The sequence below is a fragment of the Eptesicus fuscus genome, chromosome 21 (assembly GCF_027574615.1).
Source record: "Eptesicus fuscus isolate TK198812 chromosome 21, DD_ASM_mEF_20220401, whole genome shotgun sequence".
Taxonomy (NCBI): Eukaryota; Metazoa; Chordata; class Mammalia; order Chiroptera; family Vespertilionidae; genus Eptesicus; species Eptesicus fuscus.
In genome coordinates this window covers 1,611,511-1,680,000 of record NC_072493.1, presented here as the reverse complement: position 1 = coordinate 1,680,000, position 68,490 = coordinate 1,611,511, and the positions used below count along the sequence as shown (strand labels likewise).

General features: G+C 51.7%; 1 protein-coding gene across 1 annotated transcript; it reads left to right on the top strand.

Moving 5' to 3' along the window:
• The first annotated feature begins 23,156 nt into the window (after positions 1 to 23,156).
• Positions 23,157 to 27,449, top strand: IRX6 (iroquois homeobox 6). Its single transcript, XM_028126893.2, has 6 exons — positions 23,157 to 23,201; positions 24,125 to 24,382; positions 25,080 to 25,189; positions 25,434 to 25,741; positions 26,404 to 27,018; positions 27,355 to 27,449. Exons 1-6 carry the CDS (start codon positions 23,157 to 23,159, stop codon positions 27,447 to 27,449), a joined length of 1,431 nt encoding a protein of 476 aa, XP_027982694.2.
• Positions 27,450 to 68,490: the final 41,041 nt, after the last annotated feature.

The window sequence follows — 68,490 nt, the reverse complement described above, 5'->3', positions numbered from 1 at the left end:
AAGTGGGGAGGGCGGACAATGCATGCTGGGGAAGTGGGGAGGGCGGGACAATGCATGCTGGGGAAGTGGGGAGGGCGGACAATGCATGCTGGGGAAGTGGGGAGGGCGGACAATGCATGCTGGGGAAGTGGGGAGGGCGGACAATGCATGCTGGGGAAGTGGGGAGGGCGGACAGTGCATGCTGCAGACGCAACCACAGCAGCCCTCGCGCAAACCCAAAAGCCACGTGACACCAGACAGTGAGGCTTCAACTGTGTCTAACTGGTGTTCATAAAAACGGCGACGGGAGAAAGGACTGAGTCGAGATTCCTACCCACACACACCGGACTGTGAGCTCCGGTGCCCTCCCCGGGCCTGGCACTGTGCCCCCGGGGTCATGGAGGCATGGGCACTGGGAGGAGTCCGAATCCCGCCACACTGCTCACACGGGTCGACTCTTATGTGAAATGGGAATAATTCAGGCTCTATCCCAGCGTTCTCAACCTGTGGGTCAAGACCCCTTTGGGGGTCGAACGACCCTTTCACAGGGGTCGCCTAAGACATCCTGCATATCAGATATTTACATTACGATTCATAACAGTAGCAAACTTACAGTTATGAAGTAGCCACGACAATAATTTTATGGTTGGGGTCACCACAGCATGAGGAACTGTATTGAAGGGTCGCGGCATTAGGAAGGTTGAGAACCACTGCTCTATCCAGAGAGTGTTGGGAGCATCCAGCGTGGGGGGTTGGGGGGATGGCTGTGAAGTACACAAAAGAAGTCTAGCAAATAGGATGCATTCCCACAACGCTGTCCGTTATTACTGTCACTTAGCAACTGCCAGCCCCCAGGCTGTGCTGTGAGGTTGCACGTGAAACGTGTCCCACAAGGACGCGTGGCTGTCTCCCGCACGCCGTGACCGGCCTCCACCCAGTGCCTCCTCACGGGGGTCCCCTTCCCCTCAAGACCCAGAGCAAAGCGCCTTCTCGAACCCCAGACCTGGAAGCAACCACGCTGTGGTCTTCCTCTCCCTCCCTTTGGAGCGCTGGCCACGCGGCATTCTCCCCTCCTACTCTCCCGAGGCCCTGAGAGAAGGTGTGAGACAGCGGAGCACACTCTGCCTACAGAGCCACCCAGTTCCCGCGTTCCCGCAAGATCAGAAGGCGCCAGGGGGACCTCAGCCTCTGGGGTTAGATGATCTGAGTGTCCGGCTCCCTTGGTTGCAGAGCGAAAACCCCAACTCAAACCAGTCGGCGGAGTGCAGGAGAGAACATAAGGACAGCGTGGTCGTCACGGCGGGAGGGGGAGGGGGAGGGGGATGTTATTGACGGACAGATGCTCTCAGACCCAGAGAATGTTGAGATCTTGTCATTCCAAGGGACTCAGACATTTACAGAGATGCTGGTTCCTTTCTGCCCTTCGTAAGCTGTGTGGCTTCGGGGAAGTCGCTTGCCCTCTCTGGGTTTTGGCTGCTTCCTCTGCGATGGGGGCAAAGTGAAGCTAATAAGCGGCGGTTTTGAAATTAGGCTCTGCTGAGCCCGTAGGCGCTCCCAGGAGCTGGTGGAGGAGGCAGGGCGGGGCTCTGTGGGGGGATTCTGAGCCCCCCACCCCCACCCCCACCTTCCCCAGAGCGCTCTGCTTTTCTCTCTCGTGTAATCAGATGCCGGATAATATTTTGAGGGAAGAGAGAGGTCTGAGCCTAAAAGGAAAAGGAAAACCACTCCGTCAGCTTATCTGGGAGGCCTCCGAGCCCTCACACCCCAGCGGCCCGGGGCGTTCACTGCCGTGTTGTCTGGTCCTTGGGCCTCTTGTCGGCACCAAAAGAGAGGCCACACCCAGACACCCATCTGCGTGCTGCCCTCTGGGGTACCAGTGGCTCTGCTGCCCCCGTGCCCGGGAAGGCGCCCCCCCCCCTCCGAGGGTGAAACCTCAGAAGGAAAGACCTTCCTCTGTGTTGGAGAGTGGGAATTTTTGAGCATGCTTCCAGAGAGGCCGTGGACTATGCCCCAGATAGAGTTGTCAGTGCTGACACCAGGCCAGGCCTTGAGATAGGGTCTCATGGCCCCTTCTCAGCACGTAGCCTTCTTTCACAGAACACTGTCAGCTTTCTGGAGAACAGGATGACCCTGTGAATAACATGGTCGTCATTGGCATGATCCTGATGTTGCTTGGGAAAAACTGTTTTGTCTTGGGTTACTTGTTCTGCAAAAACCGGATGTGGTTAATGTGCTTAAAAGCGGTCCTACACAAAGGGTCGCTACTGCTCTCTGGTCTCCCTGCGTGGAGAATGGCAGAGCAGTCGCTGGGTCGTCCAGCCGCCCGGCCGCCCGGCTAATAAAGGCTCCCTAAATTTTAATTTGGTCTGGGCTCCAGTGGTCATTCACTCGCATCTGCTCCACAACACTCTGGGGCGGGTCCGGCCCACGGCTGCCTCACGGGGCATCTGCCTTTCTTTTAAAAAATTATTTCAGAGAGGAAGAGAGGGAGAGACAGACAGAAACAGCAATGATCAGAGAGAGAATCATTGACCGCTGCCTTCTGCACACCCCCTACTGGGGATGGGGCCCGCCACCCGGGCCTGTGCCCTGACCGGGAATGGAACCAGGACCTCCTGGTTCACAGGACAATGTTCAACCACGGAGCCCCGCCGGCCGGGCCGTCTTCCTTCCTGCCTGACCGTTTACGTTCCCTTCCGGAAACCCCGCATCGCGGCGGGAAGATGAGGTACGGTTCCCTCCTGGCTAATGGTTTCCTGTGGTCATTCCTTGGTGCCCGTGAGGTTGAGATAGAGCTGTCAGAAGCCCGGGCGAAACCATCTGTTCACTTGAGTTAATAACAAGGGCTGACAAGCCACCTCCCGACGTGCTGATAACGGAGGCCTCGGGATGGACAGCTGACTGTGAAGACCCGTGGCGGTACTTGGAGGCATGGAGCTTAAAGCCATTATGAGATTTTAGTGTCGCTCTCCCTTGACACCCCGACCCCACACGAAGGCCTTGAGGTGCCTCCGCGACATTAAAGTCTATGTTGTCTTAAGAGACCGCCCTCCCACCACAGGCAACTCCTTTAAAAGTTGTTTGTTATATTAAGAGAGAGCGCACGTGAGCGAGGCCAGGGCAGGGTTTCTGTGATGACTGGTGTAGCAGGCCCTCCGTTATGTTTTACGGATAGCTCTAACCACAAGTGTGCCTTTGGAATCCTTTGCTGCCGACGCCTAAAAGTAAGACGTGTGAGAACACGTAACCCCGCGCCTTCGGCTTTTTCCCAATGACGTCCGAGCTCTTTGCGGCCAGCCGGGCGCGAGAGATTTCCGCCGAGACGGGCAGGGTCTCGGTCTGCGGATCCGGGCAGGAAGCGAAGCCGCTGGCGGCTCACGCGTGTGTGGCTCTGAGCCCCGCGTTCGTGCAGACTTAAACACGCCTGCCTCCTGGGTTAGTCCTGAATCAGGAGGACGGAGCTGGCCCACAGTGAGTTGTTTGCAAGTGGAGCATCGTGGGCGAGGCCCTGAGTTCACAGGAGGAAATGAGACCGCGTCGCACCACTTACGGAGGCGTGGTTACGGCTCGGGCCGGCCCGGGACACCAGCGTGTGTGTCACGAGACGCCTTTACATCCGCAGAGAAACACAGAACTGTGAACAGGGCCCGTGAAAAGCAATCAGTTTAAAGGACTTGCGGTCCGGGTGGGTTTTCAGTGTGTGTGTGTGTGTGTGTGTGTGTGTGTGTGTGTGTGTTCCTTCTTCGTTTTAAAATCCTGAAATGCCAAGGGATAAGCAAATGTGTATATCTTATCTTCCCAATAGCAATGGGCTTGAACACCGTGGGAAAGACAGACAGGGGAGCTGATTCATGGGGTGCATGACGCTGCCGTGATAGGCACCGTTTTCTTTATAAATAAATGATCTGGATCCAATCTCTCATCCGTGAGGGACGCCGCAGCGAAGGGCAGGTAGCTCTTGTAGCAGGCTGTCCACCCGCAGCATCAGCTCCGTCCCGGCGGGTAACACCTCACCCTCAAAGGACACGTTCCAGATCAAAGCGGCTGCTTTCTGCTTTCCTCCGGCTCTGCCCACCCCCGGCTGGGGTCCCGCATCAGAGAGACCTCCTGGGGTCCATCGGGGCTCTTCCCAGGAGGGCACGTGGTCCCTGCTCCTGGCCGGTTTCTGCAGTCGGCAATGTAGGGCAGGAGCAGAGAGAGAGGGGAAGCCCAGCTCTTAGTTTTATTTTAAAGGAGACAAAGTATCTAACAGTGTGCTCTAGGCAAACACTCTCGCAGAGGCCGATCAGCTTAACTCCCCGCTATCCTGGAGCACAGAGCATTTTAATAAGGAGAAGATTCCGGCTGCTGCACGGGTCTGAACCCCCGCCTCCTCCACAGCGAGGTGCCCCCCCAGAGAAGCAGCCGGGAGCAAAGCTGATGTTAACCTGAGCGCCAGGCCTCTGCTCCAACCCTCCCTCCCGAGTCTCGACCTCAGGCCCTGCCTGCGTGGCTTGCCTCCCTGCGGCAGCACCCAGAGCTTCCCCGCTCCGCGGCCGCTCTCAGCCCGGCGCCGGGCCAGCCGGGCCGCCGTGTGCCAGACCGGCTCCAGTCCCAAGCACTCGGCGTTCTCAGCTGCGAATCAGGAGCTGTTGGCGGCCCTTTTCCCGGCAGCTTCTTTAACCTCCTCACAGGCTGAGAGAGAGGACGTGAGTTCCCGGGGCCCTGGTGCTCTGCCTCACTGTTAAAGGTTTTCTGCGCACCTACTGTGTGCCAGACACGGTTTTGACCATCGGTCCCTGCCCTCAAGCAGCTCTGAGAGAACAGTGGTGGAATTGGACCACTAGGTCCCAAGGGAGCAGATAAAACAGATGCTAAACGTCGCATCTATTTTCATTCATTCGCTCGTTTTTTTTTAAAGCGCTTACTCTGTGCCAGGCCATTTTCATGGGAAGCGCCTGTTGCAATGTAATATCATAAATGTAATAATCACAGGCTATGAGATCCAGTGATTGTTTTTTAAAGCAGACCCTTCTTGTAGAAAGCCCCGTGTTATTTGGGAAGAAATCTTGTTAAGTCACTGGGGGACATACAGGGGTTCCCCCTGAAAAAGGTCAAGAAATAAATGCGCTAAACTGCACACTTAAGAGAGTAAGCCCTTTTAATGAAAGGACCGTTTGCTTGGTAGGACACCGTGCTGATTTGGAAGTTAGGAGCTGCTCAGCTAATTCCATTTGTCAGGGAAGTCATGGAGGGAGAGGGGGGGTGAGGAGCCAGAACAAGGAGGTAGGCCAGAGCCGGTCACTCCCGTGGCCCGTGAACATACCGTGTAAGCGCATCATTCTAGCAGGTGCTAGACGTGTGCCTGGCTGTTGGAATCACTAGTGGCCCTCACAGTAGTAACAGCAGCCGAAGGAAAGACTCTATAAACTCCCTGCCATAATGTCCGGTGTATCTTGTTTATCCTGGATTTAAGCCAGACGGAGCGACTTCCGCACCAACTGTGCACGTTCCACATCTTTTGTTCCCTCCCTCCTTCCGGGGACGCTCTTCCCTGCACCTGCACCTGCCCCCCAAATCCTCTTGACCTCGATGTCTCGGCTGAGAGAAACTTCCGGTGCCGGCCCCGGTAGAGTCCGTCTCCCACCCTCCGTGTGGCCACAGGGCCGGGAGGATTTCTCCCGAGACGAGACTTGGCCTTTGCTGGCGTTCATGGGGTCTGTCTGTCCTGCCTGACTCAGACTTTCTGGGGGCCCACCTGGGGCACGCTCCCCTCTGCTCTTCCCCCGTGGGCCCCCCGGGGCCTAACTCAGGAATGGCAAACATGCCATGGGGGGGGCAGCTCTGGCCAGGAGGCGTGCTGAGTGGAACAGCCACGCGAGGCTGCCGGCTCCCTCAGCGGCGGCTTTCAGGGGCACAAATGGGAAGGCGCGCCCTCGGAGCAGGCCCTCAGAGGTGTGCGGATTCCCTTCCGTTTTAAACAGCGAAAACTCGGATTCGGCGCTGCAGTTCTCTAACCCGTCTAAGTGTTACCCCATCCGATCCCCGGCAGCCCCGCCGTGGTGAGTCCCCCCTTCACGGAAGGAGATCGATGGCGTGGCTGAAACCACGCCGCTAACGAGAGGCTCAGAGCCCCACTGGAATCTAGATCGCCCGCCTCGAACCCCGAGGCAGCTTTCCCTGTGGGGTACAGGTTGTCCTCACTGACAGCACAGCCCTGAGTTCACATTTCCAGGCACCGTGAAAATTCACTTCAATTATGTAAATTATGGACTATTTACTTAAAACACGGGAAGCGCCATCTAGCCAGAAGCATACGTGTGCAGGCATGCATGGAACAGAGACGTGAAGTCAAAGAGCTTGCTTTCAGCTCCCCCACCACAGTGCCCGGCCTAGTTCTCAGTGTGGTCAAGTGGGCATGGGCCGCTGGTATTGCTGTGACAGCATCATGAGGTCATAACGTGACGGCTGATTGGCTCAGTAGCAAATGAAGACAATGTTTCTACAGAGTAGTCTTGGCTGGGGAATATAGGTGTTCTGCTATATTCAATTTTCTGGTTAATAAAAAGTGACTACAGCCCTAACCGGTTTGGCTCAGTGGAGAGCACGTCGGCCTGCGGACTGAAGGATCCCAGGTTCGATTCCGGTCAAGGGCATGTACCTTGGTTGCAGGCACATCCCCGGTAGGCGGTGTGCAGGAGGCAGCTGATCAATGTTTCTCTCTCATTGATGTTTCTAACTCTCTAGCCCTCTCCCTTCCTCTCTGTAAAAAAATCAATAAAATATATATATATTTTAAAACTTGACTGCATAGAATACTACAGTAGTGAGGAACAGTGACTTCGATATACACGGGTAAAGTGGGCAGGTCACAAAAACCAGGATGCTTCATGAGAAAAGCAGGACAGAGAGTGAATTTTCAGTACATAAATGACACAACACCACAAAACACACAAATACACAAAACCACATTCCATGTTTCATATTTATCATGGGAGGGGAGTGGGCATGGGGGTCATAAAAACAGGGGGAAATAAAGTTGTTAAGAAGAGACCTCACTTCAATAATGATAACTGGCTCAGAATAAAAAAATCTGAGCCATGTAATTCTATGACAGACGCTGAAAATGAATTAACTAAAAATAAATTGACGTGAATGAACGTTTCTATAAAACAAAATGGTGGATTAAAAAAATGTACAAGTACCTCAGAACCATCCAACATGCTGTATTGTGGAAAATCATCTTTCTGCCTGAAACTCCACCCACACAGATGAAGCACTATCTGTGGGCCAAGTGTTGGGAGGACAGAGGAGCGTAGACTCTTAAGGACATTAAGAACTGCCGATATTTACCGAGCATCTATGAAATGCTAAGCTCTGTCCCGCGAAGGCTGACTGTATCATAATTAGCTCTCATAATCTGGTAGCAATCATTATCCCCTTTTAAAGATAAAGAACCTAAGGCTAACGGAGATCAGGCGTTGTACCCGAAGACAAAACTAGAAGCCAGCAGAGCTAGAATGCAGACTCACATCCCTTGGTACACAAAGCCAGGTTGTTTCCATGGATTTACACTGTGTGCAACCTGGCATTGGGGCACAGGGGAGGTGGAGATGTCACACACACACACCTGCCTTACAGTCTCTCGGTGTCATTACTATGAACACCACACGGACTTTGAGCTCCTGAGGGCACAGTTCTCGTGTATCCCCACCGTGACAGTGCTTGGCCAAAGTCTGATGTCACAGTCTTATTAAACGAAAAAATTAATGATGGACATGAAGAACAGAAGGGAATGTGCTGGCTGAACTTTCCGGTTAAGGAAAATTTTATTATATATCCTATCTAATAAAGACGGAATATGCAAATTGACCGTAATTCCACAACAAAGATGGCGGCACCCACAGCCAATAAGGAGGGAATATGCAAATTGACGTGACAGGGTGAGAGGCAGAAGGCGGCTCTGGGCCGGAGTGAAAGCGGTGCCGGCAGCCAGGGGAAGGAAGGCCTATTCTTGCACGAATCTTCGTGCATCGGGCCTCTAGTATATATATATATATAACATCTGGTCTTGTAAGGGTCTGAGCACCAGGTCAAGGCACAGCATGTGATAACTCTCTCCTCCTCCCATGGACATGTTCCAGGAGTCACATCTAACATTCAGGGTGGATGCAGGTCTATATACATTCCTCCTTTCCTTCCTGGGCATGCTGGATACAACACATTCAAGCCTCCTTGTAGTTAGGGCCATGTTACCAGTTGGGCCACAGAAATATGAGTCATGTGAGTCCCTTCCAGGCAGAGGCAATCAGAGGACTCTGATATATATATATATACACACACACACACACACACACACACACACACTAGGAAGTTGCACAGACAACCGCAGATGTTGGCACTTAATTGATATCATGTGACACAATAAACCATGTACCAACATGTGCCGGAGAAGGGTCCCTCCAACACTGTCCAGAGTTGGAGACGATCTGGGTTCTTCTACTGAAATAGAAGGGTTTGAACAGTTCCTGCAGCCAGCTTGTGCATCACCAGCATCACCATCCTCACTTCACTTCGCTGTCACACCACACCACTGGTCCCGTCACTGCTGCCGTCATTTATCAAGCAGAGTCCTTGTGCAGAACTCTACGCTGAGCATGTCACACACCCCATTTCATTGAACAGCTTCATGAGTTCATGCTATTTTCATCCTATGTTGCCAATAAACAAAGTAAGACTCAGGGGGAGTTAAGTCGCTTACCTAAGATACATAGGTAGTAAGCAACAGAGTATAGTACGTTAGTCAGGACAGGTTAGAAATGCTGCAGGAACAAACACTTCTCAAATCTCAATGGCTCAATGTTTACAAGTTTGCTACAAATCTGAAAATCTTAAGGCCACCCGTTCTCAGGGATCCAGTGGCTCCATCTTGCAGACACAAGGAGAGACAAGGATGGGCAGCTCAGCCTGGAAGAGACTCACAAGACTCATATTTCTGTGGCCCAACTGGTAACACGGCCCTAACTACAAGGAGGCTTGAATGTGTTGTATCCAGCATGCCCAGGAAGGAAAGGAGGAATGTATATAGACCTGCACCCACCCTGAATGTTAGATGTGACTCCTGGAACATGTCCGTGGGAGGAGGAGAGAATTATCACATGTTATGCCTTGACCTGGTGCTCAGACCCTTACAAGACCACTTGCATGCATTAGCATTTAACCCTTGCAATAACATCATGAGATAGGCAATATTGTCCCCATTCTACAGGTGAGGAAATGGAGGCTCAGAGAGGCAAGAGCAGAGAAACCCAAAGCAACGGTTTACTGCCTCCAAAACTAAGCTACAGCAAGATCACAAAATAATTGCATTTGCTCATTTGTTACTTTACCAAATGCTTTAAAATACGTTCTGGAGTTGGCATTCGCGACAGTCCTAGGACACCCCAGTTTCACAGGTGAGGACGCTGGGGCTCAGCAAGGTTAGGTACATGGCCTAAGGAGTCATGGGGCCAAGTCCACCCAGAGGCAGAGATAAAACATCCTCCAGGCAAAGCGTTCCAGGACTGGGAGAATAAAAGGTAGAGCGCCCCGCCCCGCCCCCCCCCCCCCAAATTCGTTCTGGCAGCCTAATCCCTGGGGGAGAGAAGGCAAGAGAAATTTCAACCCTTACAGAGTTCATGCTCTTAAACACTTATAAAAGCTTTAAGATCCAGACAAAATCCAGACCTCAGTGCAAAGGTGACTGGAGTTGGGATTTTATTGCCAGATGTAAATCCATCTTCCCCCAAGACCTGCTCCAGGTCCCTTGTGCCTCGCTTGAAATATTTCACGTGTGCTGAATGGATTTGTTGGCTCCTGTTGCCTTTGTAAATTATGAAGTCCAAATTTCTTAGGGCCCGGATCCAACTGGGGTAGCTCTAACTACCCCCCCCCCGCCCCCACTCCGGGCGTTGAATGAGGACGGCTTTGCTTCATTCCTGGGGATTGCCCTGATTTATTCTTTGACCCCCCATTTTGGATGGAGGGGGTGCTACTTGTCTCACAACAGTTACTCTCACCCTCAATGCCCAAGTTTGGGCCATCACTCCCACCTTTCTGTTGCCACAGCTGATTGGTTCAGCCACAGAGATACTGGGCCAAAAATGGACCAATCAGATACTCTCTCTCTCAGGAATATGATACTTATCAAAAGGGACATAGCTACTGGAAGCCAGGATTCCTTGATGGTAGACAGGGCCCATCTGCTGCAGCAACCAGCAAAATCCTAACTCCTATCTGTGTTAACCCACTCGCCCTCCAGACAGAGACACGTCATCTTTAGCCTTCCCATCGCCCGTGACCTACTTTTCTGCATTTCTCCCCCAAACTCAGCAACTTCGCCTAGTTTCTTCTGGAACCCCCACAGAAAGGCACCCCTGGGTGGGTGGGTCAGGGAAGAAGCGGAGAGCGTGTGCAAGGGTTAGCATTCTAGAAGATGTTGTACCTCATCAGGATGATGATGCATGACCTTGCTAGAACCCAGGGCTGCTCATCAGAGACTCAGTGGGACTCGACACCCTTCTCGGTCTGCCCCGATCACCTTCTCTGGACCCGTCCCGTCCATTACTTCCCATCTATCCTCATATTGTGACCCCCAAATCTCTCCCCACCCGCCATGGCTTTCTTTGCCTATGCTACTTCTCCCTCATCTGGAATGCCTCGCCTCTTTCTCTGATTAAAATCCCAACGTGTCTCCCACAAGCAGGTGTGTCTTTGTCTTCTGCACACGGCGACAAACATTTGCTGAATGAGTGACGATTAGTTACCATCCATGCCTCCCACTGCCCTCTGTGCTCCTTCTCCCTCGCTGTGCATCCTTTTTATCGGATTTATTTCTTGTCTGTGCTCTCCATTGGGCTAGCTGTTGGTTAAACAGCCCTTTCTTCCTAGGATTGATGCTACCAGATCAGCTACTATGTCCCCCTATACAGAGAGGACTTCTGGGTTTGTGCCCTATTTATTTATTTATTTATTTATTTATTTATTTATTGTTTAGTCCACTCAAAAATGAGAGACGCAGCCGCCTGGGAGAAAAGTCTGCAGAGACCCAGTTTCTTACGTGTGGACGTGAAATGTGCTTCCACCGTGGGTATGCCTGGCCCTGCACATGACTAACGGGGAAGGTGTGCAGCCGTGGGGGTTAGAGAGGGAGCCGGGAGGTGTGTGAAGGGAGGTCTAACAGAGAAGAAAGGAAGGCAAATCTCAGCAGATCCTTCTGTTTGCCATTCGCCAGCTTCGGCGTGGGCACCCCTCTTAGAGCAGCGGTCACCAACCTTTCGGACCTCACGGGCCACCAGTGGTCCTCGGATCACCGGTTGGCGACCGCTGTCTTAGAGCACAGTCCTCTATCAAGAAGGCTCGTCCAAATGCCCCATGGACGTTAATAAGCGGGAAAAAACACTGGCGACCTCCGTGCTGAGGAATACTACACAGGCGTCAAGAAGGAGGGGTGTCTATGTGTGTGTTGGAAAGATGCACAAGTCCATTGTGAAGTGAATAGAGTGATACTCACTGTATATAAACCAGCAAACATTTGTACAGCGGGCCAGGGGCAGTTCTGTGTGCTTTACAGAGTAATGTACCTCAGACGAGACCTGCCTGGAAGGCTTATTATCCCCCTTTTACCAATGGAAACACCAGGACTAAGAAACTTGTTCAAGATACATGGCCAGTAAGTGGTGGAGCCACTCACTATACAGGTAACCTATACACTGAGTGGCCAGATTATTATGATCTCTGAATGCATAATAATCTGGCCTCTCAGTATATATATATATATATATATATATATATATATATATATATATATATATATATTAGAGGCCAGGTGCACGAAATTCGTGCAAGGGTAAGCCCTCACAGCCACTCTGGCTGCTGCCTTGGCCCTCATAGCCCCAGCTTCATCTGGAAGGTCATTCTGTTGTTCAGTCTAATTAGCATATTAGCTCTTTATTATGTAGGATTAGAGGCCCAGTGCATGAATTCGTGCAGGGGTGGGGTCCGGCCAGCCTGGCCAGGGGGAGGGGACATGGGCGGTTGGCCGGCCTGCCTGCTGGTTGAACTCCTGGTCGAGGGGACAATTTGCATATTAGCATTTTATTATATAGGATATACACTGAGTGGCCAGATTATTATGGGTTCAGAGTTCATCATCATCTGGCCACTCAGTTTATACCATGCTATGTAGGCTGACTCCCTTCAGACTCCCAGCCACCAAGCTATACTGTCTTAATTGTGTGTGTGTGTGTGTGTGTGTGTGTGCGCGCGCGCACGCGCGTGTGTGTGTGTGTGTGTGTGTGTGTGAAAAGAGAGAGTGCTTGTACATATAGCTTATACTTTTATAGCTTGTATTAACATAGAAAATTTCTGGAAGGCAGCCAAGACACTGTTAGGAGCCCATGACCCCGGAGAGCGGGGCTGAAATAATCAGATGGCTTATTCGTCTCTTTGCACCCCCACCACACTGTCTCTGGAACGTATTCATCTGTGAGTAATAGGAAACCCAATTAACAGAGATGGAAACAAAGCCAGTTTATTTGTCTGACTTAACGAGAAGTCCAGAAGTGGCGGTTTATGGGCTCCCTGACAAAAGGCTGCTTCCTGTGCGATGATCCTCCCAGCCGCCCTGCCCGGCTTTGGTTTTCCCTCCGCGGTGCGGGTCCTGGCCCACATCTCTACATGTTGCCTGAGTGCCGCGTCCGTCTTCTGCTCCGAAGGCCCGCTCCGTGAGGGCAGGCACTTGGTTTCGCTCACCGCGGCATCCCAGCGCTTTGCAAGTTGACCTCGTTCAGAGCACGTGCTCAATAAACATTTGCTGAATGAGTGGCTCAATGGATGCTTCCACTCCAGTCACCATGCCCATGATCAAGACTCAAGGAGAGAGGGTGCCACCCCTGCCTCGTTCTTTCTTTCTTTTTTTAATATATTTTTATTGATTTCAGAGAGGAAGGGAGAAGGAGAGGGAGAGAGAGAAACATCAATGGTGAGAGAGAATCATGGATCGGCTGCCTCCTGCACACCTCACACTGGGGATTGAGCCCATAACCCAGGCACATGCCCTTGACCAGAATCAACCCCGGACCCTTCAGTCTACCGGCCGATGCCCCATCCACTGAGCCAAACCAGCTAGGGCCTCTTTGATAAAAACAAAGACTTTTCCAGAACCCTCCCTGCTGGTTTCCTCTACGTCTTCTTGGCTGAAGTTGGTCACATGGCATGCTCCTCGCACCCTGCAGCCAAGGACGCCAGAAAGCCAGGAGCCCGGGGCCACGACCGCGCGTGGCACCGAGACAACCTCAGGGTGCTTCGCCAGGAAGAGGCAGGCAGGGGGTGTCCGTTACACGGTCCATGACGCCCCCTCACAGGTGGCGAGGCCGTTTCCCATGGGCCTGTCCTACTTGGACTTTCCATTTTCCATGAATGCAGATATCCAGGCCCCACGCAGGCTTGCTCGCCATCTCAGAGGGCGAGGCTGAGCGTGGATGCGTCTTAACGATGCTCCCAACGTTTCCATGCACCATCCACGCTAGAAAGAACTTTCCAGGGCCCACACTCCCTGGGTGAAGAAGAGCGTAGAGCCCCGGAGAAGGGACTGTGACCCGACTCCCGCAAAGAGGAGCTCGGGCGCCCTGCAGCCATCGACCTCACGCTGTCCATTTGGAAGACGCGGAAGCCGGGGCTTCCAGAAGCTTCTGTCCAAAGTCTCCCAGCCACTCGCGGTTCTGCTCCCCGTAGTTCTTGGCTGTCTTCTTCTTCATCATCAAGCGTGTGCAGCCAGTTCCCTGGATTTAACTTTTGCAGAGAAACCCCAAAATGCCCATTTCCCTTTCTCCGCTCACTGCATAATCTTGAGTCATAAATTAGCCCCCAGGCAGCAAGATGCCCTTAATCCCCACCCTGCTTCTCCGGCCCCTGTGGTGTTTCTCACGGAAAGGGAGCGTTAGCGGTTAGTGTCTGCTCGCGGGCTGGCCCCTGTATGTTTGGCTGAATTTATATTTCATAATTGGAGTTGCAGGCTTCCCCTCTGCTCTGCCCCTGCCCCCGAGCTGGAGAGTGACAGGAAATGGTTTATGCCCTCCGTCCTGCCCTGACAGTCTAATCCCCCTCGTGTATTTCATGCCGTCTCTGTCCAGGTCCTTTTCTTCCAGCCGCGAGATCGACGCCGAGCCCGGTGCCTCCATCTCTGTGGACTCAGAGCCGCGTGGTCCCAGAGCCATCCGAGGCGCCGCCGCTGAGAGATGCCCGCTTCGAGGCAGAGGAGGAAAGCAGGCCAGGAGGACCACGCCGAGGTCATGCTGGCGATTGGTCCCTGTCAGTTAAATGCCTCATCCTCAGCCCTAACCGGTGTGGCTCAGTGGATAGAGCGTCGGCCTGCGGACTCAAGGGTCCCAGGTTCGATTCAGGTCAAGGGCATGTACCTTGGTTGCGGGCACATCCCCAGTGGGGGGTGTGCAGGAGGCAGCTGATGGGTGTTTCTCTCCCATTGATGTTTCTAACTCTCTATCCCTCTCCCTTCCTCTCTATAAAAAATCAGTAAAATATATTTTAAAAATAAAACAAATGCCTCATCCTCAGCATCGTGCCGGCTGATCGACAGGAGTGAACACTGCAGACTCGCTTTGTCTTCGGAGCGCGAGGTTGGAGCAAACCTGAACAGCCAGGAACAGAGGTGGCTAAGGCTTCCAGGGGGAATGCGGTCACAGAACCACAGGAAAGAGGGAACGGTCGCCTCCACAGAGATGGGAAGAGCTGCCGGGCTGCCTCCCCACGCCCGCCCGCCCGCACGGATCTCCGAGGTCAGACCGTGCTTCCTCGCAGGAGGTGCCAGAGCCCATAAGGGGACCATGACCCTCAGAGACTCAGTGGCTTCCAGGTTGTCTCAAATGCCCGTCGGCTATGTGGCCTGGCCCAGCCGCCTCATCCCTCTGACCCTCCCTTGCTCAAAGTGAAAAGAGGGTAAGAAACCCTCCCCTGTTTAATCCCAGAGAGACAGGGAGGATAGACGAGAGCACGTGGTGAGCATGTCACACAGGGAGCAGGTCGTGTGGGTAGGTCTGGAGAAATCGAGGCCCTGATGCCCTAAAGTTCCACCTGCCATGCTCCCTCCTTCTCCCCCACCAGCCGAGGTTCAGGAGAGCACGCCGTGTTTGTCCTAGTCATGCGGACCCTACATAGGGCACTGGCCCTCAGTCGAAGGCAAATGGGAAAAACATCAGCGGAGCATTCGTGTCAAAGAGACAAAACGTCTGTTTGGCTCCCCAGCGTTTCCATTTCCACGCAGATATTCACCATCGCATCGGGGTAGACGGTCGGGGAAGCCAACCACAGGCTAGAACAGGAACAAGCAGCCCGGATCCCTGCCCCTCGAGGGGGGTTATTTCTTGAAAATGGCATCGTCTTGGCAGTCAAGCATTCCAGCTGAAATACGTGCTTTTTCCGGGACTTTGAAGCCAGCAGCCTGAGATCAAACCCCAGAATTTCCATGCTAGTTCTGTTACACCGGGCAAGGTGCGCTCTCTTAGGCTCCAGCGTCTACAAAACAGAACAAACGCTGTCCGATTGCAGGTAGACATTACAGCTACCCGTAAATGCCACGGGAGCGGGGATTTTAATTGTCTTGTTGGCTACCAAACCCCCAGCTCCTAACTCGTGCTCTTTAATAATAAGCACTCACTAAATGCTTCCGGAAAGAAGGAAGGAAGGAAGGAAGGAAGGGAGGGAGGGAGGGAGGGAGGGAGGGAGGGAGGGAGGGAGGAAGGAAGGAAGGAAGGAAGGAAGGAAGGAAGGAAGGAAGAAAGGGAGGGAGGGAGGGATTAGGCCACTTTCTCTGGTGCTGGATGAGCCGTCCGGGAGGATGTGGAAACAGGTAGCTCATTAGAATGGGGCCTCCATGAGGGCAGACACCTCCCCTCGTAGGCCAGCATTTAGCAGGCGCCCAGCCCATGTCTGCTGCGGGAATGGTACGTGCTGTTCTTCCCACACAGGCTGTATGGTCCTTGGCAAGAAAGGCCAACACCCTCAGATTCTCGGAGAGCCCCACACGCACCTGGTACTGTGTGTGCACAAAGGCCATTCAAGCATGCGTGGTACCCTAGGACCGAGACCATCCGGGGCCCACGACAGCTTCAAACCACCACCATAGGTCAAGGGCAAATCCCTAGGATGCGGGTCAGGCAATTGTTTTGACTCCCAAGTAACAGACACATCGCCGTGGCTCCTGAGAGTCTTCCGGCAGACAGAATGGCAACAGAAAAAAAAAAAAAATACGGTGCAATCCCACAAGCCTCTGTCACTCTGAAAAATGTCATGAGGGGGATTTTTCTTCTCAAGCAGCAACATGCGAAAGTCATCAGTGCTGGAAAACTCGAAGATAAATGAAGAAAACAAGAGACCCGGGTTTTATGAATAGACCATCTCACCACCCCAGTCATTTGTAAGACCCTCCTGGGATCTCTTTTTTTATAGCAGGTTATGAATCATCTTCATGCTACCTTTAAATGGATGATCAATACTATATTTTCCCATAAAATGTTTGGTTTGAAATCCGATTTTAAGTGCATTAGAGTTTTCGTGCACCGAGCGGGTGAACGCCATAATAAATTGTCATCAAATCTGAAAGAAATACAGCGGAGATTAATTGCCGTATTTATTTATGAGCCTATAAAATACCTTGTGAGAGACCTGGCACATTTTTGGGATACCAATTTGAACCTTCAGGAAAGTTAAAAGCATTACGAGGGGCTGCGAGGAGATTTATTATCAGAATGTTTTTAATTGCAGGCCCAGGCCGACAGGCAGGTAGTAGGGTGGCTGTGCCCTTAATGGGCACGTCTCGTGTGTTTCTCTCTCTTTTTTCCTTTAAAAATGATATATTTCCCATATTTTTATCGATTCGTGAAGATCTGGCGTGAGTTACTGCGGCCAGCGTGTGACATCAGAAATGGTCCCAGCCTCCCTAGAGTCGTGGGCCCCCGTGGCACCTGAAAGAAGGTTGCTGGTCAGTCCTAAGAGTCAGTTTTGTTTTATTTTTTTATTTTTAAATATTTTTTACATAGAGGAAGGGAGAGGGATAGAGAGCCAGAAACATCGATGAGAGAGAAACACCGATCAGCTGCCTCCTGCACAACCCCCACTGGGGATGTGCCCGCAACCAAGGCACATGCCCTTCACCGGAATCGAACCTGGGACCCCTTAGTCCGCAGGCCGACGCTCCATCCACTGAGCCAAACCGGTTCGGCTTGTTTTATTTTTTAAAATATATTTTTATTGATTTCAGAGAGGCAGGGAGAAGGAGAGAGAGATAGAAACATCAATGGTGAGAGAGAATCATTGGTCGGCTGCCTCCTGCACGCCCCACACTGGGGATCAAACCTGAAACCCGGGCACGTGCCCTGACCGGGAATCAAACCATAACCTCCTGGTTCATAGGTCAACGCTCAACCACTGAGCCATGCCGGCCGGGCCTAATAGCCAGCTTTAAAAGCAAGAGAAACCTCAGTGCAAGAGAATGCCACTAATCAGACAAAATGTAGATGGCTTGAAGCTGCTCCTATTTTAATCAAAACCTCAACGTCTATGACAGTGAAACCCTTTGGGGGAAGAATGGCCCTGGGAACCGACTGTGAGCCGCGTTGTGTGTGAAAGTGCAGTCTCCAGCCGCCATCAGGGCCAGCACCACCCAGCGCCCCGCCCATCTGTCCAGCCCGTGACTCTGCTCCTAGCCGCACCCTCAAGACCACACCCAGGCCCCGTCACAAAGGGGAGAACGGCCACGGCACTGTATCCACGGAGCCTTTGTTTCTTCCAGGCGTTTCTTTCCCAAAGACTTTAGCTTCAAAAAACGATTCCCGGGTTTTCAAATCCCGGCCTCTGTGGTTTAGTTACCATTTTAATTCTCTGAAAATACCTGCGATGCCTTGAGCTTATCGTTAGCAAGATGTCACCAGCCACAGGATACTAGTACAATAATCAAGGATTTCAATATGCAACAACCACTTGGAAAGCTAGCACCAAATGCCCCCCCCCCCTCTCCCTCCCGTCTACCAGGCAAACACAAAGGTTAAAAATCGTTTCTCTTCCCGAAAACAGTCACTCACTAAATTCAATTAATTGATTTTTTTTAAACCAATGTGCATGCAGAGACATAACCTTGACTGGATCGTTTTTATTTATTTACTGTTTCATTGCTGGTTTTGTTTTGTTATATACTTAGCCACAGCTGGGTCTGCCCGCCGCTTTCCATTTTAATTAATGATCCACACCACATTTCTAAAACTCCCAAAGTATTTCATAGGCTCTTCCACAATTCAGGTTGATATAAAAACGTGTAGCCGCGACCTTGAACGTAGGTGCTTCCGGTGGCCTGTCTCTGGGTTAAATGTCCATGTCTCCTACTGATTCCTAAAGATGTTTAGATATTGTCTCTGCTAAGCTCTGCTGTCACGCGAATCCCCCATGTGAATTCCCGCGGTCCGATGGGCGTTAGCAGCATCTCCAGGCAGTGCCTGGCTCCCAGGGTCTGAAATAGGGCCTGTGGGAAGACCCACCGTCAGAAGGTCGGGGTTCCGGTCCCTCCTCTGTCACCTACTGGGTTACGTGATCTTGGGTTTGCTTCTCACCCCTCCAACTTCCTCATCATGCGCCTTAAATAAGAAGGAAAGAAAAAAGCAGAGGTGTTTCAGAAAGCTCCAAACCATGTTATGAATGCAAAGGAATTTGGTCATTAACAAGCTCTCTTTTGTGAACTCTGTGCTCAGGTTAGTACTTGGTTTCCTCACACACCAGGAGCCCTGCATTCAGTCTGTCTGTCTCTCTCTCTCTCTCTCTCTCTCTCTCTCACTTTATCCAGAAGTTCATTCTTTCAATTTGCCACCTTTCTACCAAGCAACACCAACACCCTCATCTGGGAATTACTGCCTCTGCATTTTCCCCTCCTGATGCCAGAGTTGCTGTTGACAACGTGTAGCCAGGCAAGGCCGGGCCCCCTGCCTCTCACTGTCAGATGCCACGCACACTACTTCCGTGGGAACAATGAGCATCCATCCCGGCTTTACTTGGGAAGACCTGCGGTGAGTGGTCAGTGTAAATTATAGATGTGTGTGCAGATGGACTTGCTCACCATGCAGAGATTGGGGGCATTTCATTCTTCTCGGTTCCTAACAGTCCCTAACACATCTGCACTTAAACAATATAACCTAGTTCATGTTTCATCTATGTTATTGTGCCCCTGCACTCACATATTTTGTCTATGAGGCATTTGAAGTTGATTGGGGGCATTTCTGGCTTATCCCTGCCCCCTTTCCTGGTAAAATCTGTTATCTTTATGAATCAGTAGGAAATATGGACATTTAACCCAAAATTAACAAGTTAACACAGTACGATTTCTGTGTGTGTGTGTGTGTGTGTGTGTGTGTGTGTGTGTGTGTGTGTGATACTTGCATTCAAGTTTATTGTCAAAGACACATCCTTTCCTCTGATGGCTGGGACCTTCAATGCCTTTAAGCAAAGCAATGTGGAAATAAACAAAGTGGACTATTAATACTCTCTGCTCCAAATGGGCCTTTGATTGTTTGCTTTGTTGCATATTTGTTTTAATGAGCAGCTGGAGGAAATGCCAGGGCATGCTGCTCGATACCATAAAAGACTCTGTATCATTGCTTGAAACATATTAGCTTAATTGACTCCCTTCACTACAGCTGGGAGGGTCTGTATTGGATAGGTCTATTTACTGGCTTCCATAAAAGTCTCTGGGTACACATACACCATCGGGCATTTTTCCCGAAACTAAATGAATCACGGCGGAACAGAGCCATAAAAAGCCAGCACGGTGGAGAAGCTCAGAGCCCTCGCGCGCGGAAGCCGAAGTGGGCGCCTGTGGACAGTCCGGAGAGCAGGTCCCACTGCAGGGACCCTGCTGTGGACTTTCCGAGAAACTCACTGCCTTTCCCCTGCGCTTTCTGCCAGAGAGAGGTCGATACCGGTTTAACGGCTGGCTTGGTTTTGTTCTGGGTCCCAAATGGGGTCCCAACGTGATGGGAAGAATAGGGACACTCCTTAAGAACCAATTGGAGGGAACCCCACAAAGCCTTCAAGGGGGTGGCAATCCATGTCAGCAGCCCAGGGTAGGTTTAGCTGTGGGAGCCACCTCTCTCCCTGGGAAAGAAATATCCAACCTCGATCTCCCACGCCTGGAACCCGGAGGCTTTCACATCCTGGTACCACGAAGCAACGAGGACAATGGGAAGGTTCCTGAGCTTGAAGCCCCTTCTGCGTGGAGTTCTTTGTTATTTTTTTTTTCTGCATAAGAAGAAAATAAGCTGGGGTATCTTCGTAGCCCTACGTCCCAATTTCCTTCATCACGGTTCTTCCTCCTCCTCTCTTTTTCTTTTGAAAAATCATGCTGCTTTCCTCTAATTCCAGCCAGCAAAGACGAGAGGGCGGCCTGCAGGCCCTTTGCATGCGTTGATACCACAGAGGTCTTATAAATCAGCTGAAAATCAATACATGCTCTGTGGTAGCGTCTCCTTTGCAACCAGATCGCCAGGGGACAGAGCTAATGCTTTTTCTCCACCACCATCCCCATTTTTCTGTCGGAAAAAAAAAAAAAAAAACCTGCTTGGGAACGAATGGGCAATCTAAGTTGCTGAGTAAGGATTTCAACTACCTGATTTTATTACGTTACAATTGACATGGCTTCCCTCTGGAAATGTTTGCAATTAATTAATTAGCCGTAATCTTCCCCAAGGGACTAATTTAATGAATTCTCTCCAATTCTCACTTAAAAAAAAAAAAAAAGCTTAGATGTATCCAAGCTGCAAATGTGTGGATGGCTCCAAAGTGCATTTGGAGAAATCAAGGGATCTAGCTATTACGGGGAAGTTTTATCACTAAATCAATCAGGCGATAACCATCATTCTCTTTCTAACGAGGGCAGCTTCCCGGGTTGAATGCGAGGTTTCTCCTGGCTCAGGGCCTTCCTGGGCTCGCTCCTGTTCAGAAAGGAGTCCGTCCTGTTTACCTCAGGGGGAGCCTGCTGTTTGGGGTGCGGCTTGGTTAAGCGCCTCCCGCGTTCTGCAGACCCCGAGAAGAGAAAAAGGGGGAGCCAGAGATGTCCGTTCTCTAAAGGGGTGGCTTGGCGGGGAGGGGGGCCTACCCGTCCCTTCCGCTGGTGCCAGAGGCAACCGGGGCCCAGACCTGGCCCTGGCCCTGTGCCCCCTCCTGGCCTCGCGAGGACCCAGCGGGGAGGAGAGGGGCTGACCCTAACCTCGGGGCCAGACGTTCTTGCTTTTCAGCTCGAAAATAAAACTGAGTCCTTGGACCAACCCTCCCCGCCCCCCCCCCCCCTCCCCGCGCCCTATTCCTCCCGCGGGGCCCTGAGGGCCTGGAAGAGCGAGTGGAAGGCCAGGCTTCCTGAGGTCGCTGGCCTGCAACCCCCGAAGCCAGAGCTCAACCCCCGAAGCCGGGCAGCCGCCGCCAGCGCCCTCCAGAAGGGCCGTCCCTTTTCGCGGGTGGAGGCCCTCCAGGGAGGTTGCTCCGGGCCTAGGGGTTGAGCCTTCGGGATGCGGAGTCTACCGCGCTCGCCAACCAGAGCCGCTTTCCCGGGGCGGGCACGGAGGACGTAGCCCCTTCTCAGGCCCCAAAGAGCTCCTTCGCCCATCAGTGCCCCCCGGAGGCCCCCTGGGACGAAGCGGGCTGGTCAGACCCTCGGCCCAGCCGGGCGTCCAGGCGAAAAGCGGAGAAGGGGCCGCTCCACCGCGGCTCGCCAGCGCCACCCCCAGCGGAGCGCAGCCGCTGCAGCCCGGCCGGCGCCTTCCCGCGGCTCCCGCTCCCCCGTGGACACAGCAGGCGGTGCGCGGGAGGCGGCGGAGCCTCCCTTCCCAGGAGGTGCCCAGGCCTCTTAGCTCGCGGTCTGCAGATGCCAGGGGTCAGACTTGGCGCGTTTCCAGGTAGATTCTGAGGGCGCCTGAACCTGGGCCTCGAGGGGGCGCTACTTGGCCTATGCAAGGGCCAGAGGGGCAGAGAAGCCCGGGGTCAAGGCCCTGGCAAAGGCCCGTGCGTGGAGGGCCTGAATCCAGCTAGATTTGGGGAGACTGGAGAGCAGAGCCAGATCCCCAGGACAAAGACGGGCGGGCCAGTGGGGTTCACCAACGCCGCCCCGCGCCGCCCCAAGGATCCCGGGGGCTAGGGACGCGAACAAACTTTGCTGCGGCGGAGGGCGGGGGAGCCGGCTGGAGACTCATCCCGGAGCCTCCGCTCTCCTCCACCTGCCGCTGGGCAACCGCCGCCCAGCCTGCTCCCGCCCCAGCTCCCTCCCCGCCCCGCGCGCCTCTGTTCACTTAGACTCCTCTCTCCTCTCCCCTCCGCCTTCTCCCGCTAGCAGGTCTCCCCCACTTTTCTCCGCTTTTTTCTCCTGTGCCTTCTTTTGTATTCTCTCCTCCCTCGCCGCCTAGTTGCTTCTCTCCTCCTCCGGGCCGCAGGGAGGAGGTGAGCGCGCTGCGCCTGGGGCCTGCGCGGCGCAGAGGGAGGCGTTTCTCCTACTTCTCCCGGGTAATTTGGAGAGGTTGTGTGTGCGCGCGCGCGAGTGAATGTAAAGCGAAAAGGGGTAGGATCCACAGCGCCGAGCAGAGAGGGTCAGGGTCTCTGACACTCCTCACCAGCGGCACAAACCTCCCGGAATAAGGCATAAGTGTGGGGGAGAGTGCGCGCGCGCGCACGGGCTGGCTGCGCTCGGCACGTTGGGTGGCCCGGGGCCCCAGGGCCCGGGGGCCCGCCTGGCGGCCCGGGATTACCGTGACGTCACGTTGAGCCTCTGGCCACCTTGGACACCCCCGGAGCCGCACAGCCTCGCGCCGCGCCTCGCCTCACCTTGCCTCGCCACCGCGCACCTTTGGAAACTCGCTTCCCCTCCCTTCCCCCGCTCATCCATGGGCCCTTCTGTCTTCCGGACCTCGGCAGCCGGTGCAGCGCCTTCCAGAGCGCAGGGCTTGGCGGCCGGTCTGCCCTTGCCTCTGCCTCCAGTAACGCCGAGCGGGCGGAGGACCCGACGCTGGGCACCCGCAGCCGCATAAGGAACTGAGGCAGCGCCCGGCTGGAGGCGCAGGACCGCAGGGCTGAGGCGGGAGCAAGCTAAAGAAGAGGCAGGCGAGCCAAGGACAGCCACCATGGCCTTCCCGCACTTTGGACACCCGTATGGCAGCGCTTCCCAGGTAAGAGGCGACTCCTTGGGGGGCGGGGGCGACTGGATAGAAGGGGTACCCAGTGCACCGGCCTGTCCCTGAGCGCCCTCCTCTCGAATGGGTCTCCCGGGAAACCAGAAGCAGCAGGGACCAGGTAACTACCACCGTCCACTCTGACGTCCTCAGGTTCTAGCCGGGAACGTTCCTCTCCCCCAGCGCAAGCTGGAAAAGCAAGTGACCCGAAACTTGGACCCTCTGACCCTGCGCTCAGGAGGCGGGTGGGGCCTCAGAGAGCTTCCAGACAGGCCTCCTTACTGTACAGATAGCCAGCAAGGTGGCCAGGAGGGTCTCGGGAAAGGAGACTTCCAGTCCAGGACGCTGACCATCGCACAACTGTGCTGCTGCTGTTCGTTGTTGACCTCTGTTCTCTCCCCATTTCCTTGGGTCGGTCCAAGCTCCCAGCTTCTGGTTCCTTCAGATTTACAGGCCTGTGAGGGTGTTGTGCAGGGACCAGGCTTTCCTGGAGAAATTCTGGGACGCCCACCACTGTTCTCCAGTTTCTCTCCAGAGTGTGGGGTATATCTTCCTGGGGTCTAGTCCCTGCCCGACCTCTGACCCCCTTTGTGACCTTGGACAAGCCTGCACGCCCTTTCTGTAAAATGGGAGTCTGTCTGTGTGAGACTGGATGAAGGTCTCCAAGGCCAACTTCTAGCTCTGCCTTTGCAGGACCCTGTGATGAGGAAGGGGCGGGGGTCTGCGAGGGAACCAGCAGAGTGGGTTTCTGAAGCCTTAGCAATGGCTTAGGAGCATCTCTGAGGGCCATTTGGATGAATCTCGTCTTTGGATCATCCCTGTTCAGTGCTCAGCAGAATGCTCAGCACGCGGTGGCTTTTAGGTGATGTTGAATGAAGGAGCGATCTCCGACCACCCATGCCTTCTCTCTCGCCCCGTAGTTTCTGGTGTCTGCAAATTCCAGCGCCACTTGCTGCGAATCCTCCCCGCACTCCGTCCCAGATGTGGCCTCGGGCTCCACCCCGGCCGCGGCTCTCTGCTTAGCACCCTACGATAGCCGGCTGCTGGGCAGTGCGCGACCGGAGCTGGGCACAGCCCTGGGCATCTACGGAGCCCCCTACGCGGCCGCTGCAGCTGCCCAGAGCTACCCTGGGTACCTGCCCTACAGCCCGGAGCCACCCGCGCTGTACGGGGCGCTGGTGAGTGCAAGGGGTGGGACCGGGGTCTGTGCGCCAGAAGCCACCGCCCAGGGGCAGAGCCCCAGCAGCTGCGGGGAAATCCACTGTGACATCTCCAGGCAAATCTAGGAGGGACGCCCGGCCCCGAGGACCGGCAGTGGTGCGGGCTGTGGAAGGGGGAAGTCCATCTTCGCACCACGTTAGTTTGCAGAAGTCCATGCTGTTTAGAAAACATTTGCATCTCTATTCACACACGAGGTAGGCAAGTCCCGACTTCCCTCACCTCAATGTACAGCTGAGGAAGCTGAGGTCAATACCTTACCCAGAGTCACCGAGATACGCAGGGTCAGGGACCAGCTCTGCTGGAAACTGAGGCAGGGAAGTCCCCCAGCTGGTGGGGGGAGGGGAGGGATACACAAGTGGTAACAGTGATCATAACCGCTAATATGTAACTACTGCTTATGCTGCACCAGGGATTCTGCCCAGCGCTCTTCTTCAATAGCCTATGGGGACCATTATTATCCCCATTTACCAAGGGGAAACAGAGGCATGGAGTGGTTAGCAACTGTTCCCAAGATCACACGGCCAATGCGAAGCAGTGGGTACTGGAATTTAACTTAGACCAGACTCCTCTGGAGTTTACACCCTTAGCAACTACCCCGCCTCGTCTGCTCCCCAAATGTAGGGAGAACTGAATTCTTTCTTCCTCCCCCACCAGAATGCACAGTATGAATTTAAGGAGACTGCAGGGAACTTCACGCCCAGCCTGTCCCAGCCGGGAGCCTATCATCCCTATGAGCCCACTCTGGGGCAATGCCCCTATGACCGGTGAGGTGCGGGGCGGTGAGGTGCGGGGCGGTGAGGTGCGGGGCGGTGAGGTGTGGGGTGCACTGGTGGCTGGCATGGAACGTCCTTCCCCGTCCACTGCCCAGGTAGGGCTGCTCTGGGCAGCGAGTGGGGAGGGGGATGAGCCGGGAGGGACAGGAGCAGAGCCCATTCCCAGGCCGCACACCCTCTCCTGCCTGCCGCCCAGGTTGCCGCCCCGGGACTGTGAGCCGGGTTCTCCCTGCAGGTACAACGCCGTGGAGCTGAGTGGTGCCGGGCGCAGGAAGAACGCCACCCGGGAAACCACGAGCACGCTCAAGGCCTGGCTCAACGAGCACCGCAAGAACCCCTACCCCACCAAGGGCGAGAAGATCATGCTGGCCATCATCACCAAGATGACCCTCACCCAGGTGTCCACCTGGTTCGCCAACGCGCGCCGGCGCCTCAAGAAGGAGAACAAGATGACCTGGGCGCCCAAGAACAAAGGCGGGGAGGAGAGGAAGGCAGAGGATGGGGCCGAGGAGTCGCTGGGCTGCCTACAGGGCGACACCAAAGGTACCAGCAACATGCACCACCCCAGCTGCCTGCTGCCTGCGGGGTGGCTTTTATGGAAGGCACTGCTCGCTGACCCTGGCACCTGCAGGCCTCAGGGCCTGTGCCCACTGGTACCCTCTGCCCCGCCTTCCCTACAGAACCAGCTTCTTCTGGACTTTAAAGCACCACCTCGGCAGGGCCCTTCCTGGCCGCCTAAGCCAAGCAGCCCCCTAGTTCTTCTCTATGGCCAGCCCCTTTATTTCCTTCGCACACAGCACTGTGGCCCCTTCAAGAACTCAGGGCTCCAGAGCCTTTCCCTGGATGAATGCCTAGGTGTCTGGCACATCTTTAGCTCCTGCTGCATTACATCCCACACAGGCCACCTGTGCGTGTGGAAATGCGGTAGAAATTATCCCCTCGCCTTTATATGGTTGAGAGACGTGTGGGTTTCCCTGGCCTGGGGGCAAATGGAGAGGAGGAGAAGTCCGGTGGGATGGGGTCAGGGCTGGGGCGGGCGTTCTCTCCCTGGGGCCAGGGTGAAGGCTGGTGTGGTCAGTCTGGTGGATGACTCCCAGAATGCCCCAGTGCAGAACACATCTCGCTAAAAGCTTCTGGGGATGGGCACTCCCGCGGATTTCCCCGGGGGCCTGGCGCCTTTCTCACTCCCTCCTCACGCCCTGCAGACCTCAATGCGAGCCGGGAAGCTCGGGGACTCCGGCTGAGTGACCTGGAGGACCTGGAGGAAGAGGAGGGGGAAGAGGTGGAGGAGGAGGAGGAAGAGGAGGCAGCGATCACAGCTATGGACAGGCTCGCAGAGTTCCACAAGGATGCACAGGCACTGCCGACCCCATGCGCTGCAGCTCCCATGGGCCGGCCGGAGCGCAGGGAGTGCGGCCTGGCAGCGCCCCGCTTCTCTTTCAATGAGCCCCCGGGATCGGGAGAAGCTGACTTCCTCCGGGCGGAGCCAGGGGCCCCCACCCTGACCACGCACTACCCCTGCAGCCAGAAGCCGCGCATCTGGTCCCTGGCGCACACGGCGACAGCCCGCGCTGTGGAAGGGGCACCTCCCACCCCGCCCAAGCCGCGGAGCCCCGAGTGCCGCCTGATTCTCCGACAGCCCGCAGGCTCGGGCGGGCGACCCCCGGTCCTCAGAGACTCCGACCGTGACGAGCCTTGCCGGGGAGCCAGAGCCTTCGGAAAGCCCATGTTTGCGATGCAGGCGCTGCCCCTGAGCTGCGCTCCGTGCCCGCGGCGGAGGGAGGCAGCAGGGCAGTGCCAGTACGCGTCCGGAGCAGAAGGTAGCGGCCCCCAATGGCGCTGGGACTGTGTCCAAAAGACCCCTGCCCGAGTGCTGCCCGGCCGGGGCATACCCTCTCGGACGCTTGGGCACGGCCGGGTTCCACCCGGCACGAGATGGGCCCACCGCACTCTTTGAAATGGAAGCTTAGAGATAGTAGTCCTAGCGTTCCCTCACTTTAAAGCCAAATAATAGTAATAAGCTCCGAGGGAGACAGTGACTGAAGAGATGGGCAGCCTACCCCTCTGCACTGGCACGCGGGGACCTGCCAACTGCACCAGGTGGGCACCATCAGGACCCTCTGGCACAGGTGCCCTGGCCCCTGCCCGCCCTGCAGAGGAGGGCAGTGAGCCCCTGCCGTGCTTGTATCCAGGGTTTGCTAGGGCTGGGCAGGCCCTGGGCTCCCTGAAAAGTGTGAAGGGCAGGGCCTGAGGCACACAGTTTGCAAGGCCGGGGCTTAAGAGAGAGCTTCCAATCCTCTCTGCAGCCCCCGACACCTGGGGAGGGCAGCCCGGGGTTGGTGATGTCCTTGGAACGCACTCAGCCCCAAGATCACCCCTAAGCAGGGTGTGACTGCCAATCAGTGTCTCCTTCCCACTGCCCCCTCCCCGCCGGCTCTCTGGCCAGGCCTGGCGGAAGGAAATGTCACCCCACAAAAGGCCATTCCCCAAGAAATTGGCAGCCTCCAGCAATTACTGTCAGATTCTGCTCTTTGTAGTCATTTCTCTCAGGATTAGTTGCGGGCTTAGGAAATTGGGTCACATTGTTATTTGAATTTACACACAAAGGGGTCCAAATGTTACTTCTGGCGAGCAAATTGCTTCTAGACCTTTGATTCCCTGCGGAGGAGACACCCCTGGCCTCCAATTACCTAGGAATCTCCACCCGGAGGCCGCCGGGTTTTAATCAACCTTTCCTCTCTCAGCAGGTTAGCCACCGGTGCGATTTGCGGAAGCATCTTGGAAATCAGCCCCACTTCACAACTCACCTTCACTCCAAGAAGCGGGGAGACCTCACCAGGAACTGGGGGCTCTCCCTGCGCTTAAGAGACGGACAGACACAGAAACCAACCCTCCCACAAGCTCTCCTCGCACGCGGAGCTGGGAGTGGGGTGAGGGGCGTCACCTCAGATCCCGGAGGAAGTGGTAGGTTACCTTGGGGAAGGCGGGGCGAGTCTGCCTCCCTCCTCCGGATTCGGGGTCTGAGCTGCTCCCTCTCCTCGGCACCCCGCCCCCTCACTTTGTAACTGCCATGCTAACCTGGCCCCTAAGGATCTCCTCTGTCCACACCCTCCCCTCGCCCCCATTCCTTGTGTCCTTAAAAATAATCAAGCCGGACCTACGCTGTGTGGCCTCTCTGTTCCAGGGGCGATTGGAGAGGTGGGGGAGGACGGAAAGTGGCCAGGGGTTCCGGGGGACAGGGCGGTGTGGACTGCAGACCTCTGTCTCCGATTTCTGGGAGAGAAATTGACAGGGTTTGGGTCCAGGCCCGGGCCCCTGCAGCTCAGCCCTCGGAACTCCGCGCTCTCTGCGCCAGCCCGGCTGTCTCCGGGCTGAATCCTGGGCGCCGGAGGTGGGGACTGAACTGGGAGGTCGGGGGTGGTGGGAGCTGTCAGGATACTTGTCTGGAAGCTGCGTGTGTTTCCCTCGTGCTTGGGTTTCGAGTTCATTTGGAGGATGGGACAATGGGGACCTTCGTGGCCGTCCCTTGGCACTGGGCGCTGGGACCCCGCGCTCCTGGGATGGGGCGGAATGGCGAAGTCTGACAGCTTGCCGGGCCGGCCGGAGGCGAGACGGGGCATTCTTTCCCTTAAACCAGTGTCAGCAAACACTTCCGGTCCCGGCCCGCCAATGGGGAGCAGGGCTGGGCGGCGGAGGGATGACAGATTTCCAGACGCCCGCGCAGCGCCAGAGTGCGCGCGTCCCTGGGCGCAGTGGCTTCGGTTTCAGCCAGTGCGCGAGCTCGCAGATGCTCAGGGGAAAGAGGGAGGAGCATCCGGGGCCGGGGCCTCGTGGGGAGTTGATGGGAGCGGGGATGGCAGCTGGGCCTCCCCTGCTGGGCTCCGCCGGACCCGCCCTGGTGAGGGGATGGCCTTTCAGACCCGCGCTGGTGCCAGCTGGCCAGTCCCCGGAGTCTGGGGTGGAGAGGGTCCGTGTCCTGGGGGGAAGGGAGGGAGAGAGATTTTAAGACCCGTGGAGGCTGCAGAGGAAGGGGGTGGTTAAACTGGGGGACAGGCCGCAGGCTATCTCCCTGACCCCCCTCCCCCGTCTTCCTCCCATGCTGGGAGTCAGAAGGGTCCTGAAGAAATGTTGAAATACCACTTGCCAGTGTTGAGCTGTTGCTGGGAAGAAGCAGGCTGGAGAGCCCAGGAAGGCTAAGAAAAGGGAATCCAGGCTCCCCAAGGGGCAGCTGTGCCCTGATCTTGCTGCCACACACCTTGCTCTTTAAAGAGAAGGCTTGGGCTAGGTGTGCATCCGGGCCTCTTACATGAATTTCAGTGTCTGCAGAGGGTGGTCTCGGAAGAAGCAACGGACCTTCTGCTCCCAGGAGTGAGCATCTTCTGCAGCTCCTTGGCGGCCTACCTTGGGAGGGCTCCACCCCCACCAATACACAGGGTGGGGCAAAGGTGGATTTACAGTTGGTCGTATGAAAAGCAATGCAATGATTAATACATGATAATACAAGCACAAGCTCTGTGTTTCGAACACGCCTTCAACTGTCAATCTATGCAATCTGCTTTATCGATGCTCTTTCTTTTTTGAAAGGAAACATCTTTGGTGACCAGCATGACACATCAAAATGGAGATTGTGTGACGAAGGGGGCCTGGGACTCAGGGAGAATTCTGGCTAACATCAGTCCCGGCCAGATTATTTTTCCAGAATCCCAGTTCCTAATCGTGTCAGTCATCTTCTCATAAACTTTCTAGGACCTCCATCCACCAACCAAATAAAGTCCAACTCAGGCACTCACAGGTCTTAGCACTACAATTTGACCCCAGTGCAACGTGACACGACCTGGAATTAGTGCAGACTCTACAGGGTGAGATCCCTGTCCCGAGCAAGACTGCCCTCCCTTCGAACACCAGCCACAATTAAAAAAAAAATTTTTTTTTATTGATTTCAGAGAAGAAGGGAGAGAGAGAAATAGAAACATCAATGATGAGAGAATCATGGATTGCACCAGCCACAGTTTGAGGGGTCCTCAGGTCACCTGAACTTCTGACCAAAGGGCTATAATTTGGGGGGGTTCCCATGACCCTGGTGCCTTGAAATCCCCTGTGATTGGTCACTATTCCCTTAGACTGGTTACTATAGTAACTCCTGGGCTCAAAGGTTGAAGCTCAGGTGGGACATGTGAAGTTCTTCCCCTCCCCCTTATTGTTTTCCTATTCCCCTGGGGCTTTCTCCTCTTTATTCTGTAAATATAGACCTGCTGTTCCCAGCTCCCTCATTCTATGGAAATGTACCTGTTGCAGCTTTTCAGCCCCCTATTCTATGGAAATGTACCTTCTGCTGCTCTGCAGCCCTGTGCTTCCTCCATGGTCCCCTTCATTTCCAAAATTTCCTAAAATTTCCTAAACCTGTCCTATTTCACCCCCAAAATTCCTATTTCATCAGGAAGGTGGCCATCTGCAAGCCAGGAAGAGGGATCCGTGTTATTAAACGGTAAATATTTATTTTAAAATTTGCATTATTAACTGGTAAACATTTATTTTTAAACCCACACTATTAACTGGTAATTTTTTTAAAAAAAATCCGCACTACTAACTGGTAAATATTTATGGGAAAAAAATCCACATTACTAACTGGTAAATATTTATGAAAAAATCCGCATTATTAGCTGGTATGACTATTAGCAGGTGCACCAGTTAATAATGTGGATTTTTCAATGAAATATTTACCAGGTGCACCGGTTAATAATGCGGATTTTTTTCAATGAGCTATATGCTGGTATATGTAAAAAGATTCACTTTAATCCCTCCCTAACAAATATCTTACATAAAGGCACAGCCCAGAGACTGATTTATTTCTACTCTATGTTGAAAAACATCATGACACACGCTCCTGGGAGCTGTGGAAGCCCCACTCTTTCCATCCTGGGAGAAGACTGTCTCCCCCTGTCCACTCTGAGGCATCTTCTCCCCGTTTCCTCATCTATTTCCAGCCACTGCTCAAAGCCAAGTGCGAAATCTTCCTTAAAGATCATGACCCACAAAAATACAAAGCCCTTTCTCAGTTGAGGAAACAGAGGCCAAACGGGAGGGCAAGGGACTGGCTCAGGGTCACAGAGTCTGTGCTGGGAGGGACCCCAACTTTCCACTCAGGGTCCTTTTGGGTTCCTCCTCTCCCCCCTTGTCCCCCAACACACCCACACACACACACACACACACACACACTTCCTCTGGGAAGTTCCCTCCCTGCGTTCCTTCTGCTTCTGGACACAGGTGCGCCTGCCCCTGCTCCCCGGGGACCCTCCAGCCACCCTCACTGACCCGTGGCTTAGGGTCCAGAAAATTAAACTGCGGAAAGATAAACATTATTTCCAGTCGGCTTTGCAGGATTAAGGCTTGTAATAAAGAGCATTAGCTAGAGGTTTCTTTCAAGGCACTCTCGACCACGCCTCCTCCTTAGGGACTATGTAGACCCCTCCCCCCTCAGGCTTGTTCCTGGGGCCCCGTAGGGTGTGGGGCTCCAGATAGCCATTCTGTGGCCAGAGAGGCCCCTCAGCATCACACTGTGTCAGCACTCGCAGATGGGGAAAGTGGAGGCTCCAGAGAAGGCACCTACCCAAGCCAGAGGCCACATGGCTGATCAGGGAGTCAAGGATGGAGGCTGGGGGAAGAGGGGGGTCCTGACCCCCAACAGGGCCTCCAGCCAATCAGCCTTTTCCAGGAACAGCGAGCCTTGGGGAAGAAAGCCCACCTGAGCCATCCGGCCTCACCACCAGGACCTCAGGAGGGTGTCTCTCCATCTCTTGTCCGGAAGCCTAGCCTCTCCCTGCATCCCCCAAATCATAGCAGCCTCCCCCAACCCATAGCAGGAGCCTGCAGCCAAGGCTGTCCCCAAGACCTGGGCCTGGTTGCCTGGAGACAGTGGGGTGTGAGAAGAGCCAAAGAGTAGCCTGGGATCCCAGAAAGTGGCTCTCCACCCCATTCCCACCTTATTATGGGAGGACCAGCCCCGTCCCCTCTCTCGGTCTCCCTGCTGTAGGGTACAGGGCTGGGCTGGGCTGGGCTAGATCTCTATGGCGGGGGGGCTTGGTAAGGGGGCCTGAGAATGGCCCATCTGAGCCTGTGATTATCCCAGCCCCGGCCCCAGCAGCAATCTGTTCCCACCCTCTCTGCCCTCACTGAGAGCCTCCTGCAAATCTCCCCATATAATCTCCCAGAATCATATTTTGAATACTGTTTTGATTAAACACCAGAGCCAGGGGAGGGAGGGTACAGCCCTGCTCTCCCGGCGGAGCCTGCTGGTGCCCACCAACAGCTGGCCTGTGAGCGCCGCGAAGTGCCTGCCGGCAGATGCAGGGCGGTGCCCTTCTCAGGGCTGAGTCTGTAAGCGCTGGACCGCCACACTCCCTTGTTGGTCAAGCGTCCCTTCCATCAGCTGGGGGCAGCCACCAGGGGCCCAGGTTGAGAAAAGCTGAAAGAGCCTCTGGCTGTAGCGAGTTGGGGGCTACAGTGTCTGTAGATTCCTCTCCCATCAGGAGTCAGTACCTTCGCATTGGGCTCACCAGGTGACCTCTATGGTCACGTTTGGCTCTGAGATCCTATGACCCTGGTAGTGATAATAGCATGTGATGCCCTTAGCATGTGCCAGACTCCATGCCATGTCCTTTCATTGCCCTGACGCATGTAACAGTCCTGGAGAGCATTATATTATACTCACTGGTGTGCCCATCTACTGAATGAGGAAACAGAAGCTCAGAGGGGTAAGTAAAGAGACATCCGTTATCCAGCAAGCACGCAAAGATGTCACACTCTGGGTATCGCTGATTCTTAACCACTAAGCTCTACTGTGGAGACATTCTATTATTTTAAAACTAGAGGCCCAGCTCATGAAATCTCACGAGACCCAGACCTGCGCGCCGCTGCAGGACCACAGACTCGCTGCTGGGAGACCCATCAGTGCACCTCCTGGTGACCGGTCGTTTGGTCATTACGGCGTTACAGCCACTGGCCTTTTATAATATAGATTATTTTATTCCACTACAAATGAGAGCCTGTGTTTCTGAGACCCTAAGTGTCTATGAGTCTATGATCGCGTATCTCTGGGACTCCACCTTGCCCTCCTTCCTTCTCAGGGATGTCCAATGGATAAAGACTTCCGGTGCCTCCTGGGCCCACCCCCACATCCAGGCGGAGAGCATTCCCCACCTTTCCCTCTGCCCACATCTCCCTGGGAGGTGGCTGTCCCAGACACTCTTGATCCGTGTTTGGCAAACTGTAGCCTATAGATCTCCACCATCAAATCAGCCCATAACGGAAGAACCCTTGGGGGTGTGGGTTAGAAGATCTACCTTTGTAACCAACAAGCCCCCTAGGGCAGTGGTCGGCAAACCCTTTAGTTAACAGAGCCAAAAATCAACAGTACAACGGTTGAAATTTCTTTTGAGAGCCAATTTTTTAAAACTTAAACTTCTTCTAATGCCACTTCTTCAAAATAGACTTGCCCAGGCCGTGGTATTTTGTGGAAGAGCCACACTCAAGGGGCCAAAGAGCCGTATGTGGCTCGAGAGCCTCAGCTTGCCGACCACTGCACTAGGTGGTCTGATGGGACTCTAACTTGAATAGCGGTGGCTGAACCTCAAGTGGCCAGACCCCAAGCTCAGCCTGAGGGTGTAGGACACCTGCTGTTAGCCCAGCATCGGTCACATCCTAGGAACAGGTAGACACAGTTCCTCTGGGACTTCATCTGGATTCACATTCAATCTCCTCATCTGGTTCCATTCCCCCACTCCCTCATCCTGAAGCTCAAAGGCTGGTTGTTTTTAGAGGGGGAGGGGTAACCTAGGAGACGAACTTGCCTCTCCCAGTGTCTAAAGATAAACTAGGATTCCAGGGCAGGAAGCATCTTAGGAGTCCCCTGTCCCTCAGTGTGTGTAACAGCATTCTGTCCCCGAACATGATCATCCAGTCAAGGATCTCTCCACCTTTGGGGAAAGCCAACACTAGGAAGGCAAGACTGTGTCCTTCATGAAGAAATACACTGATGGAGAAGGTGGGCCTCTCTCTTGTCTCCTGACACAGCCCGCTGCAGCCTGGGCAGCATTAGAAAGTTCTTTCTTTTTTGAACCAAATTATTTCTCCACGTAACTTCTGAAATCTGTCTCCTGAACCAACAAGCATGCTCTTCTCCATGACTTATTCTTTCTCCTACCCTCCATGCCTCCTCTCCCCTCTCCTCCTCGGTGGGACTTGTCTGGCCCTTCCTCTGGGATTAGAGGAAGGATGGAGTCTAAGGGCTGTCTATCTCCCAGTCACGTGGCAGAGGAACCCTCTAGAGGTGCGATTTCCTTCATTCAACATGAAGGAGAAGGGGGAGACACAGTGATCTGAGTCCTTGGGCAAATCACCAAGTGCCTTGGAGATTCAGCTTTCCCCTCGTGGGTTGAGGTCACGTGAAATCCCGTGGCTCTTTCCTAATTTCCACGTTTCTCTCACTTAGCTGCCACGGGGACAAAGGTTTAGATCAGTGTTACTTGAAGTTTAGTCCTTGGTAAACCAACTCCCTGTTTTTCACCAAGAGCTGAAGGGCGATTCAAGACAAGCTAGCACCAAACGGAGGCTTCTCCCTTGTGAATCAGAAATCGGGTTGAAAAATGAGTGGTTTGGGTCGCTCTGCGATTCAGCGTTATTTAATGCCATGACCAGCTCACATCGCTGCTGGTACACATTCTAGTCTTTGGCTAGTAAGTCCGTGTTCATGGAAAGGGTGATTATGATTTGTGAGATCACCAGAGACGGGTGTCTTCCCTCAGGGCCTGGGCCTGCCTCCAAATGGGCTTCGTTTAGAGCCTCAGAGACCCTGTCCCAGAGCCATGATGCCAACAGTGACACGATGATGAGTCTAGAGAAGTCCTCCTCCACCCTGGTGGGGCCTACAGCCAGCCAGGGAGGTGTTTCATTTTGTTTTGATTTTTAACACCATTATCCAATCTGTACCCCAGACCAGTTCAATCCAGTCTCTAAGGGTGAGGCCCAGCAGTGTTTTTTTAAAGCGTCCAAGTGATTCCAATGTGCAGCCGAGGCTGAGAACTGGGCCATTACAACCAGGCTGTTTCTCGTTCCAGCCCTGGCATTTTCTAGAAGCTGGGTGGAGGTGACGGGTAGGGCTTGGCCCACTGAGAGTCTGGAAGCCTACGATTTTCCCTTCGAATCTATGGATCTTTCTGGTTTCCCCACAGTAAAATGAAGTATAATATGTACACCCACCCCCGCCCCATGGTTTGGGAAGGAGCCCAAATATTGTTTCATTGGGGTTAGGGCTTCCCCATGTGGATTCTGGAGAATCACAAACATTCCGTTCAGAAGAGGTACTAACTCAGAACCCAAGAAGCACAAGACCAGTTAGGAAGCAGGTGGCCAGGAGGAGGGTGCTGACTCTCTGGCCAATGGTCTGGGCCAGTCCCTCGCCACAGATGGTGCTGGTGGGGCAGGCATCTGGCTGTTCATCAACTCCCCCATCAGCGTCCTGGCCTGACAATGTGTGTGTCGCCTCGATGTGGGAGAAGAGGGCAGTGACAGGGACTCAAGTGCTGTGAAGTGCCTGACACTTCGTACAATCTCAGAACAACTCTCCACTCTGTACAGGAGGAAACGAAGTCTTAAGTCAGCGAAGTCCTCTGTTCAAGGCCCAACTGCCAGGAAGTGGAAGAGTTGGGGACTTCATCCAGGTCTGTGTGACCCCAAAGTCCAGGCTACCCCCGTCCCCCAGCAATGGCAGGAGGCAGAGGGCATCTGCTCTCAGATCACACTGTGCAGGAAACTGGTGAGAACCAGACCCCCCAGGTCTGAATCCCAGCTCTGCCACTGACCAGCGGTGTGACCTTCGGCAAGTGGCATAACCTGTCGGGGACTCAGTTTCCTCATCTCTAAAATGGAAATAACAGTAGCTGCCTCACAGGACTGTTGTGAGGATTAAACAGTGACTATGTAAAGCGTTAGAATTGTGCCTGGCCCAGAGCAAGTATTGTATCAAATGCCAACGGCAATTTCTCCTGCTGTACCTCAACTACCCCTGCCACCGGCATGTCCCTTCCCCCCTCCTCCCTCTCCCCGCCTCCCCCCGCAGTGAGGCCTGGAATCACTGTTGTGCGCGCTAATCTGCAGCCCAGCCTGCCTGGCTGGCTCATCATGCCAAGTCCATGCCTCAGCTCATTCGTGTCCCTCTTACCTAGAGCAGAGACATGGGGTCATCCACTCGATGTCCATTTAGGGAGAAACCTCACCAAGTGGGTTTTATGAATTGCTCCCACTTCCCCTTATCAAGATTAATGGCACAATTGCCCACGGTCAGTCCTTCTGTGGTCACAGCTAATGGCTTCAACCCTGCACACGTTTCCTCTGCATTTGCTTCGGAAAGTCATTCTGAACAGCAAGGCCGCTTTAATGGCCACTTGGTACTAATGATGCCTCTTAAGTGCGTAAGGAGAGTCTCTAAGTACCACACGGGAGGCCCACTGCCCGGTGACAGCAGCTATTGACATTGACACGAGGCAAGGTCAGAGCGCCGCCGCCGGCCGACCATCGGGCTGCTGCTGGGCCTCACAGTGGGGACGGTGGGGACACTGGAAAAGTCCTCATTATTCCCCGGGGCTCCTCAGACGTGCGTACTTACTGAACCCGCTGTGTGCATTTCAGAGCGTCATGGCCAATGCTAGTTCTCACGTCTCCTTTAAGACTCAGGCCATATCCAAACATATACTATGTTCACTTGATATTTTCTTTAAATAGCTCACTTTCACTATATAGTGAAATATATATATATATTTCAGAAAGGAAGGGAGAGGGAGAGAGAGAGAGATAGAAACATTAATGATGAGAGAATCATTGATCAGCTGCCTCCTACACATCCCCTACTTGCAACCCGGGCATGTGCCCTGACCACCGGGAATCGAACCATGACCTCCTGGTTCATAGGTCAGCACTCAACCACTGAGCCACACCGGCTGGGCCACTTTCACATTTTTTTAAGTAAATTTTTGGGCAGAAAAACATTGCATTGCTACCCGCTCTTTATGTCCACCTGACATGCTCAGCTGGTCAAGAGGCAGCTTGACAGCATGATGGAGCTATCAATATAGGAGGAAGAGCCAGCTGGGTTCCTATTCTGGCCCCACCACTTAGCAGCCTCCATCTCTCCCAGCCTCAGCCTCTCCCTGTGAGATGGGATAAAACTGGACCTGAGCTTGTGGGCGATGGCTCATCAGCTGAGGAGGAGCCCGGTGCAGGGTGCTCAGTGTTCGCTCGGGAACGGCGCACAGTGCTCTGTAAACACCGGCCGCGCTGCTTTAACAGCCGGTTGGACTCCCGGGGGAGTGACCCGCAGCGCCAGCTCGCCTTCCAGGTCCCTGCTGCCGTCACGCACAGACTCCAGTTCCCGGTTCTCATGGGCCACCTCACTGTGGCATCTCCATTCCGTCAGCCAAGGTCCATTCCCCAAAGATGGACTTGGGCACGTGGGGTCACTCTCAGACGGAAGCATGGTCTCATGCCCACACTTTGCCCTCCTGGGGTGGACCTGCTCCCCGGGACTGTGCGGCTCTCAGCAGCAGCTCTATCTCCACAGGAGGCTCCCACCCCCCAGCGATGCAGGGCCAGTCCCCGGAGCGCTGTCTGCCCTGCTGCCCAGTCCTTGACCACTCGTCTCATTACTGCCCAGGAGGACTCCGACCCTCCAACCTCCCATTTCTGAAGCACACTGGCTCTGGTCTCACGCTCTGCCCAATGTTTGTAGTGCGAGTGGCTGGTGTTTAGACCCCATCTGTGAGGTGGGGGCAGAGCAGTGGGTGAGACCACCCTCAGGAAAGAGGTGCCCAGGGCTGCTTGGAGCCAGGAGGGACATTGCCAAGGTCGATCCATAAACTCTCAGAAAGCAAGAAAAGAAAGGGGGGTGGGGATTCCTGGGAGAGAAGCAAAGTGGAGCCTAGGTCCGGGGGAGGAAGTGAGCTGAGGATGCGAAGACGAATGGGCCTGGGGAGGTCAGCTCAGAGGTCAGAGGGCGAGGAGCCCGTGTGGAGCGAGCGAGGTTGGGACATTCAGGAAAGTAAGTCCCTGATGCTGGAGATCCAGGAAACGTTCCTTAATGTGCGCACGCTGCGTAGGGGACCCGTGAGGCAGAGGGCGTGGGGCAGTCTTACACTTTTTTTTTAACAAAACTGAATTCTCAAACGTACACAGACCAGACGTTTCTAATCTGAGAGGGAGGCGGCGTCCCTTTGGCGGTCACACAGGAAGCAGGCCGCAGGGACGGGGGCAGAAGCCCTGTCTGTACGCAGCTCCTCCCACACTCTCTCCATCGAATTCTCAGCTACCGCTCAGCCCCATCCCATAACTGCGCCCTTTGACCTATGACACCCATGAGTTTCACTTGACCCTTTGTCAGGTGCCATTAAATGGCCTGAAGTTAAAATGTTAATTACCATGAATCATTTTTTATGAAATGGCTCTGCCCAGCCATAAATTCGGCTGCGAGCGGCCTCTCCCACGGAGCTGACGGTGTGTGGAACCCTGACCGTCAGAGTAGGCACCTGAATGGGAGGACGTGTCTGGAGGGTTACGTTCCTCAGAGGAAAAGGAACGAATGCCTCCAGGTGGGATGTGAACGACAGAGAGTGGCTTGGACCACAAGGAAAGAGCTGGCAGGACAAAGTCCTGTTGGCTGGAGTTGACCATGAACTTGGCCGGGGCAGGGAGGGGTCCGTTTTGTCTAGCTTGTTCCCTACACCAAGCTCAGGAACCGATTCAAGGTAGATGCCACACAACAACAAAACAACAACAACAAACCATCAACACAGCGTGGACAGTGAATGAATGAGGAGGAGAGAGGACGGGCAGACAGGAAACGAGGAAAGGACCAAGGGAGGAGGAAGTTTCACAGAAGGTGGCGGGTACACCAAAGGCACGTGAAGCGGGAAGAGCCCGCACTTCTGCCCTTGAGTTCAAGGTCCTGGGAACCTTGGTATTTATGTATGTGGTTATTTATTTTTTGACTAGAGACACTACCGTGCAATTACCTGCCTTTTTCCTGCTCAAGAAAAACCTATTTTAAAATCAATAAAAGAAAAGAAATAAAATCGATAAAAGAGTTGAAATGATTAAAACACACACACACACAAGCATGTGTTTCAAGGTAAACGCAGATCAGCTTCCTTTCAATGGGTACAAAGATGAGGAAGTCCTAGAGGCCCGATGTACCACAGCAGTGACTGGCGCTAACGATACTGGATCGGGCACTTAAAAGTTTGTAAGGAGGGGAGATCTCGTGTTCAGTGTTCTTACCACAAAACAAAACTGAAATCTAAAAAAAAAATAAAACAAAATTTTGGGAGGTGTTGGATAAGTCGATGACCTGGAATACGGTGTCATGGGTATTTGGATATGTCCCAATTCAACAAACTGTACCCATGCAATCGGTGCAGTGTCTGTGCATCAATTAGATCTCAGGAAAGGTGTTAAAATGTTCTCTTCGTGGGTACAAAACTGCATAGGAAAGTAGACTGCAAGGTCAAGTTCACGTGACAAGAGGAGATCAGTGGTGATGTCTGGAAGATGAATTTCTTTGGCCGGGAAGCTGCAGGTGTTAGAAGGCGGCCTGGGTGCCAGCCAGTCCCAGGCCAGCCCAGGCCCACTGCCGGAGGTCCGGGGAGACCGGGAGGAAACACCCAGTCAGTGATAGCAGCCAGAAGAACGGCCCGTAGCTTGGAGGTCAAGTTAAAAAAACAACAACAGAGAAGAAACCGCAAGCCCTATTTGATGAGCGTTTCCATTGCATGGAAATAGATGACTCTGCTTATTTTTAAAAGCCTGGCTTCATTAAGGAGATTGTAGCCAGTACATCCAAGTCCTATGGAGAAAATGAAATGGAGGTAGGGTTTTTTGAGGCCAGTCCCCAAAGGTTTCCAGTTGAGTACCTGCGACAGAGAATTAACTTTATCTTTGTCAATATACCGAATATTAAAAACTATAATGCGACCGTGTGGAGCATTTTAGCACCTCCCCCCAATCTCTAAAGAAGCGCAGCTAATTGGAACCCAGTGCAGTAACGGCTAAAGGCAAGGCTCTCGGCTGAGACGGAGGGAAAGCACCACTTTGGCAATGGCACTGCCTTTACCTGTCAAAGGACGGCGTCTCTGCCGGAGACTCAGTCCCCGGCAACAGGGGCCAGATTACAGCAACGGAACCTCACCGGCCGGCGGGGGTGAAAAAGCCCTTGTTTTCCTCCTGCCCACGTGTTCCCTGCGCCCCGTCGAATGCTTCGCAGTTTGCAGTGCGTTTTCACACGTATTTTGTCATTGACCCTCATAAGGGATTATGATCTCCCTTTGCAGTTAGAACTGAAATTAAAGAGGTCACACAGCTAATATCTTGGGCTGGACACCTGCCCCCCCCCCCCCCCCCCCCCCCCCAGAAAGCTAACTCTGAAGCAAGATTTGAATACAAGTGGTTGACTTGGAAGATGATCGAAGGGAGTACCAGCGAGGGGGAGGAGAAGGGAGACAGCAGGCGAGGAAGTCCGTGCAAGGTGCATGGATGGGCAGGTTACCTCTGTGGGAGCGGGGTCATGATCCCACCGAGAGCCGCTGGAAATCAATGTTCAATATGCTTTCGAGTTGTCCCACTCAAGGACAAGGAAGCTAAAGCGTGAGCCCTCCAACTCCAACTTGTGCTCCCTGTCCAATGTGCACGCAGGGGCTTAGCTGCCCAGCCCCAAGGGCAGGCCAACCTGCGGCCAAGAGAACCCTCGGCTGCCCACAGAAGAACAGGACTAGCACATGCAGAAAGGTAGGTGCCAAGGGGACAGGGGCTGGGCATTGTGCTGGCAGACCGGCGTGTGGCTGTCCGTCAGCAGCGTGCCCAACCCCTTCGTCCTTGCCCGCCTTCCAGCAAAGAGGGTTTCTTAGCCTCCTGCCGCTCAGGGTGGCTTGTTGTGGTCAAGGAGATGTAACACAACACCCCTGGGGGCTTCTGGGAAAGAGCTGTATAAAGAGACCTCCCACTTCCCAGCCCCCTGTGCCCCCTGCCTTTGGACAGGGCATGCCCAGGATGGTGGCAGCAACTATAACCATGCCCTCGGCCCTGGTCTCATTTATATTCTGAGCAGCACCGAAACTGCACACATCAGACCTAAAGGGATGTAAACCGTGACTGTCCTGTGGTTTAAACCACTGCTGGTTGGGTTTTCGGTTACTTGCGGCTGAATGTATTCCCAGCCGACACAAAATTGGATTTTGTCTCTGAATTCAAAGTCCACATCTTTGTCCATTTCACTGTCTTTCCTGGTTCTGCAGGTGATGTAAAATCTAAAGACAGCCTTTGCCTGACATTCGTTAATGATCAAAATAAGGCTGGTGGTTTTAAAAGCTGTAAACATAGGTCAAATTTTAACAAATTGTGCGCTGGAAATAATTAAAATAGGAGACAAGTGATTATTGTAATGAACGGATTCATTTATGTGGTTGTTTTCTCAAAACTCTTTTCAGATTTTCTACCTCAGAATTTATTCTGAATGAATTATGTTATTCCTACCCTCAACACACATCCCCCCTCCATACTCCCGGAGAACAGTCCACGAGTGGGTGTAATACAGCCCAGTCATCCATGAAGGAAGAGAGGGACATGGGGTACCTTCTGGCAGAAATCAAGGCCAAGGCGAACAGAAAACCGAAGTATAAACAAGCCATTGCCAACCAACAGGGAAGAGTGGCTATTTAAGGAACACAGGGGCAAGTGTTGGAATGAGAGGGGGTATGACAGGCTGAATAGGGAGTCCTGGATCTGAGTGGAAGCTTAGCCAAGTACAGACACCGGGCCCATGGGTAAGTCATGTGCCCAGTCTGAGCCCATATTCTCTCCCCAGTAAAATGAAAGGCTCCGAAGAACTCCCTCTGATGCCCTGGGAATCTAGCCATGCCCTGCTTTATCTTTCTTTTCGGCTTAAATTTGTATATCTGCTTTTCAAAAAACGGAGCCCATCTGTAATTAGAATTTATAACCAAACGCCTCACATATCACCTTTAAATCTCTGTTCCAAATATTAGTTGGGAAAAGGTTCTGGAGACCAAAAAAATTCATCAACCACGTCAGAAATGGCATCCATTTATTTCAAAGTCTCTGGGTGCAACCAAAGCAGGCGGCATGTTAATATGACATTTACAAATCACCCCCAACCACTCTCTAATTAACTTATTGTGTGCCTTCCCTAAACTAACACACACAGAATTAGAGGAGAAACACTTATTTGTTCTGTTGCTAAGGAACCAGTATGATTTGCATAGTGGCGGGGGAAAAATCATTAGTATATTTAAGCTGCAACTCTATCTATTTATAACAGCCAGATTTAAAACAGGAGATCAAAGTCTCAAGCATTATTTTTTTCTCTCCATTCTTAAGTAAGCAGCCCAGAGCGGCAGTGTGGTTTTACCTAATACATAACATTAGCAAGAAGTTCCGTGGACTTGATTTTAGCAACGGTTCCATAGTCACTCACGAGTAGGGACTACCCTACAGGAATCAGGCGGGCAGGGGGCTCCATGTGGCATGAGAGCGCTACGCAGCTCAGCATACACCTGATTCCAAATGAGTCCCGGTGGCTGGCTCCTTTCCAGGCTCTCAATAAAGATGACTCTCCTTTTCCCTCACTGAACTCATTCCTTCACTTAGGTTTCTCTGGGAATGGTGGAAAGAGCACCAGATTTAGGGTCAGAAAACTTTGGGTTTGAGTCTTAGGACATTGCCCCTGTGTGAGCCAGGGGACCTCGAGCCAATGGCATTACTTCTCCGAGCCTCGGGTGCTTCCCCTGTAAAGAGGGCCTGGGATTCCTAGAATTATTATGGGAAATAAGAGAGAAAATGGGTCAGAAAGGAGGTGATGCGTGGGATATATTTACATAATGGAATACTATGAGGCTGTAAAAAAAGAGAGCATTTTTAAAAATATATTTTTATTGATTTCAGAGAGGAAAGGAGAGGGAGAGAGATAGAAACATCAATGATGAGAGAGAAGCATTGATCGGCTGCCTCCTGCATGCCCCCTACTGGGGATTGAGCCTGCAAGCAGGGCCTGTGCCCTTGACTGGAATTGAATCCAGGACCCTTCAGTCCGCAGGCCAATGCTCTATCCACTGAGCCAAACCAGCCAGGGCAGAAAGAGAGCTTTTCACCTTTGGAGCAGCCTGGATGGACCTGGAGACTATTACGCTACGTGAAATAAGCCAGTCAGAGAAAGACAAGTGGCACATGGTCTCACTCATATGTGGAATCTAATGAAAAAAATAAGCTGATGAGCAAAATAAGTTCAGAGGCATGGATGCATGGAACAGAATAACAGGTCTCAGTGGAGGATGGGGGGTGGGAGGGGACGCGAAGAGATTAACCAAAGAACATATATGCATATATGCATAACCCATGGACCCAGACAATTGTATGGGGAAGGCCTGGGTGGGGCAGGGTTGGGTGGAGGAGGGCAAAGGGAGAAATGGGATACATCTGTAACACTCTCAACAATAAAAATTGTCTAGGATCCTAGGCCCCGCTGCAGAATACTGACTTAAAATTGACAGAGGAGCCCTAGCCAATTTAGCTCAGTGGATAGAGCGTCAGCCTGTAGACCGAAGGGTCCCGGGTTCGATTCTGATCAAGAGCACTTGCCTGGGTTGGGCTTGATCCCTGGTGGGGGGCATGCTGGAGGCAGCCAATCAATGATTCTCTCTCATCATTGATGTTTCTATCTCTCTCTCCCTTCCTCTCTGAAATCAATAAAGAAATATTTTTTAAAAATTGACAGGGGAGAGACCTGGAAGTCTCTGTGTTTTCACATGGCCATATGGGTGTCTTAGTATGGGATGAGTCTGGGAGCCCCTGGCACAGGGAACAAGCCTGTGCATTTGGGAGCCGCCAGTGCTGGATCTTACTGGGTGGGTAATCCTGGGAGAGTGACGTCGCCTCTCTGGGCCTCAGCTTCCTCATCTGTACAATGGGAATAATAACGGCTACTTCATAGGGTTTCTAAGACTCCGTGTCTGCTCCAGATTTTGAGAAAAAAGTTATCAAAGGTAAAGCTTTCCTAGTGAGTTGCCTAACCTGAGGCAGCTGAATGGGCTGCTACTAAGAATGACGCGGATGTGCCGAAACCGGTTTGGCTCAGTGGATAGAGCGTCAGTCTGTGGACTGAAGGGTCCCAGGTTCGATTCCGGTCAGGGGCGCGTACCTTGGTTGCGGGCACATCCCCAGTGTGGGGTGTGCGGGAGGTAGCTGATCGATGTTTCTCTCTCATTGATGTTTCTGACTCTATCTCTCTCCCTTCCTCTCTGTAGGAAATCAATAAAAAATATATTAAAAAAAAAAAAAGAATGACACGGATGTTGTTATGTGAGTAAAGGAGCAGGAAAACACTCGTCAGTAGGATGGATCTGAGAGCTGGCGTCTCGTGGTGGCCACAGACTGACGGTTCACAGCTCACGGGTGTGTGAGGTGGTCCTCCCGGAGCCGTGGCAGGGCGGACGCGTGGCCCCGCTGCTGCGCCAGGCTTGGGACAAGCCGACACCCACTGCTGAGGGTTTGTGGGCTGCAGACACACTTGACCTTCAACCTCTGGGTCCACCCTCTTTCTCTGCTGGCACCGGGCTCAGTACTTTGGAGAGACACGTGTCTCTCCTCACGGACATGCTGTGTCTTTTTCTTGTGTTGGAAGGAGTGACTCCGTCCATCATGAAATCGACTTTATTTTATCAATGAAAAAAAAAATAAAAAGAAACACTGTCAAGACCTAAAATGAAAATGCCTCCATGCCCTGAGTATAAACAAAAGTAGCATATTTGAAATGGCCTGATGCACGGGATTTCACTGATATTTTTGCTTTTAAAATACTTCCAAGCAGTAAAAACAATCTCTGCGACGATTAGCTCAACTGTAAGCCCGTGTCCGTGTGTAACATCTAGCTTCAGCTCCAATGGATGAATCCAAACAGTTCTGTAGTGACTTCTTTAAACAATTGCACTGCTCTTTGAACTCAAGTAAGACGTGTCCTCGATGGAGTTAAGGACTCGCTGTTGACTTAACAAACAAACAAACAACACGAGAAAAGCCCATCAATTCTAAGCTTGGCTTGGCAGAGTGGGAGGCGTGCTGGACGGGAAGGAGGATCTCTGGGTCTGCCCCCCACGCACTCTCTGACCGGAGCCGGCATTGTTCTCTCCTTGAACGTTAGTGTCTTCGGGATGGAAACCAAAGAGCTGCAGGAGGCACTCCAGAACGGTGGCCCCCCTCCCTGCTGTAGTCTGACAGCCTCGCCGTTGCACTGTGGTTGGATTGTGAGCGCTTTGAAGACGAGTCACCGAGTCCCGTTTTCACTGCCTCCCATCCTGTGATTACCAAAGAGATCGTCTCCACGGGCACCCGGACATCGTCAGACATTTCTGACCCAGGACCTCCCTTCCTACTAAAGAGCGAAGGCCTGGGGCTCGGAGGGCTGTAGGCAGGCGCAATTCTGTGGATGGTTCCTTTGTAATGGCGGGACGTGGTGATGTGGAGTTCGTGGGATGTTTTTTCCATCTGTGGAAGGGATATAAACTTTGTTTTTAAAATAAATTTATTTCATTTAAAAAGTAAGTGTTTTGAACAGGAAAAAACACACACAGGCAAGTGATAGTGCAAGTGAAACTTAGATATGACGAGAAGTCAGAAAGGGGCGCTCGCAGGAGTGGTGTTTGGAAACCACGGAGCTGGTAAGTAAAGACTCCGCCGATGAAAGCAACAGTTCTATTTACAGATGGAAATCCGACACTGTATCTGCTCCACGGGAACATCCACGCATTCACACTGGACACCCGTGCACATTGGCCCGGTTTTCCCAAGCCCGGATTTAGCCCGGACAACTGAGTTTGAAGGTGTTGCTGGAATAGAAGCATAAGGAACGCTTCTTAGAAATCAGCATCCATTTCTCATGTCAACACCCGGGACACTGACTACCAGCCCTTTCCCTAGTCTGTGAGAACAAAAGAAAACATTACAGATTTTGTGTTCTCCAATTTGATTGAAGCCGGCAGGGACCGGCCGCACACATGCAGACATGCGGGGTGACACCCACAAGTCCCATAGGCTGGCAAATTAGGCCAAGTGTTTCTCTGTGTCTACAATTGTCAGTTTCAAATCGTGGAAAGATGTCTGTGAAACAGAATCAGAGGCCAACGGGCCTTCTCTCCTGCCTCCCTGCCAACAGCCATTGTTCAAGGCCAATTAGCGTCACCGGCGGTCCCTTCGTTCCGAGGCTCCCACGTCCAGCGTGGGATCATCTGCTGTTCGTTTCTCGCTGCTCTCCCGTTTCGAACAATTGGGTTCCTAAGCTCCGCTTCCCTGTGGCTTCCTGGCGTCCCGATGACAAGTACCTCACTTTCTTCCTGTCCTCTAAGGCCCGAAGGGCACTGGGGAACACACGAAATTTGTTTCTAATTTTGTGTCTGCCGAAACATTCCTGGGGTAACAATACAGGCCTGTAAAAATAGGATGCACTATCCCTCTAAATCCCCAAAATAAACAAACCCAAAAGGAAATCGAACACAGTCCTGGAAATGGAGCGTACACATTTTCACACCCGCCCCCATCCCTTCCCCCCTCCCCCTTTCCTTAGCTGGTGAAACTCGTTTCTGAATTATGGCCTAAGATTGCATAGTTATCCTTTTCATGTTTACAACAAATAATCATGACATAAGCAAATGGAAAGAAACACCAGGGCTTTCTTCGCCTTCTTGGCTTCATGTTTTGTACAACGAATGTCCCTAAAGACAACTTAAGAGAATGTGGAATCCAGTTTCCTCACTGGTGTTGGGAGTTTTATCTTGAACTCAGACTAATAGACGTTCCGCACGTCCTCTCATCCTCAGTTGGGACCCACATAGACACACAGCGGAGTCATCTTTCCATTCTGGTGTTTAGATAATTCAGGGTAACTTAGAGTTCTGAATTCCTGAATCTTGGCCAAGGTGATGTCATTAAATCTATAATGAAAACAGTGTCACTGCGAGAATTAATTCATTATGGTGGAATTAAGTTAAATCCTTTATGATATGCCATTAAGCTCCCATACTAACTTGCTTGCATCAACCCAAATGAAGCACATTCAAATACCAAAAAAAAAAAAAAAAAAAAGAAAAAGAAAAACAAGTTCCAACCTCAGACCTCATAGACTGTTAGGTAACTTTCAAAGTGAAATCCATTTAACTATTAAAAATATTTATAAATCTCATGGCATTTAAGCATCTTAAGATGTCTTAAATGTTGCCGCGGCCAAATATTTGGGGGTTTACAGAACATCTTTGCCTGAGGGAGTATAAGTTACTGCATAAATCATTATTATGCATTTTATAAATGTTTTTGCTGTGTTGCTCAGTCCCAACAATAGCCAAATGGCACAAGAATTGCCCAACACTTCAATAATCCTCAAAATATTGTCTCGGTCCAGATATGATAAGCAGTGTTGCCAGAGTTTAAAGGAACTTGGTCAAGATTTTTAAGGCCATTTCTCATCCCCAAATTTATAGCATGTAATCAACAAATGCTTTTTTGGTTAGGTTCTGCAGAGAGAAATAAACAAATAAAATCTATTTTCTGTCCTCGAGGACTTTACAGTCCAGTCCGGAGCATAATATATTCCTGTAAAAACCTCTCCCCTCGAACCTGGCAGGAAAGGAAGACGCACATAACTATGAGCCAGGCACTTACCATGGACTATTTCTGCTTCGGACACCAAATTCTGCTGAGTCTGGGGAAACTTCCCACTTCCTCCCTATTTCCTGACTCACCACATACTTATCGAGAATAATGACTGCTTATGAAGGGGGTTGGTTTGTTAGAGAAAAAGACTACGATGGTATTCAATAAGAAAACTTGGGTGTTACTATTGGGGCGGGGGTAAAGGTTACTGCTTCAGAAATTGGGTCATTTCATATCGGTGAGAGAACATGCATTTTAAGCAGATAACTGGGGGGAGGGGGGTGGATCACAATTCGTGTTCAGAGCATCTTGCTTTGGACATATGGCTGTTAAGTGACAAATGGAAATTTCCTGAGCTCAGTAAAATGACTTGACAATAGGCTGAGTATAGTTTCTCCGGAAGCTGCCTGTCAAAAAAGTTGTCACCATCTCGCTCCATCATTAAGGATGACCAGGCAGGCTCTTTGTCTGCAAACACCACGCAGCAAGTGAGCAAATTTCATCGCTGCCCATCGCGGGCCAGGCAAGCCTTTTCTGTTGCCACCTGGCCGAAAGAAATCTTATTTTTATAGACTGGCTTGTATTATACAACAAATATCACCCCAAACCCTTGAAATAACAGCAACAACACAAAATCCGAGCCTCGCCAATGACTTGCTTGCTTTATACAATATTGATAGCCAACCCCTGGGCAACAAAGGAATTCTGACGACGCCTCGGTTCTCTTTGTAACGGGGTTTGGCCGGGACCAGGAAAAGCATGTGTTTATTTTTTATTTATTTAAAATGTACAGCCTGCCTGCTTCTCAAAAGGCTTAGGATGGCTTGCGAAGACAAAAAGATAAGCCGAAACAAAGCAGAAAAACCATATGCGTTAAGACGGGTACAAATAGAAAAATAATTTTTTTTAAGGAGAGAGAGAGATGGAGGAAGAGAGAGGGAGGGAAGAAGGAAGGGAGGGAGGAGAGGAAGGAAGGAAGGAAGGAAGGAAGGAAGGAAGGAAGGAAGGAAGGAATCAAACACATTATTAGCCTAGTGGTCAGCAAACTCATTAGTCAACAGAGCCAAACATCAACAGTACAACGATTGAAATTTCTTTTGAGAGCCAAATTTTTTAAACTTAAACTTCTTCTAACGCCACTTCTTCAAAATAGACTTGCCCAGGCCGTGGTATTTTGTGGAAGAGCCACACTCAAGGGTCCAAAGAGCCGCATGTGGCTCTCGAGCCGCGGTTTGCCGACCACGGGGCCCTAGGCAAATACAACTCCTGTAACTGCGCATTAAACGAACTTAGATGCAGCGTTTCCCGGTCAAGAAACAAGCCAGACGGAAACTCAGCCGGCCCACCAGTAAGACTTACCAGCTGTTCTGCTTTCAGTCTCATTCATTCCAACTGGTTGATGCTTATGCTGTACGAGTTGCTAAACATTTGTATCATCACCCCAGGAGCCAAGCACAGAACAGGCGCTCGCTAAATGGTAACTGTTTTCAATATTTTTGTCCTGGATTCTTTGTAGTTATATTCCCCGCAGCATTCAGTTAATATAGTATATTTAAACTACGCAGAAAAATATAGTCTCTTTTCCCCTTCAAACTTCTGCATGTAAGTGACCTCTGCCAGCAAAAAAAAAAAAAAAAAAAAAGGCAAGGACTTGACCTGTCTTTGGCTCCGTTTTCCTCAAAAGGAGAAATGAGTACAAGAGACCACAGCTCAGTTGATAGCTACAAGAAATGTGATTCTTGATCTTAGCAGAGACTTTGCGACGACATCATAAGTAACTTGAATACCACAGTGGGGTGCCCAGCTCTGGTGTAGTGTGCAGAAGTGTGCCAACACCAGACGGACTTTCTCTCAAGTTTGCAGAGAATGGGGGTGGGGCATTCCTCCCTTTTTCTCTGACTTTCCTTCTATCGAAGCTCCCCCCTTGGCAGGAGTTCACGTAGCTAACTGTGCACTCCCCTGTGTGAGCAAAGGACAAGGGGTCTGCTCGCGCTTCAGATGGCTTGGCCCTCAATCAACATCACCGTAAATGTGACACGTGCATGTTAAATCCAAATAGTTTATCGGTGCAAATAAATATGATTTGTAAAAAGAGTCAAATTAACAATCCATTACATACTAATGGGTTCTAATCAATATGTTTAATTTGACTAAAAGGAGAGGGGCAGGGGAGGACAGAGATGCATTTACAAACGGTGCAGTTGCAAATGATCAAGGTGACGGACTCTACAATTTTGAGCTATATTCTGACTTGGGGGCTTGTGGAGCCCCGGCCTGAGATATGTTGAAAATGGATATCTGCTTGTGGTATACACACACATATTTCTAATTATTTTTCTTCAAAAAAAAAGAGCTTTAAATTTTTTTAACTACATAGAATAATAAAAACGAACAAGCCCCCACTACCTGGAAGGAAAGAAAAAGTAAATATATGTTTTAAAATGGCAGATGTGCTTCAGGTTATTTTAATAAAAACAAAACAATGCCCATAAAACTGAAGTCTCTCTTGTCCCCTCCCTATCTCTCCGCGCCTCTCCTTGCTTCCCTCCTTCTCAGGAGACTGGGCTAAATGTTGTGAGTGTCTCGTCCTGATTTCTACACTTTCACTGCGTGCGCAGGGACCCGTGAGCCATGCATGGTCTCACCTGGTGTGTTTGTAAAATTCAACAACTTGCTTGTTCCACTGGGTCATTAATTCATCCCCTTTACTATCCTAATATCTGATTAAAATATTTTCCTTTTTTTTTTTTTACTTATTCATTCCCCTACTGATGGGCAATTAGAATGATTATTCTGACATCAATGAGGAAAAAGGTGTCCAGGTTTCTTGATTCCAGAGGAGGGTTGGGCCCTGGGACAGGCCAGGCCACGCCTCACCTGCGGGAAGATCTCCGTCCTCTCCTTCCCCGGAGACAGCGACGCCCTTCTTCTCCTGGGCTGCTGCTGCCCTTGCATTTTACAGGCGCGTGGCTCCGGCTGGCAGGGACCTTGGAGCAGGAACCCTGCCCCCTTCTCTGGGCTCCCTCCAGCCCCCCTTCCTCCCCCACTCCGCGGCCATAGACGGAGCCTCGGACAGGAAACAGAGGAGGCTTCCATCTGCTGGGGCTCCTGCCTCTTCAGGCCAGGCGGCTGCAGCGCACCCCCAATCCTGGTGTCGGTCTGCTCCCTAGCGTCGCGGCCAGGTCCAGCATCTGACAGCCGCCAGCGGGAGGCCAGGCTGCGGCAGCTCCGGGTCCCAGCCGCCTCCTGCCTGAGAGGAACAAAGCCCAGCAGACTCTCTTGCTACCTTCTGGGTGGCAAGGAAACCTCAATTATCCACCCAAGGGATGTGGTTTCTGGAAAACTAGGAGGAACGCTCAAATTGTGTACGTAACTTGTTTTGTTTGACAAGCTGGGGTCCCTCAGCACATGGCAGCCCATCTTTATCTGATGGACTCCCCAAGTCTCTTCTTGAATGGCCGCCCTTGATGTGGGGTGGATGCTTATGCAAAACATAACTGACCCCTAAATTCAATTAGGGCACTGGGGGGCGGGGGGGGGGGCTGGAAATGTTGTGTTGGGGTTAGCCCAGAGGGCTGGGGACTTCTCGGAAGAGCTGGTTGGCTGTAACCGAAGGTTGTACAATGTCCCCTTTTGAGAAAAAGGTGGCAAATGAAATGCCCTTCCTTGCTCTGATTTCTAGCTCATTTGAAAAAGTATTTTCTTTGTTTGCCCCGCTCCTCAGCACGGCGTGTTCAACATTTACTGAGCTGGCTGTGGGCTTCGTGGAAGGCCACAAAGTGATGGGAGATGGGAATGCGGAATTCCATAAGACGCACCAAACATCGGCAGAACTACTCCAAGAAAAAATAAAAATATGTGAAAAGCCGTGTTTTAGTTTGACACACCTCTTAACAGAGGGGTGTGGTTGATGGAAAGGCAGAGATGTTTGCAGCGTGTATGTAAACTGATTTGTTTTGTGAGGTAGAGGTCACAGCGAGGAGAAAAGTTGGAGACGGCGGCAGGGGAGCCTAAGCAGGAATCATCTCCTGACTTTGACCTTGGGCTGCTGAGCCCTAATCGCTGATAACAGCCGTCAAAGCAACCGCAGCCCTCCACTTCCTATCGATGTGGCATTCACCTCTCCAGAAAGCCCCCCACTCTGGCCGGCACTTACAGCAAGATAATTCATAGTCCCCGGAGTTATAGATTCTGAGCGAAAGGCAACAGGACATGATAGAAGTCAAGGTCACCCATAATACAGTAGCTTCTATAACAAAGGGGATTATTGCTGCCATTACCGTCCTGTTGGAAAGATTTTGTGAGGTTTCACCACTTTCATGTGTAAATCTTCCTCTTGCCCGTGAAGTTTAAAAACTCTGCTTTTTAACGGAGGAATCAGAGCTCCCTCCATAGCACCACAAACGCGTTCTCATCGGAGCAGGCGACTGGCTGGCCGTGAGAGGCCAGGGGACGGGAGGACGGTCAGCCTGTTTAGCAGCAAGACCTTCAACGAATCTTCCCGGGCTGATCTTGCCTCCTGTGTGTTGTCCTTTCTGAAGAACTACCCAACATATTAAAATACACGCATATCCTAGCCGGTTTGGCTCACTGGATAGAGCATCTGCCTGTGGACTGAAGGGTCCAAGGTTCGATTCCGGTCAAGGGCATGTACCTTGGTTGCAGGCACATCCCCAGTAGGGGGTGTGCAGGAGGCAGCTGATCGATGCTTCTCTCTCATCGATGTTTCTAACTCTCTATCCCTCTCCCTTCCTCTCTGTAAAAAATCAATAAAATATATTTAAAAAATAAATTAAAAAATAAAATACACGCATAGTCCCATGTAGATGGGACACATTTGTCAAACACATTTGTGAGAGGATTTTGGATCATTGGGATGCTAATGTTTTGTCACTGTATTAACTGAAATATTGCCCCCCTTATTTAAAAAAATATATATATGTTCTTATTGATTTCAGAGAGGAAGCGAAAGGGAGAGATAAAAACATCCGTGATGAGAGGGAATCATGGATCCACTGCCTCCTGCACACCCCCTACTGAGAATCGAGCCGCCACCCGGGCCTGTGCCCTGACCCAAATCGAACCCTGACCTCCTGGTTCACCGGTTGATGCTCAACCACTGAGCCACGCCAGCCGGGCGCCCCTTATTTTTGCTGGTGGCCTTTTAGTGCCTTAATGGGAAAGGGTTTTCTAATTTCGTTTCTAGCATGATTATGTGTTTGCGCTTGGTGGTGCTCCTTTGTTCTCTTGGAACTGTGACAGCCCCCTGGTCTCAGGCAGCCCGAAGGGCCGGGAAGAGTTGGAGTCTTCGGCCCTTCGCCTGTTGTGTCCAACGAAGGCAACCGGGGCTGAACGCGAGAGCACGCTGCCCACCCACACTCCTCAGGGTCTGAATGTGCTCCTGGCTGGAAAAACTCCGGTTCCTGTCATTTAAACCAAAACCAAACCCAAACAAAACAAACCTGTTTTAAAAGCTTCTATTAAAAAAAGGAGGGGGGGCAAGGGGGTTTCAGGGTCTAAAAATTGTAATGAATAATAAGACACCCTGCCGCCGCCAATGGGAAGCTGTGTGTGCCTCTGGGGGAGCCCGGGAGCGTGGTGACAGACAGCCTCGCGCCAGGCGCTCTCTGAAATGGTGTCTAACTGACCCGGCTCTCCTTTTGATGACCCGGGCAGTCCTGCCGTCTCTCTGCTCTGGACAAAAGAGCGAGCAGACACAATCATCTGTTAGGAATGATGGCATCATTGTCTGCATAGCGGGGCTGTAATTAAGCACCAGAAATAGGCCAGCTCAGAATGGACAAAGAGAGAGGAAGGGAGGGACAGGGAAACGGTGCCGCGGTGAGAGGCCTGAGCAAAGATAGTAGCTGAAATCCAGTACACACATGGATGAGGTCATCCCGGGAAAGAGTGTATGTCCAGATGTAAAAAAAAAAAAAAAAAAAAGTGAAGCAAGAGAGAGAAAGGGAGACCAAGTGAGCTGCTCAGTATTTGGGGCCCCGCTCACATGCAGCCTCCTCCAGGCAGACCTCAGGGATGTCAACTGGAAGAATTACTCATGTAGCAAGTTTTTACAGAGGGTCTGTGATGTACCAAGTATTGTTTTCGGTGCTAGGGATTCTCAGTGGTGAGTGAGATCAAGGCCCCTGCCTTTATGTAGATACCTGAATGTTGACCCCAGAAAGAGCCAGTCTATCCCAAATTCCAGGAGAAGAGCATCCCAGGCACAAGGCACAGCAATGGCAAAGGTCCCAGGGTAGGCATGAGACTGCAGTTTAAAAAAGGCCAGAGTGGCCTGGCCGGTGTGGCTCAGTGGTTGAGCATCAACCTATGAACCAGGAGGTCATGGCTCTATTCCCGGTCAGGGCACATGTCTCGGTTGCAGGCTTGATCCCTAGTGTAGAGCTTGCAGGAGGCAGCCAATTGATGATTCTCTATCATCATTGATGTCTCTATCTCTCTCTCCCCTCCCTTCCTCCATGAAATCAATAAAAAATATTTTTTAAATAATTAAAAAAATAATATATATGTGTGTGTGTGTGTGTGTATGTATGTATATATATATATATATATATATATATATATATATATAAAGTCCAGCATCTAGAACGACCGGTGGCTATGACACGCACTGCGGCAGCCAACTAGCCTGATCCAGGCCCTAATTGGCACCCCCCAACTGGCCCCGCCCCCGATCGGCCCCCAACACCCCAATCAGGGGTAGGGCCGGCTGGCCAACCACCCGCAGCCCCTCCCTCTGGCTGGCCCAGCCCAATGGGACCCCATCGGGGCGGGCTGGCCAGACCCCACCCGTGCACAAATTTGTGCACCGGGCCTCTAGTAAAACATAAGAAAGGCCAGAATGTTGGAGCTGAGGATGCTGGAGAAGGGGTTGAGACCAGAGAGGTGGGTGGGGCCTCGTCACGTGGGATCCATGAGCCCCAGGTGAACAGCTTGAACAGCTTCAATTCCAGGGGCCACCATTGGAGTGTTTTAAACCTGAGGTTTATGTAACCTTCCCTTGCACATAGGCCCTTCATTCCAGACTTCTCTCTGCCCACCTAGCACGTACACACTGTGGACACCCACCGCACCATCTCACCAACCGAATGACGGGTTAGGAGTCTATGAATATATAGACTCTGAATGCCAACTTGCTCAGGGTGCTACCCAGGGCCTCACTTATGCTCAGCAGGTTGACGGACGATGGCAAACCAAATGAGAACTGATGCTGAAACCAAACTCGCCAGGAGGGTTCAAAAAGGACACACCACCAAAGCCTTAATGGTCTTTGTTTTCTCTCATCTCACGGCTGACGAAGCTACATAAAAAAATGTACTTCTTTCCAAAAACCAAAAAGTCAATAATGAGGCGTTTGATACCCACCCAGCATAGAACACACATGTGAAAGTGTGCACAGGAATTAGTTGCATGAATGAGCACATGAATAAGTAGATTTCCTCCTTTGTGCCTTAGAGGGCTCCAAGGGTTTGGGGCTTAGACATCCTTCTTTGGGGCCAGAAGAAAGAGGACTAACTTATTCCCAGCCCCAGCAATTCCCCTGAGTTGGGTAGGGATCCTCGAGTGAGTTAAACCATGGAGAATCAGAGCAGCAAGTCTCGACCCAGTGGGGAACTCTGAGGCCCAGAGAGGGAAGGGACTTACCCAAGGTCACACAGCCAAATCAGGGCTATCGTTCCACACAGGGCTCCTTCCGCGTGTTCTGCTTCCTCCTTTAAAATACAGAGGGGCAGGGAGAAGGCTCAGAAACAAACCAGGTGAGCATTAACTAGCGAAGGATGACCTGGACGGCAGGTACGACTCTCCCACTTTTCCTCACTGACCCTGTTCTGCAGGGCTACCCATCCCGGGGCCCTTTGGGCAGGGAACTCTCGGCTCCTGGGTCTCCGGGGCATGGGCTCTGGGGGGAACACCCCTCAGGTTCCTCATCTGTAGAGTGGGTGTCATTATATCTATCTCACAAGCTGAGTGTGTGAAAACTCAATCTATGAGAAGAGTTTTATCACAATGCCTGGCATGTGGTAAGTCCTCAATAAATAGTAGCCATCTTCAACATTTTTTAAAAATATGTATATTTTATTTATTTTTTGGAGAGAGGAATAGAGAGTTAGAAACATCAATGAGAGAGAAACATCGATCAGCTGCCTCCTGCATGCCCCCTAATGTGGATGTGCCCGCAACCAAGGTACATGCCCTGGACCGGAATCGAACCTGGGACCCTTCAGTCCACAGGCCGACACTCTATCCACTGAGACAAACTGGTTAGGACATCAACATTTTTTTTTAATGATAGAAAAATATACTCACAAAAATCACCCATTGTCCCTACTACAGTTAATATTCTGGAAATTACCTTCCCAGTCTTTCTTCCAAGCAAATATAACATAACAATATAATGTCAAGTAATACAATATATAGAATAAAATACACACACACATCCTACCTAATAAAAGAGTAATATGCAAATTGACCACACATTCGCTACACCCACAAGCCACACCCACCAGCCAATCAGGGTGAGTATGCAAATTAACCCAACCAAGATGGCGGTTAATTTGCATACATACCTGGGTCCAGGGAACTTCCTCGGCACCCAGGTCACTCCCAGCCTGCCATCAGGCAGAGGCTTTAGGCGTGGGAAGTGGCCGAGCCTGCGATTGGAGGTGTGGGTGGGAAACCCCTTCCCAAGCCTAAACCTGGGGAGGAGGCTTTTGGCTTGGGAAGGGGCTGAGCTTGGGATCAGAGGGAAGGGGAAAAAATCAATGGAAACATATCCTCAGTGAGGATAAAAAGAAAAATAAAGAAATGTCATATCCTATGAAAGACACATCTTGAAAATGCTTAAAGAAAGTTGTCATTTTTTCATGGTGAAGGGAGTGGGGTCTGTGTTGATGAAAATACCTGGGCGGCTATGGTGACTGGCAGTGGCTGCAGCAGAAGGGTGATGGGGCGGGTGCCTTCCCCTGATCAGCCCGGTCGCCTCAAGCAAAGGGAAGCCAGACTGAGGCTTAGGTCCGCTCCCAATGGGGAGTGGGCTTAAGCCATCCATAGGACATCCCCTGATGGCTCCCAGTATGTGACAGTGGGCAGGCTGGGCTGAGGGACTCCTCCCCAGTGCACAAATTTCATGCACCGGGCCCCTAGTATATATACATATGTGTATGTATTACACATGATCTACACGCTATTTCATAATTTGTTTATTCAACTATATTGTAAACATTTCCCAACCCATTGAATTCTTCCAAAATATGGTTTTCATGGCTTTTTTTTTTTTTAGCCTATCTCCTATTATTGGAAATTTAGGCCTGTCAACTTTTTTTTGCTATTGCAAATGAGCTTCAGTAATTATTCCTATACATAAATCGTTATACATATTTATGATAATTTCTTCAGGAGAATTCCTACAGGATGACTTGCCAGGTCACGGGGCATGCATGTTTTTGAAGCTTCTGATGGAAATTGCCAAAATGCCCCCAAAAAACCTGGACCACTCCATACCCACCTGAACAGGAAAGAGTATGCCCACCTCCCCACCAGCCCTGTGTATTATCACTTTAAATCCCTTTGTCTTTCATAAGGCCAAACATATTGCATCTTGTTTTCAATCTCTTGATTGCTCCGAAGCGATGAAGATTGAATTTCCATCTATATTGACTCTTCGTTAACTGCCTGCTGAAGTCCTTTACCTATTTTTCTACTGGGGCGTTTGTCTTCACCGAACACATTTCCAAGAGGATTTTTGGATCATTGCAATGCTCATGTTTTGTCATTGTCGTAACGGAAATATTGCCCCCTTATTTTTGTGCATGGCCTTTCAGTGTCTTAATCAAAACGCCGGAAGCACATGAGTTTGGCGGGAAGTCCATCCGGCTCTGACATTCGTGTCTGGTGACTAAACAATCCCATTGCTATTCACTCCTGTCCCCAAAACTGGGCAGTAGGGTTCCACCTTTCTAACCATATGAGCTATTTTTACTTTGTGTCAAAGCACCACCTACCTTCTTGTGATGACATCTTTTGGGGACCATTGGGATTGTCACTTGGACTCTTTATCTCCTGTCCCATCATAGATACACACTTACCACACAAAGGTTCCGTGGGTCCCAGATGGGGAATATCGTCTTTGAACAAAGTGGGAGGAAATGGGGGCGGGTGGAGAGTGGCTGGGGGTGTGGGTGTTTATTTTTAAGCAACCTAATTTAAGTGTAAAAATCAGCTTTGCTTCCGAACAACGTGGCAACAACCCGAAAGCCGTGAATGATGGTGCTAAAACGAGGGGACGTGTGAGGAAACGCTTTTATCCAACGCCCAGGGGAGACGTGGGCTGTTTCTGTGTCTACAAAGGACACTCCTGACCTGCTCAGATAACCACCTCGGCCCTTCCTTAACTCTGTGAGAGCCTTTCCATTGTCCCCATCGGGGGCCCCAAACAGGAGCCACACCTGGCTTCAGTCGGTGTAATTTACGTTCATGCGCCCGGCTCCCTCCTCACGAGGTCCAGGAACGGGACTCCCATCCTCTTCTGGCAAATCCCTTTCTCGGTTGTTTTGCTCTGGGAGAAGTTGGCTCCACACCAGCTCCAGGGGCCGAGGGTTGACCCACACGTGGCCAGTCTTAGCTCCACAAAACATGTGGCCTCAGCTACCCACGCGAAGATGGGCAGTGGGACCGTGAGAATCAGAACTTTGGTCCAAATCATGAGGATGAGAGCCCTCTCTCCCACCAGGAGCAGAGCTGTGAAAGCCAACGCCTGGCCCAGTTGGCGCCCATCTTGCCACCTGGGAGCCCAGAGATAGAGAAGCACGGTGGGGAGGTGGAGATGAAGAGGCCAAGTCCTGAGGACAGGAGTGGGCCCACCCACAAAGCCATTCCCGAGGCCCACCGCTGCCTTTCCAGTGACGCGAACCATCAACTTCCGATTCTGACGTAGCCCCTGGGAGCCGAGTTGCTGTCACTTATTGTGCAAGGGGTTCTGATGGATACGATCTATCCCACAGACTGGGTCTCTGCCTTGACCATATGAATCGGAGATAGATACCCATTAACCCAGACATGGTTCCGGGCTTCCCAGCGAAGGGGATGGGCGTTGGTAACCCAGGGAGCTCACAGGAAAGGGTCCTGGAAACAGGTGTGTGAGGACTAGTGGAAGGAAACACACAGGAGGACTCCAGGGAGATGTGACAGCCCGTTGTCATGGAGACCCCACAGCCTACTAGACTGTTGGATGAAGGCGTTTTAGAGCTGGATGTGAACTGAATAGGAGGAAAAGTTTCTGACTCTCAGATGTGAGGAGGCAGTGAGCCCCCCTCCCCTGGGGGCGTCGGAGAAGAAAGTGCCTAACAGGATGTCACTGGGGAGAAGGTTGAACTAGATACCCTTGACGTTCCTGCTAACGCTCAGCCAGATGACTGTTTTCAAGACGAAGAGGTTAGTGTTCGAATCAGGTCTTTCTCATTTGTGACCCAGCTTTTCCAGCAGGGAAGGTAGGTGTTACAAGAGTGGAGTTGCTATGGAGATGATGAAAATGACAGATTCAATGCATAAAGTAAAACAAAAATTGCCTGTGAGTGTCTGGCCCCAACAGCCACATACACTGGGGGGCTCCTAGAGACCCTGAATTGCAAGCTGGGGAGAGCAGGGTTGATATCTGGACACTGCCCCCACGGGTGTCAGGAGACCTCGGATGGGGGTCCCCACTTAAGAGCTCTTCTCTTGGGGAGTTTCTGCTAACTATGGGACCCTTCCTTCTGATGCTGCTCTCCCTCCTTCTGCAAACCAGAACCACCCATTCATCTCAAACATGGAAGCCGCGTCCTGCAGTCTCCCCTGTCTGGACAGAAATGGCAGTGCTGTGATTTTTAGGCATTTGTTATTACTTCTGAATATGCTAAATTGCCATTGTGCTGTGCATTCATATTCTAAGGCATTACTTTAAGGATCATTTAATATTTAAATTGCTTTTTCCAGTCCATGGTGTTTGTTTTCCCATTTTGATGCTTTTCAAGTATGTGCCTGTGTGTGTGCACGTACCTATATGTGTATGTGCATGTGCATGTGTGTCGTGCATCATGTGTGTGTCTGTGTACATGTGTGTGCGCACATGCAAACACATTTTGTTGCTGTTGGCCAAGTCCAGTTAAAATGCATGGAAAAACAATTTCCAAAATACCAATTAGCTGTTTATAGGTTCCTTGCTTAAAAGGAATCTACCTACAGTATTTTGCCACGTCAGCCAGACCGGAACTACAGGTGTTTTTGTAGATCTAATAGAACCATGGGGAGAAAATCTGTCTTTTTACTAAATTTTCTTTAAAACAGAAATGAGGCGCTTTCCTTTATCACAGCATCTCCCACCTCTGGTTTTTGCGCTAGTGATGTCTCCCCTCGCCCTCATTTGTGTAAATACTTACTGTGCCTGGGACACTTATGATCCATGAGCCTCCGAAGATAAAATGTACAGATGGTTTTTAAATGGGCCAAAATGGACACTTTTCACATCTCGCTCCTCAGGGTGTTTTACTGTGGGTTTTATTGGGGGGAGGTTATCAGCCTTTTTGGCAATGAAACCACAGCAATTGCCTGTCTTTTAAAGTACGTCCTCATGACCCTTGCGTGAATACCTTGCGTGCGTGCACCTGGTCGTTGGGAAATTTTTCCTAAAATAAACACGAATCGTGTCATCTCTGGGTGGGAGACATATGATTAGTATTTGTTGTCACGTTTATACCTTTCTATGGCTTCTGTGTTAGCGACAGTGATAGTCTGGTAGTTTAAAATGAACGAATTAATACGTGACAACACATTCCTAGAAAAAAAATTAAGCTTTAACTATAAGGTAAAGTCTCCTTTAACCCCCGCTCCCCTCCCATCCTGCTTCCTTCTCAAGAGGTAACTACTGTTATCAATTTGGTCTGCTTCCTTCCAGAACTTTCTCTTATTAATTTATACACACACACACACACACACACACACACACACATAATCATGTCTTTCTTTAAAAATAAAGGAAAGCCCAGCTGGTGTGGCTCAGTGGTTGAGCGTCGACCTATGAACCAGGAGGTCACGGTTCGATTCCCAGTCAGGGCACAGGCCCGGGTTGCGGGCTCCATCCCCAGTGTGAGGCGTGCAGGAGGCAGCCGATCCATGATTCTCTCTCCTCATGGATGTTTCTCTCTCTCTCCCCCTCTCCATTCCTCTCTGAAGTCAATAAGAATATATTTGAAAAATAATAATCATCAAGGGAAAAAAGACAAACAACAAATATGGTGAAAGTGTAGCCTGGAGTACTTACAAGTATTAGAACAGAGAGGGTTGAAAGCCTGCCGGGTCCACCCCCTCGTGAAGCTATCGTGGCGCTCCGTCCCGGGGCCTCTCCCGGGGCCACGCACTCAGATGTGAGCCCCTCTGGAGAAGTGGCTCTTCCGATGAGCAGGCAGGAGTGTCAATACTCGTCTCCCAGGCCCGAGCAGGAGTTTTAATCATCGAATATGGCGCTCCAGCCAACATTTTATTCAGGCACTAAATTTAAAAGTGGAGCCGAGAGACTTTAAAAAATTTATGATTTCACAAACGCAGAGAAATTCCCCCCGTGACTGCTCTCTCAGCACTAAAAGCGTACAAGGGGCCCTGTGCGGCGGGCTCTGCTTCCCCAGGCCCAGCTCAGGCTGTTCTGGGGTCGCAAGTGAGCTGCCCAGGCTGGGGTCCCTCCAGAGGCTGGGGGTGGGGAGCAGCCGAGTCTTGCACCCACTCCCACCCCATCCCTGTCCCAGGCCCGAGGAGGCCTCCAGAAACCATTAGGCTGGGCGATCACCCTCTCCCCGCCACCCAAGCCTCTGCGCCAGCACCGAGTGCCCTGTGATAAAGATAGTGTTTCGACTTGAAGGAGTAATTGCTGACACCATTACTGCTTCCCCGGAGGAAATCAGTCCAGGCGAATTCTCTACAAACCAGGACAGCAGACGCGTCAGCTCAGGACGGGAGCTTGCCTGGCTTTCGGTCTGCCTTGTGAAGTAGCTCCCTCTCCTTTTCAAGACTCGGGTCTGAACACCTACCAGGAACACGACACCCTCAATCCTTCTCACCCCGCCAGGCCCGTCCCCAGGATCTGCAGGCACCTCAAGGGCTCGGGCCAAGCTCTGCATTTCCTCTGCGCCCCTTGGAGACTTGGGGAACACAGCAAACCGCTCCTGTGTGAGGCACAAGGACTTGGGGGCCCGGGGAAGTCCCTCCACCCAGAACGAGCAAGCTCATTGGACAGACACTACTCTCACCCCAACGTGTGCTAGCCAGGCCTCACTCATTCATTCGCTCGTTCATTCAGCAAGTATTTATAAGCACCTACTCTGTGCCTGCACAAACAAATACATATTAGGTTGTGATACGCTCAAGTTTGGCTGTTTTATAAGTGATGGTCAAGGGTGACCTTGCTGATGAGGTGGTGTTCGCACAGAGACCGGGAGGAACAGCGTCAGCCACGCAGGATTCGGGTGGGAGGGCAGTGTGGGCTGTGGGAAAAGCAAGTGCGAACGTCTTGAGACAAGAACTACCAATAGGCAAGTCTGGCCAGAGCAGGACACTCAGGGCAAAAGTGGGAGATTAGCCTGGGGACGGGGAAGGAGAGCATTTATGGCTTCATGGGTGATGGCAAGGATTTGACTTTTCCTCCAAAGAAGGGAAGAAGTCATTGGAGGGTTTTGAGCAGAGGAATGACATGACCAAATTCAGATGGACAAGAGTTTTGTCCATGTTATAGAACAAGGAATGGAGGCACAGAGATGCCCGCTGGCATGGCTCAGTGGTTGAGCATCAACCTATGAACCAGGAAGTCATGGGTTCAATTCCCAGTCAGGACACATACTCAAGTTGCAGGCTCCATCCCCAGTGTGGGGAGCGCAGGAGGTAGTCAATCAATGATTCTTTAGAGGCCCAGTGCATGGATTTGTGCACGGGTATAGTCCCTCGGTCTGGCCTGTGGACATCAGGCCGAAACCAGGTCTCCAACATCCCCTGAGCAGTCCCAGATTGTGAGCGGGCACAGGCCAGGCTGAGGGACCCCACCGGTGCACAATCCGGAGGGGAAGGAACCACGGGAGGGCTCCAGGCATGTGCGGCCCATCTCGTCCAGTCCCAATCGGCCGGACCCCAGCAGCAAGCTAACCTGCGGGTCAGAGTGTCTGCCCCCGGGTGGTCAGTATGCATCATAGTGGCTGGTTGAATGGTCAAATGGTCAGAGGGACACATAGCATATTAGCCTTTTATATATATATATATGTTTCTATCTTTCCCTCTCCCTTCCTCTCTGAAATCAATAAAGATTTTTTTTAATTAAAAAAAAAAAAGAAATGGAGTTTTAGAGAGATTGTTTACTCGTCCAGAATCTCTAATTCAGAAAGCAAATGGGGACCCTTCACGCAGCACCGATTCTGCCTCCAATTTCCATGAGGATCCCTATGCTCCCCGGTGCATTGGATGGGGGGACACAGCACCGAGTGTGAGATTGGGAATCAAAGAATTTTCACCGGCAGTTCCTCTGCACCAATGGATTTTTCCACACACGGAGGCGGCTTCCTCCACCGAAGCCTGTGTCAGGGGCTGACCCTGAGTGAGCACAGAGACCACCTCCAAATGGCCCAGCGGGCTGCAGGCAACAAGGAAGGCTCGCCCTCTCCTTAGCACTTTCCCTGACCACGTTGTTTGTCCTTGTCTCTTGCAAACGTTCCATGATGGTTGCCAAGGTTCACCCACCAACCGCTGGGACCATCGGTCAGATGACTGCCTGGCACACCTAATGTGTGCAATCGGGCCCTGACGCACCCGCACTATTCCCGTGGAAGGCTGCCCGGGCAGGCGAAGTCCTAATGGGAATGGGCCCGTGGTCGGTGGGACCTTGCAGCCAAAGTTCTTGGCTTTGAATATTATTAATGGACAGACGTTAGGTGTGGATTTATTTTCATCAACCAGTAACAGCCATTGCGGTATGGAAACATGAGTAGACAGATGTCCACAGATGAAGAGAACTCAGTTCAGAAACAAACTCGAAGGTACATATTCATTTGTTTGATATGCAAGGTAGTTCTAGGAAGTTAAAAAATTAATGATTTGATGAAATCGTGCCAGTGAAATGAGTGAATGGCTTAGAAAGTACAAGGTGAGGGCCTCGCCTCTCTCTCTCTCTGTGGCCAAATAAATTCCAGTCTAATTAAAAGATGTAGCCCTAACCGGTTTGGCTCAGTGGATAGAGCATCAGCCTACGGACTCAAGGGTCCCAGGTTCGATTCCAGTCAAGGGCATGTGCCTTGGTTGCAGGCACATCCCCAGTGGGGGGCGTGCGGGAGGCAGCTGATTGATGTTTCTCTCTCATCGATGTTTCTAACTCTCTATCCTTCTCCCTTCCTCTCTGTAAAAAATCAATAAAATATATTTTTTAAAAATAAATAAAAGATGTAAATGTAAAACCAAAATAATACAAGAAACAGGCCACGTGCTAGGGAGCTTTTCATCTGACCTTGAACTGGGATGGCTCTTTGCAAAGATCCCCAGAAGGAGGGGAGCTCTCTATGAAAACATTAATGGCTTGACAACTTAAAATAGTGCTCTGTTTTTATTAAAATAGAGCCCGGGTCCCCTTGGCCTTCCCCCAATCTTATTGCTAAAATTTCTTCACCCCCTCCTCTCCATTCAGGCTTCCCATGACCCAAGAAGCATGGAGGGAAAACTATTTGCTCCTCTTGAAAAAGAGAAACCAGAGACCCAGATAAGGGAAGCAACTTACCTAAGGACAAACGGCTTGAGAGTAGCAAAGAGCTAGATGGCCTGGGTTTGAACCCCAGCTCTGCCATGTACTTGCTGTGTGACCTTGGGGAAATCACCTCCGCTCTCTGAGCCTCCGTGCCCTCATCTGTAACGAGGAGGGAAAGAATACGTCCTGGCAGCTTGTCACGAGGCTTAAATGAGTTGACCTGCAAAGTGCTGAGACCAGAGCCGGCTCGATAGCAAATGCTCAATAAATGCTGTTGATGATGAGGCCAGGGTTAGCCTCACGCTCTCCTGGAGTTCCCAGGAGTGAGAGGACACGTGTCTTCGCCACAGTGGTAGATGCTGGACCAGCCTCGAGCCCTCAACCAGCACTCACTGGAGACGGAAGCTGAGAATGTGTGCAGCACCATTCCTTTCAGCTCTGTTCTTTTATTTTAGCCTCACAACAACATTGGGATGCCAGCAGGCAAATACGATTGCCCCCATTTCAAAGATGATAAAACTGAGATGTGAGAGGCTTTGCCTACAGTCGCAGAGAGTTGGGGTGAGAGTCAAATATCCCGCCTTCTCCGCTATACTTTTACACCGAAATCTGAAGCCTGCGCCTTTGGCCCCCAACAAACCAACGACAGCCATGGTGTGTTTGTTTTTGTCATCAAAAGCCTCCATTTATAGAGCTTATTATATACTCAGCCCAGCGAGAATGCTGCCCAGGTATCACCTCATTTAATCCTTCAAGCAGTCCTGTGGCATAGACATTATTGTGCACATTCTATACATAAGGAAGCCACGGGTCAGATAACAGGGTCATACAGGGACAGAACAAAGTCCCTATTCAAGTGGAGGCCTACGCGATGACAGAGCCCATACTCTGCCCAGGAGAGGCCCCGTTCTTGCCTTAACCAAGTCAGTGATGCCCCTGGGGTAGACGACCCCTCTGGAAATGGCAGTGCCAGGGATTCAGACCCAGGCTGTCCGATTTGGGGGCCTACGCTTTAGTTCCCATGTTATCCTGCCAAGGACTCCCCAAATAACTATACTAAAACACTAACTGATATGAAGATACTAACACCATGCTATGAAAGAAATCACTGTGTATCTCCTCAGAATAACCGCCCCAGCCCAGGCGCTATGGGAACCAGAGAGGGAGCAGGGATTAGTTCACTAACAGAGGCCACCGCCACCTGCCATGTGCCAAGCACCCTGTCCCAGACACCCTGGTGACATAGGCCACGTCTTAGCAACGAGAGACATAACTTGACAAGTAGAGAAAGGTTAAGAATGGCAGCTCAGGAAAAGAGATGGTTGGCTTCCTGTTCCAAGAGATGGATTCCTGGTCTCAGCCCTCAAAATGCTCAAGACCATTTTAAGGAGACATGATGCACAAATCGCCATTTCCACGTCAACACCACGCGGGATAGACGACTGCAGGAAGATGGCAATGAATTGTCAAGTGAGGAATTTGAACAGAACAGGATTCTGGAAGGCTTAACGACCTTGGGTAGCTGGGGAGGTTCCACGCAGGCTACAGGATCCAGTCTGATAAATCTGTAGTTTAGATCCACATTTAGCTCCTCTTTTCCCGAGTGTAAATTGGGAAACACACACACACACACACACACACACACACACACACACACACACACAAATAAAAGCGGAGAGATGTGGTCCTCCTCCCCCCACTGTCCTTCCTCCTCTATTCCCAGTCTCGCACACTGTCACTCAGCTCTCTCTCGGGCTGTCTGTCCCATAGGATCCCACGTCTGATGGAGAAGAGGCAGGGAGAAATTGTGGGGTGATGTTCCCTTCGCCTGGCTCGCCCCTTCCCCAAATCACTTCTGACCCCACTGCCAGGAGACAATACTGAAAATAGTCCAAAATAACCCCGCTCAACACATGAATCAAGAAGTCACGGCTTCCGGACACGTTTTTAAAATTGCCTGGTTGCGTGCAAGTCCCTTTAGTGCTCGAAGGACTTTAGTAAAATTGATTTTCTGAGCCGAGCCTTTTAGCAGCTACTGTATAAGCTTGAAATATGAACACTTCATTGTTGAAAGGGTTTCATTTTTGCCCTGTTGCTAATTGTGAAGGGGAAGCATGGGTTTGGAATTCTCCACGGCTGACATCTCGTCATTAAATAGCATTCTCAATAAAGCTTCGCAGATTTTAAGCAAACCGGCACAGAGGTGGAGCCAGGGAAAGGCCACCACCATCAGCCCTCTGGGAACAGTCCATGGTGACACGGAGGGGACTGACTTCTACACGGCGTTTGTTCGCCACGTCGCAAAAGGTGACATTTTCGTTCTGCCGATGGGAAAGGATCCTCGGGATTTCATGAGAAGGCCTCTTTGAAAAATCTTCCTATCTAATAAAAGGGTAATATGCAAATTGACTGTACCTCTGCTATACCCACCAGCCACGCCCACCAGTCAATCAGGAGTGAATATGCAAATAAACCCAACCAAGATGGCTGCAGCCACGGAGAGCAGGAGGGAGGCTTGGGTTTCCCTGGTGATGGAGAAAGCCAAGCTTTCTACCTGACCTTGCCGGCACAGGCCTCCACTCAATGCTACAAAGTTTCAATGATAGAAGATAAATAAATCCCAACAAAAATGGCAGCAGCCACAGATCTGGAGAGAGCAGGAGGCTTGAGTTGCCCCCAGAGATGGAGGAAGCCAAGTTCTCCGCCTGCCCTGGTCGGTCCAGGCCTCCACTCCAGGCTATAAAGTTTCAATAATAGAAGATAAATAAATCCCAACAAAAATGGTGGCAGCCATGGAGTGAGCAGGAGGCTTGGCTCTGCTCCAGGCTACAAAGTTTCAATTATAGAAAATAAATAAATCCCAGATACCAGGGCCTCCACTTGAGTCGCCGGGTGGCATGGCCGGCCTGCAAACCACCACAGGCTCCTCGCCCAGGCCACCCCACACCCCAAGGGAACCCCCACCCTGATCCGGGATACCTTTTAGGACAAACCAGATGGCCCCCATCCATGCACCAGGCCTCTATCCTATCTAATAAAAGAATAATATGCAAATTGACCATCACTCCAACATACAAGATGGCTGCCCCCATGTGGTCAAAGATGACTGCCCCCATGTGGACACAAGATGGCCACCACAAGGTGGCCAGCAGGGGAGGGCAGTTGGGAGGGACCAGGCCTGCAAGGGAGGGCAGTTGGGGGTGATCAGGCCTGCAGGGGAGGGCAGTTAGGGGTGACCAGGCCGGCAGAGGAGGGAAGTTGGGGGCAACTTGGCCTGCAGGGAAGGGCAGTTGGGGGGACCAGGCCTGCAGGGGAGGGAAGTTAGGGGTGACCAGGCCTGCAGGGGAGGGCAGTTAGGGGCAAACAGGCTGGCAGGGGAGCAGTTAGGCATCAATCAGGCTGGCAGGGGAGTGGTTAGGGGGTGATCAAGCTGGCAGGCAGAAGTGGTTAGGGACAATCAGGAAGGCAGGCAGGTGAGCAGTTGGGAGCCAGCAGTCCTGGATTGTGAGAGGGGTGTCCGACTACCCATTTAGGCTCTATCCTACTGGGACCGGGCCTAAACGGACAGTCAGACATCCCTCAAGGGGTCCCAAATTGGAGAGGATGCAGGCTGGACTGAGGGACACCCCCGGCCCCCCATGCACGAATTTCCTGCACCGGGCCTCTAGTATATAATAAAAGGGTAATATGCAAATCAACCGAATGGTGGAAAGACAGGTCGCTATGATGCACACTGACCACCAGGGGGCGGATGCTCAATGCAGGAGCTGCCCCCTGGTGG

What these genes read in the sequence shown, in the direction of transcription:
- IRX6 (XM_028126893.2), top strand. Translation starts at nt 23,157, where the DNA reads ATGGCCTTCCCGCACTTTGGACACCCGTATGGCAGCGCTTCCCAG. An exon ending in GGGCAATGCCCCTATGACCG is followed by an intron (nt 25,190 to 25,433) that starts GTGAGGTGCGGG and finishes TTCTCCCTGCAG; the next exon opens with GTACAACGCCGTGGAGCTGA. An exon ending in GTACGCGTCCGGAGCAGAAG is followed by an intron (nt 27,019 to 27,354) that starts GTAGCGGCCCCC and finishes CCCGCCCTGCAG; the next exon opens with AGGAGGGCAGTGAGCCCCTG.